The 71259-nt window shown below is 36.9% G+C and overlaps 6 protein-coding genes across 9 annotated transcripts; 2 read left to right on the top strand and 4 right to left on the bottom strand.

Annotated features, from left to right (window-relative positions):
• Nucleotides 1–14922: 14922 nt before the first annotated feature.
• LOC122001871 (protein CONSERVED IN THE GREEN LINEAGE AND DIATOMS 27, chloroplastic-like) lies at nt 14923–18367 on the bottom strand. The gene is made up of 7 exons (XM_042556842.1): nt 18003–18367; nt 17779–17931; nt 17598–17675; nt 17140–17235; nt 16504–16539; nt 15358–15509; nt 14923–15274 (listed from the first exon to the last, which is right to left on the bottom strand). Exons 1-7 carry the CDS (start codon nt 18246–18248, stop codon nt 15112–15114), a joined length of 924 nt encoding a protein of 307 aa, XP_042412776.1. The 5' UTR covers nt 18249–18367; the 3' UTR covers nt 14923–15111.
• Nucleotides 18368–28707: 10340 nt separating this feature from the next.
• On the top strand, nt 28708–30674 carry LOC122001870 (40S ribosomal protein S29-like). Its single transcript, XM_042556841.1, has 3 exons — nt 28708–28897; nt 29162–29261; nt 30498–30674. The coding sequence occupies exons 1-3, from the start codon at nt 28836–28838 to the stop codon at nt 30504–30506; spliced, it is 171 nt and encodes a 56-aa protein (XP_042412775.1). The 5' UTR covers nt 28708–28835; the 3' UTR covers nt 30507–30674.
• A 168-nt stretch (nt 30675–30842) lies between these two features.
• LOC122001869 (cysteine-rich and transmembrane domain-containing protein WIH2-like) lies at nt 30843–31839 on the bottom strand. Its single transcript, XM_042556840.1, has 3 exons — nt 31682–31839; nt 31388–31595; nt 30843–31105 (listed from the first exon to the last, which is right to left on the bottom strand). The coding sequence occupies exons 1-3, from the start codon at nt 31728–31730 to the stop codon at nt 31060–31062; spliced, it is 303 nt and encodes a 100-aa protein (XP_042412774.1). The 5' UTR covers nt 31731–31839; the 3' UTR covers nt 30843–31059.
• Nucleotides 31840–58066: 26227 nt separating this feature from the next.
• On the top strand, nt 58067–59833 carry LOC122000295. 2 transcript variants are annotated; one of them, XM_042554748.1, is made up of 5 exons: nt 58067–58617; nt 58697–58762; nt 58841–58869; nt 58965–59000; nt 59128–59833. In XM_042554748.1, exons 1-5 carry the CDS (start codon nt 58297–58299, stop codon nt 59297–59299), a joined length of 624 nt encoding a protein of 207 aa, XP_042410682.1. In that variant the 5' UTR covers nt 58067–58296; the 3' UTR covers nt 59300–59833. The 2 variants fall into 2 exon arrangements, with proteins under 2 accessions (XP_042410682.1, XP_042410683.1); XM_042554749.1 differs by having other exon boundaries at nt 59118–59258.
• Nucleotides 59834–60397: 564 nt separating this feature from the next.
• On the bottom strand, nt 60398–60933 carry LOC122001867. The gene has a single exon (XM_042556839.1). The coding sequence runs from the start codon at nt 60931–60933 to the stop codon at nt 60553–60555; it is 381 nt and encodes a 126-aa protein (XP_042412773.1). The 3' UTR covers nt 60398–60552.
• Nucleotides 60398–65758, bottom strand: LOC122001866 (UPF0496 protein 1-like). 3 transcript variants are annotated; one of them, XM_042556836.1, is made up of 3 exons: nt 65564–65757; nt 63982–65231; nt 60398–61450 (listed from the first exon to the last, which is right to left on the bottom strand). In XM_042556836.1, the coding sequence occupies exon 2, from the start codon at nt 65213–65215 to the stop codon at nt 63995–63997; it is 1221 nt and encodes a 406-aa protein (XP_042412770.1). In that variant the 5' UTR covers nt 65216–65231; nt 65564–65757; the 3' UTR covers nt 60398–61450; nt 63982–63994. The 3 variants fall into 3 exon arrangements, with proteins under 3 accessions (XP_042412770.1, XP_042412771.1, XP_042412772.1); XM_042556837.1 differs by lacking the exon at nt 65564–65757 and adding an exon at nt 65339–65493; XM_042556838.1 differs by having other exon boundaries at nt 61133–61450; nt 65455–65758.
• Between the last annotated feature and the right edge of the window lie 5501 nt (nt 65759–71259).

The following is a 71259-nucleotide window of genomic DNA, read 5'->3' as shown; positions in this document are numbered from 1 at the left end:
TTGAAACTTAGTTTTGGAATTTTGATCTTGAAAACTTATGTTTGAAAACTTGAATTTTTAACTTTGACCTTAAAAACTATACTTAAAAAATTAGCTATTTTTCAAAGTTACTAAATTATAAATCAACTATTTTTCAAGACATAGTTTTTTTTTAAGAAGTAAAGGTAAAACTATCTTTTAATTCCCCCTAGGTTAACTTGACATTTTTTTACCTTGTCTGTATCTATGATTACTTAACATTAGTTCTTTTGATGAATGACAAAGGGGGGGGGGGGGGTTAGGTGGTTAAGTTAACTAAACCAAACTGAAAATACAAACTAACTTAAAAACCACATAAATGCATGGTGTTTCTTGCATAGGCTTTCACTAACTTAAGCAGGTTGTCATTCCATTAAAAAAGGGGAGATTGTTGGTGCGGTTAGCACTAACGATTTAACCTAGGTTTTGATGAATAACAAATCAAGTTAAGTTAGTTTGTTGTTGTCTGACACTTTGATCGAGTGTACAGGAGAAGTCCAGATAGGTCGACGGGCTGACCGGATGTCTGGCACGAAGCCCAGCTAGGTCGACGGGCTGACCGGATAGCTGGCACGAAGTCCAAGCGGGTCGACGGGCTGACCGGACGCTTAGGCACGAAGTCCAGCTAGGTCAACGGGCTGACCGGATAGCTGGAACGAAGTCCAGACGGGTTGACGGGCTGACCGGACGTCTGGCAGGTAAGTGAGGTAAGTCACTGGAGGGGAGTGACTGCGAGGACGCGTTCCTGGGAATGGAACATTAGGCGTCGATCCGGCTTAGATCCATTTCGGATATCTAAGTCGAGATCGTGACTAGATTCCGGTCTCGGAAAGACGGAATCTAAGTCATACTCTTTTCTATTACTTTGTTGAACTTTAATTGTGCTAACAATCTGTTTTACAGGATATATATTTGCCTCGGACTAATTCTATTTTGTAGGAGAAGGAATTTCTAGAAATAGGAGGTCTGGGCGCCCGGAAGAGATCCGGGCGCCCGGAAGAGATCCGGGCGCCCGGAAGGGATCAGGGCGCCCGGAGGTGAATTTTATCCAAACCAAGTCGTCGTCACATGAAGTTCACTGATTAGACCTGCCACGTCGCACCAGGGCGCCCGGAAGGGATCCAGGCACCTGGAGCAGCATATAAAAGAAGCCTCAGGGGTGGAGCTTCAGGAACAACTCAGAACTCTTAGACTGTTTGCTCTGCTGCTCTGCGCTCCAACGACGCTAACGAAGCTCCGACAACGTGTTCTTGTCCTTGTGGTTTTCTCTCTGTCGGTATAGCTTTGTTTTAATTTTTATTAGCATTTCTTGTACTGTCTTTGTAATCATTATTTCGAATTGCTAGTGAATTGCCCAACGAAAGTAGCCACGGAGTACGGGCCTTCAAGTAGAAGTTGTCACAGGCTCCGAACGAAGTAAAAAACACCGTGTTCATTTGCCTAACTTTTTTTTATTCCGCTGCGCTTAACTCTTTTTAACGCTGTTTTTTTTCGAATCGATATTCACCCCCCCCCCCTCTATCGACGTTTCACGATCCAACAGATTCAACCTCGGGTTGAGAGAGGATCTATATCCTTGATGCCTATCAAGGATACCACCAGATCTCTCTCGCCCAAGAGGATCAGGAGAAGGTCAGTTTCATCACAGTCAACGATACTTGTTGTTATATAGTTATGCCATTTGGTCTACGCAACATAAGAGTTACTTATCAGTGGATGATGGATAAGATCTTTTGAGAACATATAGGGTAGAACGTAGAGGTCTACGTTAATGACATCCTCATCAAATTCACCTTGGCAATAAATTTGATTTCTGATATAGAAGAAACTTGTGGCACACTACAACATTATGTGTTGAAATTAAATCCATTAAAGTGTCTATTTGGAGCTTGAGCTGGAAAATTCTTGGGGTATCTCGTTACTGAACAAGGAATCGAAGCCAACCCGGAGAAGGTTCAAGCCCTTCGCTACATGTAGGCGCTTAGGAATATGAAGGAAGCACAGAAGCTGGTAGGCAGAATAGTTGTGCTGTCCAAGTTCATATCCCGATTTACAGACCGGGCGCTCCCTTTCTTCAAGGTACTCAGAAGGGCTGCCAAGTTTCAATGGGATGGCAAGTGCAACAAAGCTTTTGAGGAATTAAAACAACATCTGGAGACCTTGCCCTCGTTGTTTAAGCCTAATGCATGAGAGAGCATCCTCTTGTTAGCGGCGGGAGAGAGAGGAGAGGGAGAGGAGGATGGGGTTTCCAAAACCCAATCAATCAAATAATAAAACTTGTATCTAATTCTCTCTCAATTACATCTATATATAATCCTCTTTAATGAATTGGATTAGAAAACCAAAATCTAACCCCTTATCCCTTAACCAAAAATTAGTCCATTAACCCCTTGGTTTGGTTCATAACAAAACAAAGTTTGTTCATAACTAATTCATGATTAAACCAAATATGGTTCAACTCTACCATAAGAAATGTAGCACATCCACACTTTTATCATGACAAATATTTCTATATTTATCTTATGTATGGTCTAACCAAATATTTACTTCTTGATCTAAGATTCCTATTCTTTAACTCATTTTACGTCTTTTAGAGACTCATTAGTACGTGTAACCCAATAGGTTCCCAATTTATCTTGGTCATCCATAATTAACTATTTAATTATATAATGATCATGAGTGGCACCTAGTAGTATATCATGATCTCTAACTAGCCGAAAAATCATAGTTGATCTTAGTACTAATTCTAAACCCTTCAACAACTGCAGTGAGTCATGTCTTGTTCCTGTCACTCATCTTATACTCACTTGGTTCAGGACATGGTTTATGTGTTTGTCCCACTAAATTGATTACGTCACACCTAGCCCAAGTAATACATCATCGTTTCTACGGATTCAAATTACTCATATATATATGTCTAATAGTCTCATACTCTTACCATATGATGCTTTAGCTAAAGACTTTGAGTAATAATCCAAATGAGTGGTGATAGGGTATACGTCTCCTCGCAAGGAATGGTGAATCCAAATGTTGGTTGCTACTCGGAAAGCCTAGAGGTTCCACTGTACAAAAATTTTGTACAAAAGTCTGAACCTTTTCCTAGCTACCATGTGTTCTTTTAAATTAAATTTTGGATCGCCTGTGGAACTTAACACGTTTGATCCAAAACTTAATCTATTCGTTCTTTTAGGTTTTGACTTGGGTCTCCTGCGGAACTTAACACGTTCGACCCAAATCACCTTAAGTTATTAATTCCATTAAATATTAATTTCCATAATCGGTTCCCAGTACTGACGTGGCGAGGCACATGGCCTTCTTGGATATGGGAGCAACCACCACCGACTAGACAAAACCTTTTATAGAAAGTTAATATTTAATTTCCTAAAATAACTTTAGGTTAACTGAAAAGAACAATCAAATCACAAGGAAAAAATAAAACAAAAGAACACAACTTCGAAAAACATATTCGAAATACTAGAACGTAAGCCTCTTGTATTTGGTATTATTTCCAAAAATAACTAGTATGATGCGGAAAGAAAAATTACTAGTTATACCTTTTAGAAAAACCTCTTGATCTTCTACCGTATTCCTCTTCTAATCTCGGACGTTGTGTGGGCAACGATCTTCCGAGATGAGAACCACCAAGCACCTTCTTCTTCCTTGCAAATTTCGGCCATCAAAACTTCTTCTAGGATGAAGAGGTTCGGCCACCACCACCATGCTCCAAGGGATGCTAGAAACAAAGCTTTCTTTCTCTCCTTCTTCTTCTTCTTCTCTAAACTTGATCCGACCACCATATGAGTCTCCACAAGAAGGATGAGGTTCGGCCATCAAAGAGAAGAAAGGAGGAGAGGATGGCCGGCCACACCAAGGAAGAAAAAGAGAGAGGAAAAATAATAGAGTTGTTCACCATGAAGGCACCTCTACCCTCTCTTTTATAATCCTTGGCCTTAGCAAATAAGGAAATTTAAATAAAATTTCCTTAATTCTTTTCCATTGATAAGGAAAATTTATTTAATTAAAATAAATTTTTTCTCATCAATAATGTGGCCGGCCACTTTAAACCAAGCAAAGGAAATTTAATTCAATCAAGAATTAAAACTTTCCTAATTTGTTTCCGGAAATTTTATAAAAAATTTCTCTAATAATTTTCCCTTCATGATGGTCAATAAAAAGGAAATTTTATAAATTAAAATATTTCTTTTAAACATGTGGATAAAAAGAAAGTTATCTTTAAAAAATTAAAATCTCTTCCAATCTACAAATAAGGAAAGATATCTAATCTTTTCTTAATCCTTGTAGAAGCTTTATAAAAGAGATATTTAATTCTCTTTTAAATCATGAACATGATTAAAAGGAAAGTTTTTACCAAAATTAAAATCAACCTTTTAATCTACAAATAAGGAAAGAGATTTAACTCTTCTCTTAATCTTTTGTAGAATCTTATAAAAGGAAAGATTTAAATTTTTAAACTCTCTTTTAAATCATGTTATTCACATGAGAAAAATTTTAAAAATAAAATTCCTTTTTATTTTAATAGGGCCGGCCACCTAAGCTTGAGTTCAAGCTAGGCCGGCCACATGAATTCACCCATGAACCAAAACATGGCCGGCCCTAGCTTGGTCTCCAAGCTAGCTTGGCCGGCCCCCTATAGGATGGGTAAGAAGGTGGGTATAGGTGGGTATAGTACTCTATAATTAAGAGGCTACGATAGGGACCGAGAGGAGGAATTGGTTTTGGTCTCCCGATAAAATTAGGCATCCCGTGTTCGCCCCGAACACATAACTTAATTTTATCAATAATAATTCATTCCACTAGAGAATTATTATTGAACTACCGCACCAATCCCAAATTACATTTTTGGGCTCCTTCTTATTATGAGTGTGTTAGTCTCCCTGTGTTTAAGATAACAAATGTCCACTAATTAAGTAAGTTACTGACAGCTCACTTAATTAATATCTAGTTCCAAGAGTAGTACCACTCAACTTCATCGTCATGTCGGACTAAGTCCACCTGCAGGGTTTAACATGACAATCCTTATGAGCTCCTCTTGGGGACATTCTCAACCTAGTATCTCTAGGACACAGTTTCCTTCTATAATCAACAACACACACTATAAGTGATACCATTTCCCAACTTATCGGGCTTATTGATTCATCGAACTAAATCTCACCCATTGATAAATTAAAGAAATAAATATCAAATATATGTGCTTGTTATTATATCAGGATTAAGAGCACACACTTCCATAATAACCGAGGTCTTTGTTTCTTTATAAAGTCAGTATAAAAGAAACGACCTCAAATGGTCCTACTCAATACACTCTAAGTGTACTAGTGTAATTATACAGTCAAGATAAACTGATACCTAATTACACTACGACCTTCTAATGGTTTGTTCCTTTCCATTTTGGTCGTGAGCTACTGTTTATAATTTATAAGGTACCGATAACATGATCCTCTGTGTGTGACACCACACACCATGTTATCTACAGTATAAATTAATTGAACAACTACATTTATCACAAATGTAGACATTTGACCAATGTGATTCTTATTTCTTGATAAATGTTTATACCAAAAGCTAGGCTTTTAGTATACACTCTTACAATCTCCCACTTATACTAAAAGACTATGCTGCCATATCTGCTGCCATACATCTGATTCCCAACCCTTCAACATGCCCATCAAAAGCTCTTGCCTTAAGGACTTTAGTGAAAGGATCTATAGGTCATCACCTGATGCAATCTAGGCAGCAACAACTTCTCCTCGTTTATACGATTTCTCGTATTGGGTGGTACTTGCGCTCTATTGTGTTTACTTGCCTTATAGACTCATGGTTTCTTCGAGTTTGCTATCGCACCAACATTATTACAATAAATTGTAATAATTTTGGACAAACCGAAATCATATCTAAGTCTATCTTGAGGTTATTGAGTCATTCACTTTTATGGCTACCTCAGAGGCTTGCCATATACTAAGCTTCTATGGTGGAGTCCAGAAAAACACCTATGCTTATCACTCTTCCATAGTTATGACTTTACCTCCTAAAGTAAACACAAAACCCCGAGGTTGACTTATTATTGTCCCTATCCGATTGGAAGTCAAAATCCATGCAACCCACAAGGACTAAATTAACTGCCTTGTAAGCTAACATATAATCTCTAGTGCCTCTAAGGTACTACAATATATGCTTTACTGCAGTCCACTGTCCTTGTCCAGGGTTACTTTGATATCTGTTAACTATGCCCTTGGCAAAACAGATTTCTAATCTCGTGCATAGCATACATTAGGCTTCCAACAGCCGTAGCATAAAGAACTGCCTTTATTTCCTTTATCTTCTTTGAAGTCTACAGAGACATATCTTTAGATAAAGTTACTCCATCCTGAAAAGGTAAGAAACCTTTCTTGGAGTTTTGTATGCTTAAAACGAGCAAGGATTTTTCCGATGTATGAAGCTTGGGATAAGTAAAATATTCTTTTCTTGCGATCCCTTATTACTTTGATCTCAAGAATATATACATTCTCCCAAGTCCTTTATATCGAATTGTTTGGACAACCATACCCTTACTTCTGACAACATTTTGATATTGTTTCCAACTACCAAAAATGTTATCTAAGTATAGTACAAGAAATACCACCACGTTTCCATCACATCTTTTGTATACACAAGACTTATCCGGTTACTAAATCCATAGATCTGGATTACTTTGATAAACCGGATGTTCCAAGACCTTGAAGCTTTACCTCAGTTCATAGACTGGTTGAGCTTTACACAAGATGCTCTTAGCCCTTTGCAATGAACCCTTCTGGTTGCTTTATATGGATGCTTTCTTCAAGACTTCCATTAAGGAATGTTGTCTTGACATCCACTTGCCAAATAGATAAAAGAATCCGGATAGACTTAAGCATGGATACCAGTGAAAAAAGTTTCCTTTTTCATCAAGCCTTGCTTTGAAGGTTTCTACCTTCCTGTCTATCCCTCTTTTCCTATTATAGACCTTTTTATACCCAAAGGCTTTTACACCATTTGGTGGTTCTACAAGCTTCCAGATTTTATTAGAATACATATATTCTAATTCTATTATTCATTACTCTTTGCCAAGATATTGCATCTTTATCTTGGAGTGCTTCATCATATGTCCGGAGATCAGGTTCATGTCCTCCAGGGATCGAGTCCAAAAACTCTCCCAAAACAAGAATCTTTTTAGGTTGCCTAACAACTCTCCCACTATGACAAGGCACTTTCTGCAATTGTGTATCATTTGTGATACGTGTTGCAGTTTTCTTGTGGTATCTCATCTTGTACAGTTGGTACTAGGTTAGACATGCCCTTTATTATTTCCTTAAGAACAAATTTACTTATGAGCACGTGGTTCATAGTCCTTTTCTAAAAATCAGTCATTGATGCTAACAATGACCTTCTGATTTTTAAGACTATAAACCTACTTTTGTTTATCTAGGATAACTTACAAACAAGTAAACTCCTATCCAACTTATCATTGTCTCTCTATAACATATGTGCTGGATTTCCTGAATCCGAATATGCTTCAAAATAGGTTTTCACCTATTCAGCAATTCTATATGAGTAGAGAGTTCTAACTTGGAAGGTACTATGTTCACTTTCGTTTTCAGAGTTTATCCTTAAAACAAATTTGGTAATTTTCTGAATAACTCATCATCTATCTAATTATTCCATAAGAGTCCTTTACCTTCTTTCTACTACACCATTCTGTTGGGGTGTACCAGATGCAGTTAGTTGGGATTAAAATCCAACTACTGATAAGTGACTCCTAAAATCTCTCAAGAGGTACTTGCCACTACGATCTTCCATAGTGACTTTTTACTTTAACATTTCTCCGCATCAACCTTGTACTCTTTGAACTAATCAAAGTACTTAGTCTTGCGGTACATTAAGTAAATTTATTTGTATCTTGAATAGTTGTCTATAGACAAAATATTCAATACTACCTCTTGTCTGGATAGTCATAGGATCACACAAATCAGAATGAACCGTTTTCAACATATCTTTGACTCCATACCCCTCGGACTTAAAAGCTTCTTGGTTATTTTCTTTCCAAGTAAGACTCACAGGTTGGAAAGATTTCCACTACTAATGAACCCAAAAGTTCATTAGCTACCACTGAATCCTACTCAAGTATAACCTAGCTTTAGATGCCAAAGATATAATGGGTTCATTTCTAAAGGTTGCTTTCTCTTAAAATTAGAAGATGTGTTACTAATTTCCATTTGTTGCATCGTGGGAGTTATTGGATTATAAATTGTCAACCATCATACCAAAATAGATAACTTCCCTATTTTTCTTGATAACAACTTTGTTATCAAAATAGACACAATATCTATAATAGTTTAGAAACTGAAATCAGGTTCTTTCTAAACTTGGTACGTAAAGAAAATTACTTAAAATCCATATTTTATTCTTATCAAAAGATAAACATCTCCCACTGCAACAGCTAACACTTTTACAGTATTTCCCATGTGGACGGTGATTCACCTTTCATTTAGTTGTCAGGTTTCCTGGAACCCTGCAATGAATTGCAGACATGATTAATGGCATCTTGTATCTACACTCCAGGTTCTGGTAGATAACACCACTAGACATGTTTCAACTAATGAATTAAATACACCTAAATTGTTCTTAGTTCTAAGAAGACAGTCTACCTTAATGTCCAAGTCCTATTTCCAATCATTACAATTGGGACTACTAAGTCTTTTTCTATAGTATGACTACTAGGGATTGACAAACATCCTAAGAATCACAAAAATATTTGGTCAAGATCAACTCCTTAAAATCTCCATGAATTTTGTGTATACAAAATCGAAGAGGAGATTTTATTCATTAATTTTATTATCTCGTCAACTTTACTTTATGACGAATAAAATTAATAGTTGATCTGTCTTTGATCAAATATTTGGTCAAAACTCTTTGAATTTAAAATAACATTGATTCCTCAAACAATATTATTTAAATTCACCAACACCTCAAAACACCGTGAATTTTGCATGTCACGTTAGTGTGGACGTATACAAATTCATCATTTGTAAGAGGAGGGTTTTACCCATTGACTATCTTGTCAATATAACTTTTTGACAAATAAAATTACCTCAAACACCATGAATCTTGTATGCCACGTTAGTGTGGACGTATACAAATTCAAACATTTGTAAGAGGGGTTTATTAATTTTATTATATTGCCAATCTAGTTTTATGACAAATCAATAGTTGGTTTCCCTTTGGTCACACAAGTGATAGTAGTGACTCCGTTGGGGAGGATACTATTAAATGTGTCTAAGTGTATACCATTACTTGACACTAAGTTCATTAATAAGATTATGCCCCTTCCGTTGGGGAAGATCACACGCTCTTAATTAACTTCCTATAGTCATCCAAAATTGGAAGTCTGTTCTAGTGATCCACAAACAAGCTCATCCGTTATGGAGGAATGCACTCAGAGCCAACGCGCAAGCTTGTTTGCATCACTTACAAACCAGTAATGGAGACCATGGGATTTACTTAAAAATCCCTCTCCCACTTAGTTTTTTATAAATGAGGAATTTTAACTATGCTAGCCTACTAAATATGTAAACCAACATGCACACACAGCACAATATAAAAGCAATAAATAGAAAATCTAATTTTCAACTATTATGGCTTTTATCTCTAGTTGTCCTCCGTGTGTTGTCATCCCAAGCTGCTGCCATATTTGGCCACCGCCACCGGGTCTAGCTGTCGCATCCATCTTGCTCCTTGTTCCGCTGCGCCTCTGGTCCTTAGAAGGTTCCACGCTTTGCAAGATTCGATCCGCGACATAAATAGAATTTTACATTTTTGATCCTATATTCCATAAAAGAAATGTACATGTATCTAGATCAAAATTAAATCCTAATAAAACTAAATAAAGCTCCTGCTGTATTTTAATACAATCATGCACACACATATAAATGCCCTTGACATGTCCAAGGGTCCAATCACACACATAATAACTAAAAGCCATAATAGTTGGATCCTGCATCCACAAAGTTAGCACATCCTACTATTAACCTGCCTAAATTATGTATGACATGTGCATAATTAAACTAATACCAAATACACAGAGGCAAAACCCTAGCTCTGATACCAATTGTTGGTTGCTACTCGGAAAGCCTAGAGGTTCCACTGTACAAAAATTTTGTACAAAAGTCTGAACCTTTTCCTAGCTACCATGTGTTCTTTTAAATTAAATTTTGGATCGCCTGGGGAACTTAACACGTTTGATCCAAAACTTAATCTATTCGTTCTTTTAGGTTTTGACTTGGGTCTCCTGCGGAACTTAACACGTTCGACCCAAATCACCTTAAGTTATTAATTCCATTAAATATTAATTTCCATAATCGGTTCCCAGTACTGACGTGGTGAGGCACATGGCCTTCTTGGATATGGGAGCAACCACCACCGACTAGACAAAACCTTTTATAGAAAGTTAATATTTAATTTCCTAAAATAACTTTAGGTTAACCGAAAAGAACAATCAAATCACAAGGAAAAAATAAAACAAAAGAACACAACTTCGAAAAATATATTCGAAATACTAGAACGTAAGCCTCTTGTATTTGGTATTTTTCTAAAAAATAACTAGTATGATGCGGAAAGAAAAATTACTAGTTATACCTTTTAGAAAAACCTCTTGATCTTCTACCGTATTCCTCTTCTAATCTCGGACGTTGTGTGGGCAACGATCTTCCGAGATGAGAACCACCAAGCACCTTCTTCTTCCTTGCAAATTTCGGCCATCAAAACTTCTTCTAGGATGAAGAGGTTCGGCCACCACCACCATGCTCCAAGGGATGCTAGAAACAAAGCTTTCTTTCTCTCCTTCTTCTTCTTCTTCTCTAAACTTGATCCGGCCACCATATGAGTCTCCACAAGAAGGATGAGGTTCGGCCATCAAAGAGAAGAAAGGAGGAGAGGATGGCCGGCCACACCAAGGAAGAAAAAGAGAGAGGAAAAATAATAGAGTTGTTCACCATGAAGGCACCTCTACCCTCTCTTTTATAATCCTTGGCCTTAGCAAATAAGGAAATTTAAATAAAAATTTCCTTAATTCTTTTGCCATTGATAAGGAAAATTTATTTAATTAAAAATAATTTTTTTCTCATCAATAATGTGGCCGGCCACTTTAAACCAAGCAAAGGAAATTTAATTCAATCAAGAATTAAAACTTTCCTAATTTGTTTCCGGAAATTTTATAAAAAATTTCTCTAATAATTTTCCCTTCATGATGGTCAATAAAAAGGAAATTTTATAAATTAAAATATTTCTTTTAAACATGTGGATAAAAAGAAAGTTATCTTTAAAAAATTAAAATCTCTTCCAATCTACAAATAAGGAAAGATATCTAATCTTTTCTTAATCCTTGTAGAAGCTTTATAAAAGAGATATTTAATTCTCTTTTAAATCATGAACATGATTAAAAGGAAAGTTTTTACCAAAATTAAAATCAACCTTTTAATCTACAAATAAGGAAAGAGATTTAACTCTTCTCTTAATCTTTTGTAGAATCTTATAAAAGGAAAGATTTAAATTTTTAAACTCTCTTTTAAATCATGTTATCCACATGAGAAAAATTTAAAAATAAAATTCCTTTTTATTTAAAATTCCTATTGAGTTCAATAGGGACGGCCACATGAATTCACCCATGAACATAACCATGGCCGGCCCTAGCTTGGTCTCCAAGCTAGCTTGGTCGGCCCCTATAGGATGGGTAAGAAGGTGGGTATAGGTGGGTATAGTACTCTATAATTAAGAGGCTACGATAGGGACCGAGAGGAGGAATTGGTTTTGGTCTCCCGATAAAATTAAGCATCCCGTGTTCGCCCCGAACACACAACTTAATTTTATCAATAATAATTCATTCCACTAGAGAATTATTATTGAACTACCGCACCAATCCCAAATTACATTTTGGGCTCCTTTTTATTATGAGTGTGTTAGTCTCCCTGTGTTTAAGATAACAAATGTCCACTAATTAAGTAAGTTACTGACAACTCACTTAATTAATATCTAGTTCCAAGAGTAGTACCACTCAACTTCATCGTCATGTCGGACTAAGTCCACCTGCAGGGTTTAACATGACAATCCTTATGAGCTCCTCTTGGGGACATTCTCAACCTAGTATCTCTAGGACACAGTTTCCTTCTATAATCAACAACACACACTATAAGTGATACCATTTCCCAACTTATCGGGCTTATTGATTCATCGAACTAAATCTCACCCATTGATAAATTAAAGAAATAAATATCAAATATATGTGCTTGTTATTATATCAGGATTAAGAGCACACACTTCCATAATAACCGAGGTCTTTGTTTCTTTATAAAATCAGTATAAAAGAAACGACCTCAAATGGTCCTACTCAATACACTCTAAGTGTACTAGTGTAATTATACAGTCAAGATAAACTGATACCTAATTACACTACGACCTTCTAATGGTTTGTTCCTTTCCATTTTGGTCGTGAGCTACTGTTTATAATTTATAAGGTACTGATAACATGATCCTCTGTGTGTGACACCACACACCATGTTATCTACAATATAAATTAATTGAACAACTACATTTATCACAAATGTAGACATTTGACCAATGTGATTCTTATTTCTAGATAAATGTTTATACCAAAAGCTAGGCTTTTAGTATACACTCTAACACTAGCCCAAGTAATACATCATCGTTTCTACGGATTCAAATTACTCATATATATGTCTAATAGTCTCATACTCTTACCATATGATGCTTTAGCTAAAGACTTTGAGTAATAATCCAAATGAGTGGTCATAGGGTATACGTCTCCTCGCAAGGAATGGTGAATCCTCTATGGGCTATCCAAACATCTTCGGACATTTTGACTTATACTCAATCATCCCATATCTACACCTCACCGAGGTGCTTACTTAATATGTCAAAGGATAAGTCTTCATGATCAAGATAATTTGTATATCTTAAGTTGAAGGAAACTTGCACTAGAGCTCCAGTAAAAGCTTTACAGACATATCCATATATATAGATAATCATATGAAGTTTTAAAGCAAGCCACTCCAATAAACTAGTTACCATAACTAGCATCCACGTTTAACTCTCGACATCCTAATGTCTCTAGCCAGTGAGAAAATAGCTCCTTGGCGAACCAAGGAGTATAACTTGTACTAGTCTTACAGAATTGATGATGTCTGAATGCATCAATTCGATGACTAGAGAAATTCTAATACTTTCATAATTGCACATGTAGAGATAATCACTAGTTGTGATCCAGTCACAATTTCTCTCATGCTATGAATTGTATTATGGACATTCAGTAAATGAATTTAAGATAATCAAATATATAATATACACTCAAATAGTGAATCTATATTTAGTAAAACTCGTAAGGCGATTGTCTTAGGACATCCCTCAAAATCTAACAATGTGTACACATGTCTGATGTGTGTTATTATAGAAATCATGTTGATTATACCTACGTTGTATGTGCATATGTCTGGTGTGATTATTAGATGTTTTTTTTGTTGATTATACCTACATGGTTGTGTGCATACGTGTCAGGTATGACTATTGGAGCTATCATGTCGATAATATCTATGTTGATGATCATATGTGTTTGGTGTGATATTGGAGGTATTATGTTAATTATACCTATGTTGTAGGGTGCGTACATGTATGATGTGTACGTGTTTGATGTTGCTACTTATTGTATTTATTGTTTAGTAGACACCAGATGAATTTACCTATACCTATAGATATAGGTGTTAGATGGATCTCGAGGTACTTATGATGATGGAGTTGTTGCATTGATGATGACTGGCTCTGTATCATGATTATCTATATCATACTCATCATTGCACTGCATGTTGGCGATCATTGTTCTCTTGTGGTATGAGCTAGTTGTTAGTCATTTTCAGCTGACCATTCAACCACTCACGGGAGGAGTGGTGGTATGGAGTGGAGTTTATCCTATCATGTCGCTGACTACTCTTGTAGTGGTGGCATGGAGTCACGCAGATAGTGACCCTCGTTGTTATATAGCTAGATAGCTACTCTGCATCCTGTCCGTCTCGGCCACATTGATATAGTAGTAGCTTGGAGACGCGAGCAGTTGTCACAGTCCTGCTAGTTCGATCACTCAGACTGTATACTTTAATCTTCATATTTTATATAGACCATGCACTATCTTATCTATTATTCGCTGAGTGACCCGTACTCACCATCGTATTTGTGTATTGTCTTTTTTTTTAGGTAGCGGGTAAATGATTATGAAGTCGCTTAGAGTATCCTGTCTGCCGGTCTCACGTTACTTTAGAAGATGGTCTTTATTTTGCTCATGTTTTCTTACATATTTTTCTTATGGTATTGGCATTGTATTGATGTTCAGTCATGTGGCTATTTTATCATTTTGGTATTCAATTGTGTTTAAGTCGTGCTAACATGCATTGTATCTTTTTGGTTGATGTGACTTTCCTATGTCTTCCGCTGTGTTTTTAGTACAGTCGTGTGGGTTGCTTATTATATAATTGCGTGGTTATGCTCTTTCTGTTCTAGTTGTGTACGCTGTGTATATAACTGTGTGGTTGTGAATGATCTAGCTGTATGGGCTGTTGATAACTTATAACTAATCTTGTGACATTATATACATGTTTCATTTGTCACTGTCATCATCTACATCTTATTCTGACGCATATCCACTACTGTTCTTCTTCGTTCACTCGTCGAAAAGTGTACTGACTTGAGCGTTGGAGGGCCTTGCCAAGGATCCCTTCTCTAATTTTTAGACACTAATGTTTTGTCGGATCGTCTGACTGTGTGTATGATCGGAAGAAGGTTACATTCTAAGTTAAAGAAGTCTTATGTCAGTGAACAAATCATTCACCAGAGCCAACGCGTCATCTCCTTAGCATTCAGACAAGAATAGAACAGGAACAGGGTCAAAAGGCCATGCACAGCAAAACAAAGGTATTTTTGATATCGTCTGCTTAATTACTATGCAATATTTGCAGTATTATGATGCTTCTGTGTTCTGGGAACTACAATTTATCTGTTCTTCTAATTCAGCAAATCGTCCCATTTGCAGTATTGGCCTCCTGCTAAGGCACGGTAGAAGCGATCCCGGCAGTAAACTGGCCTTCCATCTGCTGCTTCAGCTGCCGCAGCCGCAAGGTCATCGTTGTCCTTGACCTCTATTGGTAACCTCAGCAGCTCTTCCTTTCTGCATATGCCAATGACAAGCAAGCAGTTCAAAAGTGAACTATAGCCCACACTTTGAATTTTATTCCAAGGACAAGAACTTGCCTTAGATTCAGTTTGCTCTGTGAATTTGGCACAAAACCAGAATGCAGGAAGTCTTCAGCTGGAGCAGCAAATATGAACAAAGATACGGCACCGACAAGCAAAACTCCGGTCCCGACTAACGTTTGCTTCAACAACTTGATTACTGGTTTTACCTGCTTGATGGGTGAGGTAAAAGACTGTTAGTTTGATTAGCAAAGACAGAATGCTTGTGCAAGTATATGGAAAGCAGAGAGCAAAGAAATAGATGGACTAAATGGAACACAAAGTGGCTCGATAGGCTCCTCAGCTTATCGTATCAGTTCGAGTCGCTTGACCCGCCGACAAGACAAGTATGTCTATTCAGGTCGAGTACCCTGCCCAACCCAACTTAGCCTAGTCCACTTATTAGACCCGGCCATCCCACTCACTCGTAGCAATGTTGGCATTATTCTCTTCGCTTGTAGCAAGGTAAAGCAATGCACAAACTATGCCTGTCACATGTTCTACAAGGAGATCATAAATCGTTATGTGTTCACTAATCTTACTATTTCTCCTCTAAAAGGAACCCATGACTAATCTACGAGACTAAAGTCGCCGAAGACTTATCAAAGCAACGAATGGTTTGGGTAGAAATATAGGAGAGGGATGACCACAAAATGCTAAATGAAGCATGAATAACTCGAGTTGCATTTACTCAAAAAAAAAATGTCATTACAAGAAAACTCAGATTAACTACCGAAATAAAATTTTGTTATCTTTCACCCAAGCAAAGATAGGAAGGAATCAATGAAGAAGAAGAACAGCAACAACCCCCTTCTAAGTAAATAACATGAAAGAAAAATTGAACTTCGTCCATCCTCATTACTTCCACCTGCCCTATATCTTCTATCCCTCCTACTTTCATTCCCCACAAGAAACAAGATCAATCTTATTCATTTTTTTCCTTTAACTTCCTTTACTTTCTTCTCCACTTTGTTGCCAAATAAACTCCGAAAAACATTTACTTGGATGGAAGAAGCTAGAGGGAACTAGATGAAGGACTTCTAAAGAGAATATCACAAAAATGATATTTTGAACCTAACTGTGCTCTTCTCTGTAGAAGATTTCTTTCTTCTTAATTAGGAATTTGCCTTCTCATAAAAATGAATAGCAATAAGGGCCACATACCTTATAAGATCCCAAGAGCCTATCACGAGCCAGTACCTAGCACAAGAAAATGCCACAAACTTAATTAATTTCTCTACCATTAAATAATTCTCAAAGTGTAACTAGAATATGTTTTGTCACAACTAAATATTCATAGCTTTGCAATTTCTCATTAAGATATGGGCAAAAATAAAAAGTTACAAGTGTGCCCTATCATATTTTTCATACCGAAAATGGCCTTTTGCTACTACTGTTTTAGCAGCCACGTAATCACTGCTAGTCAAAAAATCAATATATAAATCACTTTTATATAAAAAAAATACTACTACTACAGTTGTTGTAGCGGTCATTTTAAGAGATTTATATCTTTTTATAGTCAATTTAACTTATTTAAAGTGATTTTAATCAACATTAAATAATATGGATCAAATTGATAATATTTTCGTATATAAAAAATGATCAGCATCTTTAATTTAGAGCAATTTCGAACCATAAAATATGATGAGGCATTATTTTATCTAATTTTATTTTAAAAAGGAGTGTGTTTTTTTTTTTTTGATGATTCAGATAATTAGTAATTAATTAGGGTGTTTTTTTTTAAAAAAATTGCCGTTAAGATATTCCTTCCAAAACACACTCTTTCCCATCATGACTTACCTCAGGTGGTTTGGCCCAGATTTGCCCATCATACCACCCAGTTTCTTCGTAGGGTATCACTGCTGACAACAGCCTGTTGCCCACATAACTCCATCCCTGCCCCATGAAAACATCTAATTCAGTATATATATTTAAGTCATGGAGTTCCTAAAAAAGTGCTTCTAGTTTTTCAGATTTCCTAGAAAAATAAATAATATCTTTTTCATAACCAGCTGTAGTGCTGCATTTAAAGAACATAAGATGACGGTAAAGATAAAATGGAAAGTGCCCTTTAATAAATCTAAAAGCCAGTAGGTTTTTTAAAAATTTCACAACTTTCTTTCTAACATGTTTGAATGCAAGAAGAGCTGTGTGTGTATATCTATCTCCGTCAAAATTCGTAACAGTACTCCTACCGTGCCATGTGTCTCAGATGATAAGAAAACATGATTTCTCAAATGAATTCTGCAATTATATACCAAATAAATCCGCAACAGGACTAAAGCCACCAGGAGAAGAGTGCCAATCCCAGCTGCAAGGACAAACTTCAGCGGTTCCTGCCATGAATGAATTAATTAATTATAAAGAGAAAGCATTTAATTAGGACAAAATTTAAAGGTTTAATTTATGAATTAGGGTTTGTTTCAGCAGTGCATGCACCTTGGAAGGGCTAAAGCTTGAAGCTGCAATCGGTGCTCCTACGACAGTAAACGTAAGCAGCGATAAGCTTCCGATGCGCAAGAGAAAGTCGGCAGCGGTTAGCTCCCCCCATGAGTAAAGCATGCCATCCTTCAACGCTTCGTACTCATTAACCTGTTAGTAATTAATTATGAGATTTTTTGATATATGTTGCAGTGGATTGGAGCGACAACAGTAGTACTCACGGGCCGCTGCTCGAAGGGGACCTCGATCTCCAAGCCAGGGTCCCAACCCTGCTCTGCGAAGCCACCGGCGTTGCCGCCCCCAGCGTCGTCTTTGGTGGCCCTGGCATAGCAAAAGCGGCTCTGCTTTGTGCTTGCGGGGCACTTCCACCCCCAAACTTTGAGCACCAACTCGCCACGGCGCCTGCCACCGGTTGCTGTCACTCTGCTGCTGCTGATTCCACAGCTAGAAATATGCAGCCTTAGCATAGCTTCAGCGGGTCTTCGAACTTCAATCCAAATTCTAAGGAAGTGAAAGAGAAAATCAGTTTAATTAAATCTGTGTTCGTGGGAGAGGGATGTGGACCAGAAGAAGGCAGTATATATATGTATATGGCGATATTCGAGTGTTGGGGATCGATCTGGTGGCTGATCTTAATTGGATATCTGGTAGTGGTCATGGTCGAGGGACGGCTTAGCTGCGCGATTCTGTGGCAGATGTGGGGGAGGTGGCAGGGCACGAGGCGATAGAGTTGGCACGCACCGTCGACGCGTGCTCTGCCCCTGCAAGTTCCCCATCGGCTCGTGCACGTCGCAGGCTTTTTCATTAAAAAAAAAAAAATGGATAAAAACTCAAAAGACTGTTCTATTTTTTTTTATAATGATATTGTAATAATTATATGTTATATTATACTAAATTTTAAACTCTAAATATTAGCGTATTAAAATAGAATACTAACTTAATCAAAATTATCTAAAATTTATCAAAAATTATTTTAAAATAATGGTAGAAGTTACTAAATAATTACTTACTAATCCTATTTAAAAGTTGAAAAGACGAAATGGTCGAAATGATCTAAATAATGTGGCTAGAATATTGATCGAGTTGTCATAACCTGAAGGGGGAGGGTATGATGAGTTATCTTCTAAGTTGAATAAGTCGTCAAAAGATCTCTAGTTAACGCTACCTGCAGACAACGACCGGATTGACCCGGTCCCTAGTACCTCAATGCTTGAGGCAAGTCCCAAAAATATTTAAGGAGCCGAATAAACACTAGAATAATAAAGTTCATGGAGAATAAGCATAGAAAATATACCCTTGGCTTGAAGGGGCACCCTCTAGTAAATTGATGAGCTGGTCGTGACGCTGATCAAATCGTCGTGACCTGGAAGAGTAGATGAATGTGAGCCAGACGAGGTGCTAAATCTGATGACACAAAGAGGGATGTTGCATGGATCCAAAAGCGGCATGTAAGTCAGAATATGGTAGCGATACAAAGGTCGGAAAATGGCACGCAGGTCAGAAATAGAACAGACCAGGGCTCAGAGGCTCGATATGCTGCAATAGTGGATCTATACTGAAGGCGGTCAGATCTACACCGGAAGTGTACGACAACACTGCAGACCTATGCTAGATCGGCACTGACATGGTCGTCAGCGAGGGAGAAGGTGTTAAGGGAGGCGACAATGGCCTCGATTTGCTACCAGCATGGGCGGCAGTGAAGAAGAAGGCATCAACAGCGATAGTGGTGACGTTGATAACGATAATGGTGGTGTCGGCAGCGACGACCTATGAGGGCGGTGAGGTCTTTAAGGGAGACGATCCGAAAAGGGTTTTGCCCCTTCTCTTCTCGGATATAGCGAGAGCAGAGATGGAGGTGGCGGCGAGAGGTGAGGAAGCGCTCCTTTGCTGTGATGGTGCTGGAGAGGAGAGGAAGAGGGGTTGACGACATGCCTAGCCTACGTCGGCTGCATGAAGGGTAGCAACGTGTTTAGCCAAAAGAGATGGACAAGAGGAGAGACCCAGGCAATGCCTCCGTCGATGGTGGCATCCTCGCGTGCGTTGGTGGCCTCCACGAAGGGCGACCATGTGCGAAGGAAGAAGAGACGAAGACACCCCCTCCCTCTTAGCGGTTGGCCCCCTCCTTCCTTTTCATCCAAGCCCAAAGACCTAAAAGGAGGATGCATAGATAAATCACCAAAATGCCCTTCCTCCTTCTCCCTAATCCCTCTCAAGCCCCTCAAATACATCCGCATCACAAACTTTCCATTCAAATCTAGTCAAAGGAGGCACGAGTCCAATTGATTAGACAGTCGATCGCAAAGGTTGAATCACTCCTGAATACAGAGTCAGATCGTAGTGCTCGTCATATAATGTCTTGCCAGTAGCTGTGGCGATGCCGAACGAACGACAGAAGCGGTGTTGATCAAGTGACGAAAAACCATGCCAAGTAGACGGTCGGGCGAATGCCGAGCGAGCGATCGAGTGATGTCGAGCAAGCGATCGAGTAGTGCTGAGTAGGAGAGGAGCCCGTTAGATCAAAGGACACGGAGCCTGAGTAATCGAAGATGAACGAGAGTGAACCCCGGGAACTGAGAAGGAGTGGATCTAGTGAACTGAGTGGGAGAGGATCCCAAGAGATCAAAGGGCATGGAGCCTTTATAATCAAAGACAAACGGGAGCGAAGTTTGTAAGCTGAGCGGGAGAGGATCTGTGAACTAAGCGAGAGTAGAACCAGTGAGATCGAAGGGTGTGGAGCCTGTGGGATACTCTGGTCTGAGATCTGTGATGATACTCTGAAAGGAATCCCTGTCCGAAGAAACTTCGGCAGCATCTCCCCTGTACGGGTGATAAAATATACCTCAGCCACACTCGACTGGAATATATATATATATACAAAATATAAACAACAGAGCACACAGTTTAATATACTCAGCCTACCCGGCTGGACAAAAATAAATACAACATATATCATAATACGACAGCGCACTCAGCTGGAACAAAATAAACACACAGCAGCGGAAGACATAAAGCGATACGAACGTAAAACTAACAACGACACTAACAAAAATACCTGTCCTCACAGACTTGACCCAAAATTCACATCGACTTATTGAAAAACAAAATACACAAAATCAATATATCACCCCAAACAATAACAAAACCAAAACGAAAACTATCCTCGAGTGTGACGTAGGACCCAGGACTGGCATCCATGACTCATCTACCTGTTACCTGGCGAAAGAAAACCATTTTGTGGGGTGGTGAGTATTGGAACTCAGCGGGTAAGGAAAGAGATAGTGCATGAACATAACATGTAAGTAGAGAGTGTCAACAATATACAGCCTCATAAGAAGAATAGCAGATACTATAATAGAACCAAAATAAATGCTCATACCTGAAATCATATCCTAGGCTAGGTATAGTAGGTCAGAACTGGTACTAATCTGCTACAGTATTGCTCATACTACAGAGGTAATAAACAAGGTATATACAAATTTACAATGACTAAACATCTACAATGAGAATATATCTCAACACAAGTAAGCATATCAGCATACGTGAACAACAGCAGTAAGTAAGCAATAACAGCATATATAGACAGCAGCCAAAACAAATATAATAACAACAGCGTATGCACGGATGGTCACTCCCGCCCATCTCCAGCCCTACCTGTATGGTCGAGAGGCCGGGTCAGTGACAGACTGTACACCACTCCAGCTACCACTCACACGAGTGGCCGAGGGGACAGTTGCATAGTAGCTAACTAGCTACATCTGCGACGGGGTCCCTGCTGCTCATACTCCAGCTACCACTCACACGAGTGGCCGAGTGCGGCACGACAGGACAAGCGGCATCAACTCCAGCTACCACTCTCTCGAGTGACCGAGGATGCGGCATGCATGCAATGACATGATGCAAACAATGCAACAGTCATCATATATATATATAAACAGAAACAGGTATACTACATGAAGCCAGCATGCTCAATATCGTACATAAATAAGCAACAGTTAAAGTATCCAAATATGATATTTAGTATTTGCTACGGATCATGGACAACAAGAAGAGACTGTATGGATATAGAAACGAATTTCTCAAAGATTGCATGGAAGTATCAAGCACAGGAAAGTAAGAGTGGAGTCAAGGTAAACAGTTCTTATCCAAAATAATTCATGCACTAAGGTCAAAGTACTAAAAGAAAATAAAGCAAGAAGTACCCGCCTCGAATGCAGAGTATCCAAACTGTCTTCAAGTCCAAAGTCTGTCTCGAGCTCAAGTCCTACAAGTATATGACATGAAACTTGATCTAAGGATCTATAAATCATTTAATTAACCTATTGATTATATTAGTTCCTTACTACCTAACTCCCAATCATCTAATTAATTTATCTAAATTAATTATGAACACCTAATCAATTAACTCAATTTATTATTCAATTTCACATGGTGCCTACAATATGTATTCAACCCCTCATAAACCGATAGCAACTTTGACCAATCAAATAGTTATGAAATTACCTATTCATTAATCACTTAATTGGAAATCACTCGATTAATTAATCCATTAAATGACATAAATTTAATACCAGTTAAACCTCTAAATTTATTAATTATTGGATAAGCTCCATATCTCAACTATTAAACTATAATCCACTATAATCAAAACGGTTTAAGTAATAATTATCGTTACCCAACCATTAGTTGATCATCTCCATCTCCGACAGCTGCTCCCCATGGTCACGCAGCTGACGATGGCACAGGATCGAGTACAGAAGCTAACGGTTGGAGGTTGTTGGGTCGCGGCTGGATACTGACGACGGTGGACGCCACTCACAAAAAACAAAGAAAGAGGAAGAAGACGTCTCCGACGTAGAGGTGCAGCAGCACCCGACATGGGCATCGCACCGTGGAGAGGAGAACAGTTGTGGAGTGGCACGGCAAAGAAGTGACAACGGTCGATTGCGAGGCGAAGGGCAGAGAAGAGCGGCGTGGCGGTAGGGCTTGTAGGCTATCGGCGCACAGGGTCGGCCCTGAGGCATGTCACCGGGGGCGATGGCCAAGGGCCCCCGATTTTTAGGGGCCCCCAAATTTGATATGCATATATAATATATATTATATATATTTAGATTGTTTTAATAAAAACCTATAAAATATATTTGATTGGATTATTTTAATAAAAGCCCAAAAATATATATATTGTTGAATTGTTTTGATAAAGGTCCAAAAAAAATATATATATATTTTCTATTAAAATTTAAGAAAAAAACTAAAAAACAAAAAAAAGAAAAAAAAAGAAGAAAGGTAAACGATCCTTTTTTTCTCTTTCCAAGATTTTATTTCTGGTACAATTCTTTCTTCATTAATTTTTTATAGAAGTCATAAGACTCTAAAGAGTAAAGAATGAATCTTGAACGCTAATTTCCTCCTTTCTTCTCCTTGGAATCTCTTCTAATTTATTAATTTTAGTTTCATCAACATCATCATTCATCAATATATAAACTTACAACCTAAGGTACCTACTTATCTATATTTTTTCTTATTGTCAATATTCAATATTGATTTTTAAGATTATATTGGAGTCAATATTTTATGATTTTTTTTACGGATTTGAAAGAGTTTAAATAAATCATCCCAATTTTAATCATCATAGAATAAGTTATATCGATTGCTTCAAGCACAAACTAGTCTTTATTGTTCTTTGACTATTATTTTTACTGCTTGTGTTTGTTTCATTATTAGCTTTGTTGCTAGTTTTGTGTGTTTTATTTTTACACTTGAAATTTGTAATACAAACATGTTTCTAAAAAAATATCAATCTTGGAGTCAGAAAAGAGACAAAAAAAAAGAGTGGAACAAATTATTGAAACTCACAAAGGTGTTCTTCGTAAGTTTTTTAAAGCTAGCTCTTCAATGAAAATTCAGTTGATGAATTGTAAGAAGAAAGTCAAGAAGAACTAAATGATCATGTAACAAATGAATAGTAATTGAGTAATAAAAAAGAATTAAATAATTATGCAATCAATGAGGGGGGAGAATTGAGAGAAAATGATGAGCATAATCATGCAACAAATGAGCATGAAGAATTGAGAGAGAATGATGATAATGATTTGAATGTAAATGTCTTTACAATTTTATGTATCAAAAATGAGATATTAGAAAAACTTAATTTTGAGAACCTTATTGATAATTTTACTTCTCAAAATGCTAAAAGATATAGATTTTTTATTTCATACTTATTTTTTTTTATTTGTAGGTATTACACTTTTTTGGAGAAACTTAGGAAATATATTTTGTATGGTATTGCATTTTTTGAAGAATCTTGAGAAATAAATTTTGTATGTAGTTTACCATATTTTAAATGAAATATATTGATTTTCAAGTTTTTCTATTAAATTATGTTCAAATTGCAAGTTAGTAAAAATTTTTTCCTAAGAGGTCACTTTTTTCTTTTCGCCCAAGGGCCCCTAAAAGTCAGGGCCGGCCCTGTCGGCGTAGCGATGCCACAAGAGCATCACGTGTGGGAGAGGGCAGCGCCGAATTAGGTTTAGAGAAGCAAAACCAAAAATTAACAATTAAACATTTCTTTCCTTAAATAGGGTAGTTAAAATAGACTTTACCCTAGCCCAAAAATTTATCCCCTTAACCTACGCCATACAAGCTCCGAAAAATTCTCAAAAAATTTCTAAAAATTCCTAAAAATCTCATTAAGGTTTTTCGTCCATTAAATCTTATTATTTAATTATTATTTGGACATCGTATTTTACATCTGTGAACTAAGCGAGAGTAGAACCAGTGAGATCGAAGGGTGCGGAGCCTGTGGGATACTCTGGTCTGAGATCTGTGATGATACTCTGATCCAAGACCAATAGTGATAGCTTAAAGCCAAATAGGAGAGGTGGAGCCCTGATATCAGTAGAAGAGAAGCCCATAGCACTCTTGATCAGGGAGCTGAGCCCCTAATCCCTAATCGGAGAGCAAGACTCTTAGTCCGTGATCAGAGAACTAGTCCCCTAGATCCTAATCAGGGAGCTATTACCCTAGTATCGATCAGTGAGCTATAGCATATCATGTTGATCGTTTGAGGATATATAATAGAAAAATTAACCTGCTGATCGACTGAGGATCCAACTCGATCCCTCGACTCCTGAATACCCGTGGAGTGAGGGAGAATATAATATAATAAGAATCAAACACTTGTGATGCATGAGGATATGGAGAATAAAGGTCTCGTCAAGATGAAGACCCGTAAGCTTCGAGCGTCCTGATCAACGAAGAATGATGTCTAAGAAATTTCATTTTTTATTCTGTACTATGGCGGCAATGTGTTCACTGAAATCCTCTGAAATCATGGCGATGGCAAAGAATTTTCCGACGTTGTCCATCTTCACATTCTAGATCAGGTGAAGTTTCCATAGACAACGCCAAATATGATCTTATCCGAAAGTGATGTAAGTGGTTGACAGAGAATGTAGCTCTACTACTGAGGATCCAACTCGATCCCTCAACTCCTGAATACCCATGGAGTGAGGGAGAATATAATATAATAAGAATCAAACACTTGTGATGCCTAAGGATATGGAGAATAAAGGTCTCATCAAGATGAAGACCCGTAAGCTTCGAGTGCCCTGATCAACCAAGAATGATGTCTAAGAAATTTTATTTTTTATTCTGTACTATGGCGGCAATGTGTTCACTGAAATCCTCTGAAATCATGGCGATGACAAAGGATTTTCCGACGTTGTCCATCTTCACATTCTAGATCAAGTGAAGTTTCCATAGACAACGCCAAATATGATTTTGTTCGAAAGCGATGAAAGTGGTTGACTGGGAATGTGGCTCTGTTGTTGACCAAAAGAAGACTTCGCGTTGTCCTGCGTAACATAAAGAGTGTTAATGCCTGGCCAGGGAAGGGGTCCTCGACGTTGACCCTCTGACGCTTAAGTCAGTGATCGAGTCGAGTAGATGAATAGTCGAATGAACAGTAGCTATGAGCGTGTAAAATTATGTAACATCGCATACCTTCGAATGTACATGGGAACCCCTTTTTATAGCGCCACTGTTGTATTTATGCATATATTCCAAAGCACTCCTAAGAAAGGACAGACCATAAAGTGATTCTGACACATTTTCTAAAATCTCTATGATTTGACAGTCTCGAAGCTTCGAAAGAGCGATTTGTTTGCATGATATCCTCCGTCCTTCGTGGCACAAACTTTCAAAAAAGAGTACAAAACCGTTGGGGCATGGGGCCCATAATCCCATAATGGGCCGACCAGCCATCACTCATGAGGATCACCCGCTCGGCTTTGCAGAATGTGATGAGTGACCGTCTTCACTCAACCTTTTCTTTTGCATCAAGGGCGCGATATTCTCGATCGGTCTGTAGGTCCGATTGACCGATCGGAAGGTCCAGTCGACTGGGTCATTATTACTTATTGCACCCTGAGGCCCGATTGGCCATCCAAGGTCCGATCGGCTACTCAAGGGTTGATTGTCCATATAGCCTGTTCAGGTGTGTCTCCGCCTCAATTGATGACTCTAAAAGTTTATCGCTCCTTGACTTTAACTGCCTCGTAAGTTGATCGATCTTAACTTACTTTTTGGGATCCACCCTTATTACCATATTAATCACTATAATAAGTACTAAATAATATTATATTAGATATTACACATTATATCCACTCCATAATAATTTCTACATGTTATAACAATTATTTTATAATTGTTATAATACTTCTAAAAATAAATAAAATTAGGATAGCTATCGGTAGCCACTGTAATAATAATAATAAAATAAGGAGTATTTTCTAGATAAAATCACTAAAAGATACTCTTTTGATTTTTTTTAATTTTTATTTTTTAAAAAGCGATGTTTATTTAATATTTCTTCGAATTTGGGATGCCCGTTTTTATTTTTACTTAAATTTGTTTTTATAAGCTAAGTATTACCGGAGCACCACTATTTTTTTTATATTAGGTATAATTTTCTTTCATAATTTATTTATCGGATAAATTTAAAATAAAATTTATGCATGTTTAAAAATTGATCTTTCGTAATATTCATAGCGATTTGAATTATCAACCCTTTAATTATTCCTAATTTATAAATATTCAAAAGTTAACTTTTAAAATATTTAAAATTCAAATTTAAATAATTTTATTTGTTCTCCGCGGACACCATGACAACTTTTAGTTTAGAAAGTAGCTTAAAAGTAAAGTTTTTTTTAACAAAAATAATTTAAAATTTAATTAAATGTGTCTTTGAACTTATTTTTTTTATTATTAAGTAAGAAGTTTAAAGATATTAATCTCGTAACCTGAAAATGTCCCCCGGGTTAATTTTATCATTTTAAATTTCAATCTAAATGGTCAATAGGTGACAAAAGCTAAATCACAGGATCTCTCTAAAACGATTTCACATAATTTAAAAAGAGATAAATTATAGAACACCTTACTAGATAAGGGACATGAGATAAATTTATTGAAACAATATTTGTTGCCGTTAAAAATCCAACCTTATCTCACTTTGGATCAACGATATAGCCAAGGGAGGGGGGATTTAAAAAAAAAATAGTCGGGATTTAAATTGCTGATTAAATATATGTATGCCATCATTTAAGAAATTAAATAAAGTGATAGATTTATTTTTAGTTTAGAAAGTTGAAGATGATAAATTTGCTAGTTTTGAAAGTTGATGACTATATATATTTAAGTACATTTTGATATTAAATTTTATTAAAAATTTAATTATGTAGTTTTTTTATATACAATATTAGATAAAAATTTATTATTTCCAATTTTTATGTATCTGATCGAGCGTTTTATTTAAATATGAGAAAACTAAGTTTGAAAAAAAACAAAATGAATATATATATATATATATATATATAATTGTGTGATATGGTGCGAGACTCAATTTTCAGACTCAGAATTCTTTGGATCATAATCTTTGGTCCGTTCTTGGACTAGAGGTTGTTCATAGGTGGGATTCTATGAATTCCACCTGTATAATAGGTGTGATCCATAAAATTTTATCTATTAATGATGTAATTCATCCTCCAAATTGTACTTTGATTTGGACCCTAATTTTTATACTTGTTTTATTATAAGATAATTTAGATCGTCTGAAATCATTAGACATTTTGAAATCTCTCGAGGTGTTCCGAGTGATTTCAGACGTCTCAAATTATCTTAGTCACAGAATTAAAACATAAAAGTAAAGTACATATATTTCCTTATGTGCTAGTCATTATTCTAAATGTTAGTAATTGTCCATGATTTATTTCTTCCATGTTAATCTTGAGATAGATTAACGAGGACGATGAGGATAAACATATTTACTTTTTTTTGTCACAATATATAATACATGTGAGAACAAATACGCTACATGTCCTTCGATGTGCACTTGCATGCATGTCTAAGGAGGCAAGCTCATTGACAGTGTTGACTGCCAAATGAGTGTGCCTCCTCAGTTAAGTATCAATTTCGTGTGTATATTTTGATTTAATTTTTTTTTACTTAATAATATTATAACTGAAACTCTAAAGTAAAACAAATAAAAAAAATTAAACAAAAGAAATGCATAAGTACAGAACATAAATATATATATATATATATATTAAAAATAATAATTCATCCTTTTTAATTTTAAAAATATTTATTTTAGTATAATTGTAATAGTTTTATTATATAGTTTGGTGTAATAATTTTGATCTCAAAATTATTATAATACTATTAAAGTTAAAATTATTTTAATTGAATTAAAATATAATTTGATATATTAATGCGACTTTTGGAAAAATAGGAAAGCCTTGATTTAGTGTTTTTTTTTCGTTCCAAAATAGGCCCCTTTTCCCTGAGGATCCGGCCTCCTTTTCCCTATATTTTTCATTTAAAAAAAAATTAAAAAAGACCGCGCCATAAAATAGTTTTTCCAAGACCGAAATTAGGGTTTCGCTTTCCAGGTTATAAAAGTGTCCTCCCCCTCCCGATTCTCCACCTCTCAAGTTCGCCGCCGCTGCTTCGGTTGTTTTGCTTTCCGATTCTAGCAAGAGCTGCCGGAGAGAAGTGAGATGGGGCACTCAAACGTCTGGAACTCGCATCCCAAGAACTATGGCCCTGGATCTCGGAAATGGTAAGTGGATCCGTCATTCAATCTCGTAAGTATGACCGATGCATATTCCGTGACCAGTTCGTTGTTTTCCTAGTAAAATTTTTGTTTTTGTAGGTTAGAGGTTCTGAATTTTCTTCTGAGACCAAATAGATGATTTAAATCTTGTTTTTGAATATCACAAGTTCCTGTTGTTTAAATTGAGATAGATGCTAGCCCTCATAGCTGGTTTCCTTCAGTCTTTTGACCCTTTTTTGTGTGTTAATGTTTGTTTACTATTTCTTGTAGTCGTGTTTGTGGGAACCCTCATGCAATAATCAGGAAATATGGCCTCATGTGTTGCAGACAGTGCTTCCGTAGCAATGCCAAGGAAATTGGCTTTATTAAGGTACTTAAAACATCTTTCTTGACATGTTTTTTGCTCGGTAACAGTCAGGATCAGTAAACTTGTTTACATGTTCTGTTTATCTTCTGCCAACATATGTAAGCTTGATCTGGTGCAAATTTTTTCTGTTATGCACATTTTCAAGCATTGTTAGATATTGACCGGACTTTCTAGGTTTGTTAATTTTCATTATAATTAGCAAGTTCTGAAATTGTTGCACTTAACATTTCTTTAACTTTAAATTTGTAATGTTTCTCCTCACCAAAACAACTGGTTCATTTAACTGATTCCGTTGGCGTTTACATATCTTTGATTAATATATAAGAGATTCATGGCAACACAAACTGATCTATCAAATTCTAGAGGGAAGCTTCTTGTATATGTTACAAGAGTTCTGTACTGCTATGATTTTTAGGAGCCCCTTGCGGTATCTACCTCTGCAATAGAAAAAGAACAACTCTATGAAGGCTCTAACTACCCCCTTATGCTGTATAAATCTTTAATCTTGTGAGGTTTTCTTTCTACAATCACCTTCTAACACCTGAATAAGAACTCATATAAAAAAATAAATAAATCTGTACTCGGTAGTGGTTTGAACGTTCTATAGGGATTTGATTGGTCGTTCAGGGTTTTATAATTTCTATTTTTTTCCCTCTTCTATGTTTCTTTTAATGTTAATACATTTTTTTGAGGAATAGCTCCAACAGGTATGCATATGTACATATTCGATTCCCTTTTGATATCATAGTCCTAATTCGAAACTTCAAAGTGGTTCTAACTTAAGCGCATGTATATATTGGATTCCTTTTAGATTTGGTAGTCCTATTCCAAAAGTTCAAAGTGGTTCTAACTTCATAGTATTTGCAACTGCATATTTTCGTTTCTGTTTTTATGTCTCCTGCTGCCAAAGAAATAAACGTATTTTAAGCTTAGTAGAGCAGTCTTTTAATTAATCTTTAACATTTATCTTAATCTGCTCCCAGTGGTTTGCCTAACACGATGGGTTGAAAACTAGAATCCTTATTTATCAAGCATCGTTTTTTCTGTTCTGTTCTTCTAACAATCCCATATCCACAGTATGAATGATGATACTACAAAATAAACCATTGGCTTATAACTTTTCTTTCCTAATACTCATTTGTTTGGACAACGCTTATACTTTTTTTTCCCCATTCATAGTTTATCGCTACTTAGCCATGATCATTTGATTCTAATTTGCCTTTTCAATTATTCATGTAGTATCGTTGACGGGAGGATCTTAACGTGTTGCAGCATGAAAATATTATTCACTGGAGGATTTTATTTTGGTTCTGTCTTTTTACTCTTTCATCATGAAATTCAAACTTGGGTTGTGGTTGAAAAATGTACTGATAAATAGTTTGTTTTAATTGCATACATTTCATACCCCTTTAATCAGGCTAAAAGAGTATGAAAATCCAATAATTTCTAGATGTATTTAGAAAATTGCTTGATGTATATATTCATGGAAAGATAAAATGGTATATTAGTATTTGAAACAACAATATGCATTATTTCTTTCTCAAGACCAGAAAGATAAACAATCTAACACGCCAAACACGGCCATTAATTAAACAATTCATTCTTATTAGACAGCAAAGACCGTGAAGACAATAATATCTAAATGTAAAACCACAAAAACACACCAAACCGAGGTTTCCTAACAATTCAGATTAAAAATAAAAAACAGATCAATAATTACAATATATTTTCCCGGAGGAATTTTAATTCAAATAGGCGAATGGTGTCCCCTTAAATTCAGATGATATAGTTCTCACCACTCTCAGATGCAAGCATCCAGAAGGCAGCAGCAACAAAGAGCAGCCAAGCTTCAGAAACAAAAATGAAAAATTGGTAAGTATATGTCTCACACTTCAGAAAGAGTGGATTCATTTTGAAGATTCTCTGTGAAGAATCAATGTATGAGCGTGCTTTGAGGGAGATTTCGTCAATGGAGAAATTTCCCAAAGACAAAATCTAGAGGGGAGAACTTTTGATCGAGTTTGATCTATTATTATTCTACTTGCTCGATCCAAAGTTCTCTCTGTTTTCTTCGTGCCAGATCTGGCGAGAGTTTAGAACGAGAGAGAGAGAGAGAGGGGGTTCGTTACCATCCCTCGAGGAAGGTCGGCCCGCTGCTCTGCTGCTGGCGTGGCGGCGGCTGCGCATAGGGCGGTGGATATCCCTGCTGGGGATACCCCGCCGGTGGATATCCCTGCTGAGGATACCCCGCCGGGGGATAACCCTGCGGCGGATACCCTTGTGGTGGGTATCCCTGCGGCGGGTATGCGCCCTTGGGGTACGCCTCCGGCGGATAACCTAATCCGTCACAGAAGAATGAAAACTCAGTCAGATTCCGATCCGATTCGAAACCAGCGAAATCGACTGGGATGGGAGATGATTACCTTGAGCGGGAGGGACGCCGACGGGAGGCTGTTGGTTGTAGTAGCTCATCGTCCTGCTCGATCTTCCTCCCCAAATCCGAGGCGACTACCAGAAGAAGACCAGACGAATATAATTTCTGGAGGCAGAGGAAGAAGGTACTGGTCTGGATAATGATTAGAAATGGACGGCTGCGATGGGATGAATTGTTCGGAGCGTGAAGATGGGGCCGTCCATTTCAAAATCGACAGGTGGATCCGGAGCGGGTATTGGTGGGGACGATGAGTTGGGGGCAGGTGCCTGCATTCAATTATTTTAGGTTGGCTGTAATTTTGTTCGCATTCATTTTTTTTTAAAGATTAATCGCCTTTGCCGGAGATCTCTGGCCTCTGTTGAGATAGAACGAGGAAAAGTCAGGGAAAGAGACGGCTTGTTTGAAAGGGCAGAAAGAGTAATTAATGTTATTTGGGAGGAAAGCAAAAAGAATCATTATAAATTTATTTTAAAATAAATTAAATTAATAATATTAATGATGATAATAATAATAGGTTAAAAATATATATAATAAATAAATAAATTTTTAAATAATTTTATAATATATATATATATATATATATATTATATATATATATATATATATAGAATAAATTGATCGAAATAATTAATTAAAATTTTAATTAAAAATCTAATTTCAATCGCCGAGAGTGAGGCACTACTGTTGCTCGTTGCTTACCTCTTCCTTTCGGGCAGTCGGAGAACAATCATTGGGAGCGTCTCCTCGTCATCGTTGTTGCCTTCTCAAGCATGCTTGTGTCGTCACGCGTCATCTCTATTATTGCTGTCCATTGAGAGAGCCCCGACCATTTCTTCCTCCTCAAGCTTTGGCAGCTCGCTCTCCACTGTTACTATTCGCCAAGAGAGCCCTGACCATCTCCTCCTTCTACTCATAAGGATAAAATTGAAAGAAATTTTATTTACCTTTCCCTTTACCTTATATTCTAAGTTGGAATATACAATTAAAAATTTTCTTTCCTCTCATAGTCTCATTTACCGTCCCTCCTATTTCCTCCCCTCCTCCCAAACATAAGTCAGGGTCAACTAGTTCAGCTGATAATTATTTCAAAATTTATTTTATTGTGTTTTTAGATTTAAAACATTTTTATCAAAATATGAATATCTTTATCTAAATATCAGTGTTTGAACACTTTATAAGTTCTGACTGTTACTTTTTCTTAAATAGAATGAATTTTGCAAATATTCAAATTTGTCCGTCACATTTTTAAAATAGATGTTGAAAAATATTAAAATAAAACTTTTAGGTATTTGATAAAGTTCAAGGCGACCTTAAATAAATTGTTTATATTTCTTCTAAAATAAAATTATTAAGATGCTTCGGATAGGTATGAATTCCGACGAATCTTTTTTTATTTTTCCCTTGACTAGTAGATTTTTTCTACTGTAATATTTCAAAATATGCTTTTAAAATTCTAAATATTTTAAAAAGCACAGTCTGTTCTTTCTTAAATGGCGCATGTTATTTTACCCTAATTATTTTATCTCCTTGTTTTTCTGTTTCCTCTCTTCAGTGTCAACCAGTTCCATAATAATTTTAAAGGGTAAAAAAATCTCACTTTGGTAATGATTAAAATGACATCTGATATCAAGTATCTAATTTATATCAATTAATAATAAGATAATTGAGTTTAGTCCTATAAAAAAATTTTATTGACCGGATAAATTGAAAAAAAATTTGTAATGGATGATCTATCAGTCTAATATTTTTGGTTCAACTGACCATTAAAAGAAATTTATCTTTTAATTTATCAAAATTGGGAATTGATTCTTAGAAATCCGAGAAAATGAGCTATAAAAATACATTATAAAAAAATGACACCCTATTATCTTCCTTTTTTTAATAAAAGATGCTCCAATCTATCTATAATTCTAACTATTCTCTATTATACTATTTCCATTATTATCTCTCTCATATATTTTTTTACTTAAATCTTGAACTGAAGACATTGTAGGAGCTATTAATTCGTAGTTACTATATAGTTATAGTATCTACAGTTCCGTAACTACTATAACTGAGCTACCACACAATTGTAATAACTACTATTTTCATAATTGTTATACAGTTGTAGCAGTTATAATTTCGTAATTACTACAACTAAGCTACCACACAATTGTTGTAACTATGATTTCATAGTCGTTGCACAGTTGTAGTAGTTACGAAGTCGTAGCTGTTATAATGTGAATGTTATATAAGTTTTGAGATGTCATAATTTTTGACTCGGGTTGAATTATAATATGTATAATATATCAAATCAAAGTTCGTTCAGATATCTACATTTATTATTAGGTGTAACCCGTAATTGCCCAGTCTTAGGCTAAAAAATATCATGTAAAGATTTTTTTGGAGATTTTAATCCTCTTTATTAAGGTTATTTTTCATGCTGTAGTAGATATGAAATCATAACTACTATCACTATTGTAGTTTAATATTTACAAAATCATAACTGCTATAACTATAAGCTACAACTATTATAATTGTAACAACTATGAAATTGTAGTTGCTATAACTGTTTTAGCGGCTATGAAATCATAGTTGTTGCAATTGTTGTAGTAGCTATAAAATTGTAATTGTTATAGTTATAAACTACAATTGTTATAGTTGTAGTAGTTGCTCCTAGGGTGTAGTGCTGATGGTGGGCACATGATATTTTTGATGTAATAACCAAGAGTTGAATCTTGCAGGAACTCACGACTTTGAATTTACCCTACCATGTGTCTCTCACCTATGTACCTGAATTTACCTCCTTCCATATTTGTAGAACCGATTCTAGAGGATCGTTGAGGTGGCAGATCCATCTTTTGTTATAGTTATAGTAACTACGAATTTGTAATAGTTACAATATTTATACCAGTTATGATTTTAGAATTACTATAATATGATCGATTAATTTAGGATTTACATGAAAAATATAGGTAGAATAATAATGAAAATAATATTAAATAGTATTATACAAAGGATAATTATGTCATTTTATAAGATGATGTGATCCTTTTTGATAAAAAAAAAAATCAAAATGGCAAGTCCAAAATCAAAGTGGTACGATGACTTAGAAAAATATAAATGTTTTTTTTTTTACTTTTGCCTATTTTATAATTTATTTTAAATTTTTTAAATCAAAATATTAATATCTTTATCTAAATACGAGTGTTTGAGCGCTTCCAAAGTTCTGGTCGTTACTTTTTTTTGAAAAGAATGAATTTTGCAAATATTCAAATCAAATTTGCCGTGCCACAATTTTGAATGCCTTGTGTGTTCATTCGACAATAGTTTACTTTGGCTTCTTGCCGGGGCAATTGGGTACATGTGGAGAGGGAAAAGGGTAATTTAAAAAAAAAAAAAACTGATGTTGTTCAAAAGTGGTAAAGATGGTTGATTAGGAATATGATTTTATTGTTGACTAACGAAGACTTCGTACCGTCTTGTATAACATAAAGAGCATTAGTATTGATTAGGAAAGAGGTCCTTAATGTTAATTTTTCAACGCTTAAGTCAGTGAGTAATTTAGGAAAAAAAAATAGTGGAAGAAAATTGTAGCAGCAAGCGTGTGAGAATATAGAGCATCACATACCCTTACATGTAGATGAAGACCCCTTCTAATAGTGTCACTATTATATCTATGCATGTATCACAAAGTATTTACATGTTTTTCAAAGTGCTTCTAAGAAAGGACAGACCATAAAATGGCTTTGACACATTTTCTTAAATAGACACACAAATCCCTATGATTTGATATGATGGAAGCTTCGAAGGCGCGGTTTGTCTGCAGGATATTTTGTCTCTAATGACACAAACTTTCAAAAGAGAGTACAAAGTCGCTGGGCCTTGGGACTCACACTCGGCCGACCGACCAATAGTCAAGAATGTTGCTCGCTCGGGCTTGTGGAACGTGTTGAGCGACTCGATTTTCACCTGACCTTTTTGCTTATATTAAGGATGTCATATGCCTGATGGGGCTGTAAGTCTGATCAGTCGATCGGAAGGCCTGGTTGACTGGGTTTTCCTTGTATATTGCCCCTACCGTCTTGAAGCCCGATTGATCATCCGATTGGCCATGCAAGGATTGAACAGGCCACCCCAAGGTCCAACAAGCTATTTGAGGGTCGTTCATCCTTATGGCCCATTTAGGTGTGTTCCTAGCTCAATCAGTGACTTTAAAGGTTGAACGCTTCTTGACTTTGACTGCCTCGTCATTCGTTCTTCTCGGCCTTGACCTACCTTTTAGGGGGTCCAAATTTATCACTATTTCACAAACTTTCTCTTTAAGTCTAGTCGAAAGAGGTTGCAAGTCCGACTGACTGTACCTACAGAATTATTTACCTTCCTTATCCCCGGTCGGGCATTTGCTTTTTCGACTGCTATCCGACTGATAGGAATGTTATTCTTATTTATTGTGGCTTCAAGAATGCTCTTTTCCCTGCCGGCTTTAATCAACTGCTGCTGCCTTATGCTTCCACTTTCTCTCGAGCGGGTTTTAATTCACAATAGTGTCGCTTAATTACCGCTGATGTCATTTCAATTGTCTTGAAAATCGACCAAATTCTTTATCATTAATGCAAAGTATCCTGAGCATGTTTTTTTATCATGAGTTTATAGATTACCTCCATTCTTCATAAATTCACCCTATGATTTACCGTCATGTGTCAAACTTTCCCATCACCAAGTATTCGATATGATAGGTAACTATTGAGCTTCGATGTGACAACCACCTTTTCAAATTTGACGGCCTAGATCCAACCCTGTTTTCCTAAGGCACTCAATCGGACGACCACAAATGACTAATGCTACAATTTTTAAGGCTTTCTTTTTTCTCTACACTGTATCGTCTTTGATTTTGCTTTATCCTTCCTGTTTCTCATCCTTTGCTCATCACTGCCGATGATCTGTGCCTAGTAAGTTCCAACCTACTTTCCTCAACTTTCGATATCCCTTTTCCTCATGGCCTCCTCAACTTCCCCACCGATGGTTATCATTGGTCTGTGGTACACCTCCACTTCATCAGACTTCAATGGCGATGGAGTGGATAAAATAAAACTCACATATCACATCCCCTCTGATTATCAGATTTTCATCCCCTCTTTCTATAATCATCCTCACACACCGCTGGATGACTTTATAGCCTTTTTTCAAGGACCAACTTTACGTTGGCCTCCGCTTTTCGAAACATCCTTTTTTTCTCCGAAGTTTGTAGATGTTTTCATATTCCCCTTCAGCAACTGGTACCTAACTCTTTTAGGGTTTTGTGTGAGGTGGTAGTACTGTTCCGTTTGTACAGAACCCCCCTACATTCGCGTATTTTTCATTACTTTTATTATCCAAAACAATCCGAGTAAGAATCTTTCTCTTTTAAGCCTGAGTGGGCGCCGTGTACTTTGACAAAATGCCTTCATCTAATAAGGGTTGAAAGTCGCATTATTTTTACCTTTGACTCCCCAATTGAGCCACCTTCCCGATCGGTTGGCAAATGAAGTTACTAAATCCTCACGAGCTAGGTAAATATAGATGGGAGTCGATCTACCTTCAAGCCGCCTTGCAGTTGACCGAGCTAAAGTACCATATCCATAAGTTGCTGCTTGAGGGTGTGTTGTATATGTTCGGATTGATTCCTATTTGCGCTTGGTTGCCTGACTTCTTTGGTGAGAAATTCTTCCCTCTGTTGTTTTTGGATCTAACTGATTTCCTTTTCTTTTTTGTATCTAGAGTAATGTTGAAGGTTTTGCTAAGTGAGTTCACAAAGTTAGCCTATAAGAAGCTTGAGGCTTGCGGGGTGGCCGAGCTGGATAACCATGGGCTCATGCTGATTGGACATGTGGGATCAAAAGTGCTAGAGGGAAGGGTGAATAACGCTTGTGATATTTTTACATTTTTTGGAAAACACAATCGTATAAAGAGTAAGTGCAGCGGAAATAACGAAATAAAGAAAGGAAAATAGAAAGCCAAGCTAACACCTTTGGTTTTACTTGGTTCAGAGTCTGTAACGACTCTTACTCTAAGGCCTATACTCGTTGAATGTTTACTTTAGGCAATTCACTAATAAATTGGATAATATACAAGGATAATATTAATGCGTTGAGATTAGCATGTATGTCAATGGATGACTTAATCTCATAAGTCATGGATATGAGATATCAGGTTGATACATGGGTATATATTAGAGAATGTGTACTGAATTACTTGCTATGAGAATGTTTCATGAATCGTTATATGAGTGTCATAAACATTTTCATGTGACTATTAATATGAATAGTCCTTCGACCTGAAGTCACTACGATTCCCTATATAAGGAGTTACATACTTTAGTATCAACAAACGTCACCTGTAACATGTTGGATCATAAAATCAACCACTAGGTATGCAATAAGTTATGCGGAGGGATGTGAGTAATGTAGATAGGATATATCCCTTCTATATGACAGAAGCGATATATGTGGACCCCTTGATTAGTAGGACACAAGAATGCATGATCATGCTTAAATAAGTTAATATGCGATATTGAGTTTATTTGATTGAGTATGTCTACTTAGAGATCAAGAAACATAAAGATTGATAAGAGGATGACATGGTTTATGCCTCATTGATCAATCTAGATATAAAGAATAGAAGGATTGAGTTATACAAGACAATAGACACGAAAGGTTAAGTCTGATCTTGATATTTTCGTGACTTGGGTAACAATGATGTCTTGCTAGATGTCACTCATTATTTATGTATCTAAAATAATTTTAGAGACATTACTAATGTTACGAGAACCTATTGGGCCACACACAAAGAATAAGGCAATGGAGATGGATTCATATGATGGATCATTGGATTAAGTCTAATTCAAATTGGACTTATTGAGTTAGACTCAATTAGATCCAACTATTGGATTGAGTTCAATTTGAATTAGACTAATTGAGTTAATTTAGATTGATGATCAATGAGTTAGATTCATTGAGTGAATTAATGAATTTGGATTCATGAAGGAAGAGGAGTGGTCAATTTGGAATTGATCATGCATTGGATGAAGAGTGGTCAATTTAGAATTGATCATGTATTGGATGCATTGGATGAAGACAAATATTAATGTCATTAAGAAAATTGATATTAAGGCTATTTTTCATGAATGAGTACAAAAGGAGTTTTTGGTTCATTTTTATAAAGTGGATGTGTTCTTACTCTTCTTCCTCCTCCTCTCTTCACTTGGCCGAAACCTCCAAAGGGTTGCTAGCACAACCTTTGGTTGTTTCTTTTCTCCACTTCTTGAGTTCGTGAGACGAACGGGAAGACTTGTTCATGTGGATATCGAAAGAGAGCGAACATTTGATCGTGCTAAGATCCTAACCGTCAGGAGTTCATGTGTTACGCAACAAAGGTAACTCCCTTTTTAGAAAACTTAGTATATAGTTTCCTTCGCATGGATCTTCTGGAAAAGAACTTATTTTTCTGCTGTGATTTTTGGCGTGTTAGCGCTATAGTTCCTTACAGAGTCCACCACTTGATCAATGCATGGAAGAGGATACTAGTCCTTTAGGCATAGCTTGTTCAGGTCTTTGAAATCCATGCAGACTCGCCACTTGTTCCTTGGCTTGGATATTAGCTCCAGTTCGCAAGCCAGCTCGGGAATTGCACTTCCTAGATGTTGTTAGGATCTTCGGATGGCTAGAGAGGGGGGGTGTGAATAGCCTCCTCTAAAACTTAACTAAAATCTTCAATCAAATCATTAGCACAGCGGAAATATGCACATGAAAATTTAATACAAGGAAAAGAAAGACACACACCACTAATACCAGTATGTATGAGGTTCGGGGATAACTTGCCCCTACTCCTCGGCGTGTCCGTAAGGTGGACGATCCCTTGATCTTTCGGTAGATCACACCCCGGATAGATACCGACTAAAAATTTCTCCTTCTCGGTGGAGTAACCTCTCCACAAAGTCTCAGAAGATATGTAAATAAAGCACAAGACTTACAGATCAGTGGCTAAAGAGAATGAAGAAAAACGCTCACAGCCACGCGAAGACAACAGTTAAACAGAGCACAATAAGGAAGCACAGCCAAAAACTCAAAGCTCAGCACCCTTGCTTGATCGACCGAGAGTTTTTTTTTTCAAACCTCTCTTCATCCTTCTTCTTATGCCTCTGCTTCCACTGCGTTCAGCCTGTCCCGAATTGCTGTCAACCTGCACCGAATCCCTGCTGCAAGCTACGACGTCGCCAATCACTCTTCCTCCTCCTCTGGTTCTCTGAACTCACACCAATAGAACCCATGGTCTTCACTGGGGTCTCTGAGCTCGAACCAATGAGCAAGAGTCAAGCTGATTCCCAACTGATCGTAGCCAGATCACAGCCTGATCGCAGCTAGTAACCGTTGATGCTCCAATTGCACCATTTGCAGCGAAACACAGTAGAAAGAACCCTTTGTCTTATTCTTCAGATGGAGCTTAATTTGAATTTAAGCATTGACATGATACCTGCAACCTGCAACTTAAAAAGCTAACAGCAGATGGTTAAATCAGATGGATAAGAAGTTGCAGAGAAACAGCAGAAACTTCAGACAGTATTGTGGATCGGTCAACAGATCGATCCACAGCTTGTTGGACCGATCAGGCTATGGCCTGATCGGTCTGTGGACCGATTAGGCTATAGGTGGATCGGTCCACAGACCGATCCCCTATACTCTCTCCTGAACTTTATTGCCTCCTGATCGGTCTCCAGACCGATCAGTAAATCTCACAGAGTGTTACTGATTGGTTACTGATCGGTCTACAGACCGATCAGTAATTTTCACAGTGAGTTACTGATCGGTCTGGTGACCGATCAGATAACCATAGTATCACTGGATCGGTCAACAGACCGATCAGATATCCATAGTATCACTGGATCGGTCAACAGACCGATCCAATGCCTATGTAGGTAGGTTTAGAGCTTCCCAACCCTAAACCCTAAAGCCTTCCTGGTCTAGAGAACGAGCTACCGAGCCCTCTCTGACCTAGTCCGGAGAATGAGCTACCGAGCCCTCTTCGACTTCGTCCGGTCCAGAGAACGAGCTACCGAGCCCTCTCTGACCTAGTCCGGAGAACGAGCTACCGAGCCCTCTCCGACTTCGTCCGGTCCAGAGAACGAGCTACCGAGCCCTCTCCAACCTCCCATGCCAAGCTTCCATACTTGGACGTTTTCCCGTGCCAAGCTCCCTCTTGGACTTATCCCGAGCCAAGCTCCCTGCTGGACTTCTCCGACTTCGTCCGGTCCAGAGAACGAGCTACCGAGCCCTCTCTGATCTAGTCCGGAGAACGAGCTACCGAGCCCTCTCTGACTTCGCGTGCCAAGTTTCCATACTTGGACTTTTCCCTTCCACCTGATCAACATTGATCAGTAATCAATCTGAGTTTAATTAATATCTGATACAAACTTAAATCAGTGTCAACATCAAAACAACAGCCAGGTCAGACCGTATCAACAGATGTGTCCAGCTTTGAGTAACTTTTTGACTTTTGCTCGGATAATTTAGTTTTTCTCTGTCTTAAAATCTCTTTTTTTTTTCTATTTGACTAGCCGAGCATCCGGTCGGACATGCAACTCATGCTGCATCATAGTTGGAGAAATATCTGGAAGCTTGTGTGTTACCCAAACAAACACATCATGATTGTGTTTCAAGTAGGGGATCAGCTCGGCCTTCTTCTCAGGGCTCAAATCGGTCGCAATGAAGGTAGTGACTTTCTATCGGTTGGGATGAATTTCTACTTCTTCTTTTTTTTTCATAGACCAAAGTAGGCAGAGCCTCTTGGATTGCATTGACCTCTAATTATTGAGTTTTCTAGGCAACTCGTGACTTAGCTTTCATAATCTCCACATAGCATCTACGAGCTACCAGCTGGTCGCCCCTCACCTCATCAACCAAGTCATCTACTGAAAATTTGATCTTTTGGTAGAATGTAGATACGACGGATCGAAATTTATTCAATGCCAGTTGGCCAAGTATCACATATATGCTGAGGGGGCGTCCACCATGATGAAATTCATCCAGCGTGCCCTCATGAGTGGCTCCTCCCAGAGAGAAATAACAAGATAGACTTGGCCGATTGGCTATACTTCATTGCCTATGAACTATATAAGGGTGTTGTCATTGGTTGGAGCTCATCTTTGTCCATCTGAAGCTGGTCAAATGCTTTTTTGAATATTATGTTGACCGAGTTACCTATGTCAACAAAGGTACATGGACATTGTAATTAGCAATAACTACTTTAATAATTATGATATCATCATGGAGGATTTCCACTCTCTCCACATGTTGGAGTGCATGTCAGGGCTCGAGGAATCTCATCCACTCAGCTTCCACATGTTGGACTGCATGCGGTCGAGACTTATGATGTTGCTGTTGAGGGCCCGCTCAGGGCCCTTTGGGGGCAAATTACTGTTTGTCGATCGGCGCTCAGGAACAATAGTAGGCTCAGGGATCACTTCTTTCTTCCGAGTTGACTGAGCTTCTTCAACGTTGATGTATTTTGTAGCTCATTCGAGTAGATGATGAAAATCTCTTGGAGGCTTCTTGATGAGAGATCGGAAGAAATCATTATCTGTGAGTCCTAGTGAAAATGCACTTACCAAAGTTTCCTAAGTGGCGACAGGACATTCATGGTCACTTGATTGAATCTCTTGATGTAGGTCCGTAGTGTCTCTTTGGGCCCTTGCTTGAGTGAGAACAAATTCATAGTCATTTTATGATAGCGATGGTTGCTAGAAAAGTGTTGGAGAAAAGCCTCTCGAAAATCCTTGAAGCTATAGATGGATCCGGCTGGCAATCGCTTGAACCATCTCTACGTTCAACCAGACATAGTTGTGAGAAACACTCGACATTTGACTCCATTGGTGTACTAGTGGAGTGTGGCTATATTGTCAAACATGTGTAAATGATCCTCAGAATCAATTGATCCTCCATATTCTCTAATTGACAGAGGTCCAAATAAGCTAGCAGCTGATCATCAAGAATTTTTTTAGGAAAACTGTATATTACTCACTCGGGAGAATTGTCAGCCTGGGGCACTTTGCCTTTATGAGCATCTTGAACGGGCACATTTTCGGAAGACGACCCCTGTGTCTTCTCCGCTCAGCCATGTTCTTCCAAGGGCATTCAGAATAGCACCCTGTGATAAGGGATTGGTGAATGCGGCATGGGTGGCAAGTGTAGGACTGTAAATAAGCTAGAGAGAGGTGAATAGCATTCGTCGAAAATCGCGAGTTAAAATGAGTTATGCAGTGGAAAAGGGAAACAAATAGACAACGTTAACAATGCCAAGTTTTACTTGGTACGAAGCTTGTGACGACTCTTACTCCAAGGTTCGTGATCGTCGATTTCTTTCATTGGCAATCACTATCAGTTCATAAATGGATTACAAAGATTGAGTACAAGAACTGAAAATAAAACTTGTTACCGACAAACAGAAAGGAAAATGAAGTCTCTCATTCCTTGAACTTTAAAGTAGTCTTTCGGTGTCGTCGGAGCCTTTTCAGAGTACCACTTGAATATGAAAGTTGTAGCAGATGATGTTTTGAACCTGCTGATCGAAGACTCTTATATTGGTCCATTCCAGGCACCTAGAACCCCTCCAGGCGCTTGGACAATTGTTGACATGGCGATCTCTCGTCGAAACTTCATCCGCGAAGTTTATCCACTTCCGAGGGCCTGGACCGCTTCCGGGCACCTAGACCATTCACGTGGGTTCGTCTAGTCATCGTGCTTCAACTCAACTTTGGGATAACTTTTCTGGTCCAGGCGCTTGAACCAACTCCGGGTGCCCAGACCGCTCGGGTGCCTGCGACACCCACCAGAGCGACACTGGTCCAGGAGCTCAGACCAGCTCCGGGCTCGGACTCCAGGCGCCCGGATCCCTTCATAGCCCGACCTCCCTTTTTCAGCCTTTGAATTCCTAAAAAAGGAGTTAGTCTAGACAAATAAAAATATATTTATCCTGCAAAACAGAGTTAGCACAACATTAATAAAATAAAAGTAGTAATTAGATCTCATCTCCCCGAGATTAGGATCTAGTTAAGGCCTCAACTTAAGTTTTCCAAATGGACCTAAGTTGAACCAATGCCTATAGTTCCCTCAACTGGGAACACGTCCTCACTAGATCTCTCCTTCAGTTGCTTACCTCCACTTACCAACTGCAGTTGCTTAACTTGCTTTTGACCCACTAGGTCTTCCCGCCAGTTGTCAGGTCATGCAGACCTAATTGGACTTCGGTCGGTTGTCAGGTCCTGTGAACTCAACCAGACTTCCCACTAGATATCGAGTCCCGCAGACCTATCTGGACTTCGTACCAGCTATTAGGTCCCGTAAACCTAGCTAAATTTTAGCCTAGTATCAGGTCCTTCCCTTCAAATCAGTTAACTCTTGCACATTTGGTAGAAATGTTAGACAAACAACACATCTAATTTTAACCTATTTGTCATATATCAAAACTAGATTATTAGTGCAACCTGCACCAATAGGTTCACGGGACCCAATAGCTGGTGTGAAGTTCAGATAGGTTTGCGGGACCCGATATCTGGTGGGAGTCTAGTTGGGTCTGCGGGACCTGACAACTGGCTAAAGTCCAGTTGGGTTCGTGGGACCTGACAGCTAGCAGGAAGACCTAGTGGGTCAAAGGCAACTCAAGCGACTGCAGTTGGTAAGTGGAGGTAAGCAACTAGAGGAAAGATCTAGTGAGAATGCGTTCTCGGTTGAGGAAATTGTAGGCGTCGGTCCAACTTAGGTCCATTTCGGAAACTTAAATTGAGACCTTGATTATATCTTGGTTACTACTCCTATTTTATTAATATCATGCTAACTCTATTTTATAGGATACACATATTTTTTGTTGCCCGGATTAACCCTTTTTACAAGGAAGAAGTTGCTGAAAAAAGAGAGTCTGGGTGCCCGGAGCTAGCTCGAGCACTCAAACCAACTCTCTCGAGCGGGTGCCACATGCACCCAGGCGGTCCGAGCGCTCGGATTTGGTCCAGACGCCTGAACCAGAAAATTTATCCAGGAACTGAGTTGGAGTGCGTCGATTGGTCGAGCCACGTCAGCATGGTCCAGGTGCCTAAAGGGGGTTTCAAGAGCCCGGAGGAGGTTTTAGGCTCCCGGAATGAGCCTATATAAGGGCCTTCGACCAACAACATCAGAACATCAACTACTATAAGTTTCATTCTTGCATGCTACTCCGAAAAGGCTCCGACGACACCGAAAAACTGCTTAGAAGTTCGAAGAATGAGAGATTCCAATTTCCTTTCTGTTTGTCGGTAACAACCAATTTCAGTTCTTATACTCAACATTTGTAACTAATTGTTCGAACTGATAGTAATTGTTCAATGAAAGCGATTGACAATCGCCGACCTTGGAGTAAGAGTCATCACAAGCTTTGAACTAAGTAAAACCATATGTGTTAGCGTTATTTTTTATTTTTTTATTCCCCTGCATAACTTTTGTTTTTAACTCTCGATTTTCAAAAAACACAATTCACCCCCCCCCCTCCCCCCTCCAACATATTTACGATCTTGCATATTCGTCCAATAATAGAACCAAATGGGCTTATATGACTACATGCCCGTCTATAACATGCATAAAAGTAAGATAAATTTATAAATCCGGCCAGAAGGCCAAGTGCGTCTCACCTATAAATTATTATATACCGATCAGATAAAGCGTCGACCGGGCCTAAGCCACCTTGGCTCAAAATGTCGACCGAACCTCTCAGAATATAGGTTCATTTCTCTAGAGTCCCAATATATGCCCGGATGGACAAAATACCGACCGAACCTCTCAGAATATAGGTTCATTTCTCTAGAGTCCCAATATATGTCCGGAAGGACAAAATACCGACTAAACCTCTCAAAACATAGTTTCATTTCTCCAGAGTCCCAGTATACACCTAGATGGACAAAATACCAACCAAGCCTAAGACGCCTATCTTCATATTGTAGCTCGGGCAAATCTATAGCCGATATAGGTGTTGGTCCCTTTGGAGGCCGGCAAGAGGGGAGGGGTGAATTGCCCTACAAATTAAAACACGAACCTTTCTCGGATTTCAACTATATAATGAACACTTGTAATAAATAAATAAAAGAGATTAAGTAAAGAAAAACAGACACCAGAGTTTTACTTGGTTTGCAATCAGGGGATTGCTAATCCAAGGAATGTAAGCGCACTATCTGATTCTCCTCTGGGCGGAGTAGCCTCTTACAGCGTTGAACGTACAAGAAGAAAAGTAAAGCACACAGAAGTTGATTACAAGTTCGTCGTTCTGATTAATTGATTTACTTCTGGACCAAGGCTATATTTATAGCCTTGGTCGGGGCGCCTGGAAGGGTTCCGGGCGCCCTGGGGGGATAAAACTTTATCCCCCAACGTTCAGATCGAGTTTGACTCGATCTGGTCAAAAAATCTCATTCCGGGCGCCCCGGACCCCAAAAGTCAACTCTGGTTGACTTTTTCCGTCTGGTCGCTCCGCTTCGGTTCAGCTCGTCTCGGTCCGGGTCTTCTGTTTCGGCTCCACTAGCTTGGGTGATCTCGGCCATCCGGAATAGGGCTCACCCGAACCCATGTTCCGGCCTTCTCCTCGAGCAGCCTTCCTTCCCGGTTTCTCGTCCCTCGAACGCCGCGCACGTTCTTCTCGTCCACCGGTGTACTCTTCCGCGGACACCTCATCCCTCGGACGCACCGAGCCCGTCGGCTCTCTCCCGTGCCGTCCTTCTCGCTAGCCGCGTCTTCCGCTCGACTTCCTGTGTTCCTAAGTTCCTGCACACTTAGACACAAGGGTTAAACAACGCAGGACCTAACTTAACTTGTTTGATCACATCAAAACACCTCGGGGTTCCAACAATCTCCCCCTTTTTGATGTGAGCAACCCAAGTTAAGCTAGGGAAAAACAGATGCAATAAAAACAATTTATTTGTAATTAAGTCCAAAGATATTTCATAAAAAAGTTTATATACCTCCCCCTAGACTTAACATTCTTCTCCCCCTTTGATCACATTAAAAATAGGGGTTCTTTAAACAAGTCTAAGGTAAAAAAAATTTAAGTGAATTTTCAAAAAAATTTTTAAGGCAATTAATATTAATTTCTAAGGCAATGTTTCAAAAGAGAATATTTAGTAAAAAAAATTCTAAGTCAATATTCAGAAAATTTTAACATGAATTTTTATAAAAGATTTCTAAGGCAATTTTCAAAGAAAAATGTCTAAGACAGTATTCATAGAAAAATTCCTAAGTTAAAAAAAAAATATCTAAGTTAATTTAAAAAGATTTAAGTCAATTTCCAAAAAGAATTTCTAAGTCAATTTTCAGAAAATTTCTAAGTCAATAATTTTCAGAAATTTTCTAAGTCAATTAAAAAAAATTAATTTCAAAAAAAATTATTATAAATTATATAAATTGAATAACTCTTTTAAAGCATTAGGTAAATTAAATTAATGCTTTTTCAGTTAGTCAATTAAACTTTTCATTTCGATACTTGGCTTCCAGGTCGTGGCGAGGCACTAGGCCTTCTTGGTTATTGGAGCAACAACCACTTCCTTAGACAAAGCCTCATAATGAAATTAGTCGTTTAATTTCCTTGCTGAAAATGCTAAGTTAAATTAAACAGGTTTTTGGAACCCAGTAGAGGTTCCTACCTACAGGGTTAACCAAGTATTTCCTAGGTACATAGATTTTTGATATATTTCTAATTTGACTTTGATGAAATCTATAATACCAATTTAAACCTCTATAATTTCTAAAAGTAGAAATATTTGAACTTTTATATTTTTTCAATCTTTCTATTTCTTCTTTTAGTTTTTCATTGTGAATTTTCAATTTATCAAAATCCTCTATTAGACATGATTTTGCTAAAATTCCTTTTGTTTCCAAAATTTCATTTTTTAATTTGGCATTTTCTTTTTCTAATTTATACATGGATTTAGTCATTGCCTTAATGCCAGAGTAAAGTTGATCAGGGGGTAAGAGGCATACCTCACTTACCATGTCAGACTTAAAGCCTGAATCTCCCCCTGCTTCGCTGCCTTCATCCGAGGTCGCTCCCTCTTCATCGTTGCTCGATTCTGATATACTTTGTCCATCGTAGCTTGCCATCAGTGCTATCCCGGCGTATTCTTGAGCTTCGATTCGGATGAAGAAGTGTCATCCCAAGTTGCTTTTAGGTTGTGTTTCTTGGGAGACTTCCTTTTGTCCTTTTTGAGTTCGGCGTCTTCTCTTATGTGTCCTTCCTTCCGACACTGGTAGCATCGCACCTTTCTTCCTCCTTTTTGATTCTTTTTATTCTGCATTTTAAATTTATTAGACCTAAAGAATTTTTTAAAATTTCTTACCATGTGCGCTTCTTGATCGTCTTCGGAGTCTGACTCGAGTTCATCCTTCTGAGTTGTGTTCAGCGCTATAGTCTGGGTTGTATCCTTTGTCGTTCCTGCACATCTAGTTTCGTGTAATTCAAGAGTAGAAAAACATTCCTCTAATGTACTTACCTCCAGGTCCTTTGAGATGTAGTAGGCGTCGATGATTGACGTCCACTCTGGAGTTCTGGGAAAGGCGTTGAGTGCGTAGCGTAAGGCGTCCCGATTTGTTACCTTTTCACCGAGGTTCTTGAGACCAGTAACTAGTTCTTTTACCTTTGCATGTAGACCGGCTACTTTCTCACCTTTCTCCAAGCGGATGTTCATTAGTTTGTTTCGGAGGATGTCCCTTCTAGCGAGCTTCGCTTCGGATGTGCCTTCGTGGAGTTCTAGAAACTTCTTCCATAGATCTTTAGCTGATGAGTAGCTTCCGATGCGGTTTACTTCCTGAGGCGGTAATACGCTTAGCAGGTGATGTTCCGCACGGCTGTTTGCTACGAACTCATTCTGCTCTTTTTTTTGTCCAATTGCTTTCTTCTTTTTCTTCACCGTTCTGATTTGTTGGAGTTACAAAACCGTATTTCATAATAAAATAAATTTCAATCTCGGTTTTTAGAAATACCTCCATACGACGCTTCCAGTCTGTGAAGTTCCCCTCGAATTTTGGTGGAACGATGCTTGGTCCGGCCATCTTTGTTGCTTCGATCGGCGGTTAGTCCTCCTGAAGCGTCCTTGCTCTGATACCACTTGTTGGTCCCTTTGGAGGCCGGCAAGAGGGGAGGGGTGAATTGCCCTACAAATTAAAACACGAACCTTTCTCGGATTTCAACTATATAATGAACACTTGTAATAAATAAATAAAAGAGACTAAGTAAAGAAAAACAGACACCAGAGTTTTACTTGGTTTGCAATCAGGGGATTGCTAATCCAAGGAATGTAAGCGCACTATCTGATTCTCCTCTGGGCGGAGTAGCCTCTTACAGCGTTGAACGTACAAGAAGAAAAGTAAAGCACACAGAAGTTGATTACAAGTTCGTCGTTCTGATTAATTGATTTGCTTCTGGACCAAGGCTATATTTATAGCCTTGGTCGGGGCGCCTGGAAGGGTTCCGGGCGCCCTGGGGGGATAAAACTTTATCCCCCAATGTTCAGATCGAGTTTGACTCGATCTAGTCAAAAAATCTCATTCCGGGCGCCCCGGACCCCAAAAGTCAACTCTGGTTGACTTTTTCCGTCTGGTCGCTCCGCTTCGGTTCAGCTCGTCTTGGTCCGGGTCTTCTGTTCCGGCTCCACTAGCTTGGGCGATCTCGGCCATCCGAAATAGGGCTCACCCGAACCCATGTTCCGGCCTTCTCCTCGAGCAGCCTTCCTTCCCGGTTTCTCGTCCCTCGAACGCCGTGCACGTTCTTCTCGTCCACCGGTGTACTCTTCCGCGGACACCTCGTCCCTCGGACGCACCGAGCCCGTCGGCTCTCTCCCGTGCCGTCCTTCTCGCTAGCCGCGTCTTCCGCTCGACTTCCTGTGTTCCTAAGTTCCTGCACACTTAGACACAAGGGTTAAACAACGCAGGACCTAACTTAACTTGTTTGATCACATCAAAACACCTCGGGGTTCCAACAATAGGTTCTCAAACGGATTTCCTGGCACATGGGTGTTGGATCGTGATGTTTCGATAGAGGGGGGATGAATATCGAGAGTATGACTTAGATTTCGTCTTTCCGAGACCGGAATCTAGTCACGATCTTGACTTAGATATCCGAAATGGATCTAAGCCGGATCGACGCCTAATGTTCCCTTCCCAGGAACGCGTCCTCACAGTCACTCCCTTCCAGTGACTTACCTTTACTCACCTGCCAGACGTCCGGTCAGCCCTTCGACCCGTCTGGACTTCTCGCCAACTATCTGGTCAGCCCGTCGACCTAGCTGGACTTCTCGCCAAGCGTCCGGTCAGCCCGTCGACCAGCTTGGACTTCTCGCCAGCTATCCGGCCAGCTCGTCGACCTAGCTGGACTTCGTGCCAAGCGTCCGGTCAGTAGCCGTCGACCCGCTTGGACTTCGAGCCAGACATCCGGTCAGCCCGTCGACCTGTCTGGACTTAGCCTGTACACTCGATCGGAGTGTTAGATAACGATAAACCTAACTTAACCTAATTTGTCATTCATCAAAACCTGAGTTAGATCGTTAGTGCTAACCGCACCAACAATCTCCCCCTTTTTGATGGAATGATAATCTGGTTAAGTTAGTGAAAATATACACAAAAACCAAGCATGATTTTTGAGGGTTTTAAGGCTTTAAGTTAGTTTTTCAAATTTACATTTGGTTGCTCTAACTTAACCACCTATCCCTCCCCCTTTGTCATTCATCAAATAAGGACATAAGCAAGTAACCAATAGAATTCAGACAGAGTAAAACTTATAAGTTGTAAGAAATGATGTCAAGTTAACTTGGGGGAGTTTTTAAATTTTAACGCATAGTAATTTAACTTTTGTAACATAAATAAGTTTTGAAAAATAACTAATTTAGCAACATTACTTAATATATTTTGAGTAATTTTTTAAAGATAATTTTTACAAAATTAAATGAATTTGCAAACTCAAAGAGAAGGTTTTTAAAAGTTAATTTTCAAGTATAAGTGTAGGGAAGTTAAGTTTCAACTTTGAAACAATGAGTTTTCAAAACCAAAATTTCAAAATTAAGTTTGAAAAATCTACTTTTCAAAACTAATTAAGACTAAGTTTACAAAATATTCAATTTTTAAAAACTTAGTTTATAAGATTCAATTTAAAAGTTTAGTTTTATAAAAACTAGTTTTCATAAATATATATTTCAAATTGGATTTCCAAGGATCATATTTTAAAAAGGTTTTTAAGAGGAGTCATTACTTTTAAAGCGGAGAAAATAATTTTGGTACTAAGTATGAAAATAAGTCGATTTAATCCTTCCCTAAACCTGACATTTAAAATAAAGATTTTGAAAATATTTGCTAGAAATATTTAATATAAGATTTTCAATTTTTTTAAAAAATAAATTGAGGTAGAATTTTCTAAAGAGATTTTAAAGAGAAAAAAATAACACTTAAGGAGATTAAAAAAAAAATGAACCTCCCCCTGAATTTGATACTCCTTTAATTTATTACTCTCCCTTACTTTATTAATCTTCCTTATTTTATTATCTCCCTTAATATAATGCTAAGGTTTGAGTGTGTTAAATTTTAAAGCCCTAACACATTTTTCTACCTAAGTGTTCTAGGGGATTTAGTAACACATAATTATCTCTGTATCTTTGGTATAATTATTTATTTTAGTTTGATTAATCAATAATTAATTTTAGATTCAGGTGCTTAACTTTAGTTTAAGGTTAAATAAGATAAGATTTTATTGATTCAATAACAGTTAACCATTATCAATAATTTATTGATTGATTTTTACTTGATTTAATAATTTAATACTTAGTGAAATAATTTAAATTTCGTATTGATTGAATTGATTTAAAGAAAGTGCTAGTTATAGTTTTAACTATTCATTTACTTCCTTAGTTTAAAGTTAGCATTAATTCGACGTTAAATTTATTAAAGTTATTAAACATAGTTAAAGTTCAATTTGAACTAATCGTTAATAATGATAAATTATGATTTAATTATATATTTTGATTAAAAATAAATTAAAATTTATTGAGTTAAATTAAGGTTAAGCATTAATTAACTGTTTAATATAAGGTCACATCTAATTTAGATCACAGTTAATTTTTGAAGTCCGTACTTCCATTATTAAATTTACGATCTTAAGTTAATCAAGTTTTAATAATGTCATTAGGGTTTAGATTTAGTTCAAATATTTTAATGTAATTAGAATTTAGGGTTTAGGGTTTATTATTATATAATTTTATTTTAACTTTAAGTTTACTTTTTGAATTACAATGACTTTTAAAACTAATTTTTAAGAAAAACTTAATTTTTAAGTTAAAAGATTTAAGTTAAAAATAATATTTTTTTTTAAGTAATAAGGATTTTTAATATAATTTTTTAAAAAATGATTTAAATTTAATTTTAATTGTAAATTTTAAATTAAGTTTAAATTTTAAGTTTTAAATTTAAATTAAGTTTAACTTTAATGTTAAGTTTTAATTTAATTTAAAATTAAGTTTTTAACCTTAATTTTAAAGTTTTTAGTCTAAGTTTTAAAGTTTTAATTAGCTTAAGTGTCTTAGTTTTAGAATGACTTTTAATGTCTTTTAATTTTTAAATAAATTTAAAAGGAGTTTTTTAAATAATTTTTAAAAGAGTTTTTAAAATGATTTTAAAAATAGTTTTTAAAAGGATTTTTAAAATAGTTTTTAAAAGAATTTTTAAATTAGGTTTTAAAGGTTTAAAATAATTTTTAAAAGAATTTTTAAAATAATTTAAAAGAATTTTTTAAAATGATTTTAAAAGATTTTTTGTTTTTAAATAAAATAATTTTTATATAATTTTTAAAAGAATTTTTAAAATAGTTTTTAAAAGGATTTTAAAATAATTTTTAAAGAATTAAAATAGTTTTTAAAAGGATTTTTAAAATAGTTTTTAAAAAATTTTAAAATAGATTTTAAAGAATTTTTAAAATAGTTTTAAAAAGTATTTTTAAAATAATTTTTAAAAGGATTTTTAAAATGTATATATTTTTTAAGGTGTTTTTCTTTTTAAAAGAGTTTTTTAAAAGAATTTTTAAAAAAATTTTAAAAGAATTTTAAAAAAAAATTTTAAATAATTTTTAAATCAGTTTTTAAACAATTTTTAAAAGATTTTTTTTTTAAATAATTTTTAAAAGAGTTTTTAAAATAATTTTTAAAGTAATTTTTTAAAAGAATTTTTAAAATAATTTTTAAATGAGTTTTTAAAATAATTTTTAAAAGAGTTTTTAAAGAATTATTAAAATAATTTTTAAAAGAGTTTTAAAATAATTTTAAAAAGATTTTTTTAAAAAATAAATTTAAAAAAAGTTTTTAAAATAATTTTTAAAAGAATTTTTAAAAGTGTTTTTAAATAATTTTTAAAAGAATTTTAATAGAATTTTTAAAATAATTTTTAAATCAGTTTTTAGATAATTTTTAAAATGAGTTTTAAAAGTTTTTAAAATAATTTTTAAAAGAATTTTTGAAAGAATTTTTAAAATGATTTTTAAAATAGTTTTTAAAATAATTTTCAAAATTATTTTTGAAAGAATTTTTAAAAGGATTTTTAAAATAGTTTTTAAAATAATTTTCAAAATAGTTTTTAAAATAATTTTCAAAATAATTTTTTAAAGAATTTTTTAAATGATTTTTAAAATAGTTTTAAAAATAATTTTCAAAATATTTTTTTTAATAATTTAAAAAAGATTTTTTATAATGATTTAAAAAAGTTTTTGTTTTTTTTTCTAATTAAGTTCAATAAAATTTTTAAGTAAAAAAATTTAATTTTAATTGTAATTTGATTTAATTTAATTTAACTTAATTTAATTAAATTTAATTTTAATTTTAATTAATTAAATTTAATTTTAATTAATTTGAATTAAATTAAATTAATTTAAATTTAATTAATTTAATTAATTTTAATTTAATTTTTAAATTAATTTTAGATTAATTTAATCAATTTAATTTTAATTAATTTCAGTTCATTTTTGGTTTTTAGTCGTCTCGCCTGATCTATGTTTTCAATCAGAGAATCCTATAAATTTATGAGATGAATTAGGTTCAATTTTAGGATTTATTTTTAACTTGTGTTAGGTTCAGGTTTAGTTTTGGGTTTAACAAATAGGCGTTTTCTGAATAAACTTCTGGGATATGGTGAGTTACTCGGATATCATTAAAGTAACCATGCCTACGAGGTTTTCCAAATAGTCATATCCACTGGACTTAGTATAAAACCTTGGTCTAACTGGTTAGGATCTATAAAGGGTAGCTTCGGTCAGTTCCACTTAGCCAAATGCACCAGGTCGAAAGCCATATCTTCCTAGACATGCATAGACTAAGCTTCCCCAACGTACTATCATCCAAAACTTCACCAGTATCATTTTTCAAGTTAAACTTAAACTCTTTTTAACTAGTCCTAATTACCCTGCGGGGTAGGTTGGTTAGAGTTACCTTGCCGGATAGGTTAGTTTTGGAGGTGCCAGCTATTCTGGAGCCTCCCCTGAATTATTGATTTTTCTTTTTAAGATTTCTTGTATAATTAGAGTTAGTTTTAGTTAAGTTTTAATATTTAATTTGTAATTTAAATTTAAGTTTTTAATTTTAAATTAATTAAATGGGTCAAATTATCTTTCTTTAAAAGAGTATATTTAATATTTAGATTTTCTTTCAATTTCAATTTCAATTTTATTGGATTAATTGAATTATCTTTCTTTAATAGCTTATTTTTAAAGTTTAAGTTTTTATTTATTTTTGAATTTGAGTTAATTAAATTGTTTGAATTATATTTCTTTAAAGGTTTATCTTTAAGCTCTTTATTAATTGTTAATTTTAAATTTTCTAGATTATTTTTGTTTAATATGTTATCTTTAACATTTAATTTTAAGTTTGTTAACTTCCGTTTTGATTTTATCCTTATATTTTCTTTACCATTTAAGTTGATATAATTAGTGGAATTTATTAAATAAGTCTTATCTTTAAAATTTAACTTTTTGTTAATTAAATTATCTTGGGTTTGGATAGGATTTTCCAAATTGATGTTGTCTAGATTATTAAATAATTTATTAATTATGTCTAGATTAATATTAACCTTATCATCATTATTATTTGAACTTTTAGATTTGTTTAGGTTTAAATTTGAATTTTTAGGGTTATTAATTATTTTCATATTTTCTGAATTTTCTAAATTAATTAGATTTATTTTATCAGAAAATATCCTAGGGGTATTTTTGCAAGTATTGCCAACTACACTATTTTCACATATATTTTCAGAAATATCCAAATTATCATGTATATTCTTTAAACTACTATTAGCAGGGGTATTTTGGTAAATATTACTCACCTTAACCGCATCCCCTAATTCAGTAGGCTTTTCAATTGGATCTGACCCGAGTTCAGATTCGATTTTTACTTGATCCTCGAGCTCCATCGGCTCCTCGTGAAGTTTGATCAATTGGGTCCAAAGCTCATGTGCATCTTTGTACTTTTCTAGTCTACATAAAACATTGTTAGGTAAAACATTACAAATAATTTTACTTACATTTGTGTTTAGTTCTGAGTTCTGAGAAGGTTTTCTCAATATCAGCCAATAGTCAAAGTTTAGACTTCCTAAGAAACATTCCATTCTTCGCCTCTAGTAGTTGAAATCTTGATCGTACGGTGCTGGTTCATTGGGGTTCCATCCTTCTTGAAGAGGCATTATTCTTGCACACAGAGAAACAGACAAAAAAATCCCAAGATTTGGTCTTGGATTAGTAGTGCTGGAAAAAAAATATTTCACTATTTAAAAAATAATAATAAAATATTTGAAAAAATATTATTTCAAAATTTTAAAAATGTAATATTTTGTCAATACTAAACAATGGTGAAGAGATGACGATGTATTTTTCAAAAATAGTTTTGGAGGGAAAAAATGAAAGGCGTAGGATTTTATTTTAAAGTCCGGTCAGCCCGTCGACCTAGCTGGACTTCTCGCCAAGCGTCCGGTCAGCCCGTCGACCCGCTTGGACTTCTCGCCAGCTATCCGGTCAACCCGTCGACCTAGCTGGACTTCGTGCCAAGCGTCCGGTCAGCCCGTCGACCCGCTTGGACTTCGTGCCAGACATTCGGTCAGCCCGTCGACCTGTCTGGACTTAGCCTATACACTCGATCAGAGTGTTAGATAACGACAAACCTAACTTAACCTAATTTGTCATTCATCAAAACCTGAGTTAGATCGTTAGTGCTAACTGCACCAACAATGAGTTCTCATATTATTTCCCTGACGAATTTCTAGTGTGTCTAGGGCTCCATATTATTTCCCAAATAGATTTTTACATGACCTTCAATACATGACAAAACCATCTCAATGCGAGGACATGCATAAAGAAGGCCGACTTTATAGGCTAGCTGGACATATTTAGTCGACAGCATAATTTGAGAATCCTTACAACCTGTCAGAATAACAACTATGTGTCAGATAATTTATAAAAACTTCTATAGCGACTATCGTGTCTCCTATTAACAGACCATTTATAATAGCATATCCTTTTAGCGACCCCAGCAATAACAGAAGCTATAAGCGACAAAAGAGGTATACTTGTAGGTAAAGGAAAAATTCCTCAAATAATTATTGCATATTGCCTAGGTTGTACACTTCTCTTTACCTAACAAACTCTGCCACATTTTGCCACCTTATGATTGTGGAGGTCATGTGAGGTGGTATATTATATAAAAGGGGAGACCTCTCCGTGGCAAAGGTACGCTCTCTGATCATCTGTCACTTTTACTCTTGCACACATTATCTATTGTTCTTCATTCATCCATTCGGACTTGGATTGACTTGAATATCGGAGAGCCTTCGCCAGAGACTCTCCCCTAGTTTTGAGGCGTTGACGTTTTGGTAGCTCATCTATGTGTGCACAGGATTGAGAGGGAGCTTTTCCATGGAATAAAAAGTCTTCTACTGGTCAACCATCAAGCCATCGTGTCCGGCACGCCATCTCTGTAATTTCCAAATAAGATCACCGACCTTGACCTACCTTTTAGGGGTCCATCTTTATCACCATATCACCTCCTTTGAAAAATATTAAAATAAAATCTTTTGGTATTTGATAAAGTTCAATACACCCTTCAATAAATTGTCTATAATTAAAAAATAATACTTAACCTCATATCTGTTTCCATGGAAGATCACGAATCCATTGATCTCTAGCTTGATTAGTGTTATAAAACACAAGAAAAAAGTTTGTCATCCCTTTGTTAGGGTTGTATATGGATCAAATTTTGAAATGTTTATGAGTAAATTTGATGTTTAACTTATTAAGAATTTATTTATATTAATTAATTAATTAAATGAATATATATATATATATATAATCTTCCCGAACCTAAATATATAAATAATCTCTTAAAATGAATAAATAATTTTTTAATATCAAAATAATTAAATAATCAAATAATTTGAAAATATAAAAAATTAAATAAGATTGAATTGAGAGGCCCGTAACATCTAAAGCTTAAATTAAATTTAAATTAAACCTAAACTTATAAAAAAAATGAACTATTTAAACTTGACTTATCTTGACTTAATTATTTTATCAAATAAATTTAAATAATATAAAGTTTTACTTGACTTGACTCATTTATAACCAACCAAATAATTTGGATGGGTCGATTAATATGACAAATTTAAATTTCGTAAATCTATTAAACTGAAACATCACCCATCAATTAATATATTATAATCAGTTAGTCTGATCTGACCGTGCAATATCAATAATGATATGACTGATTCATAATTTCTCTTGATTAATTTGATAATATGATTGAATTAATTGTTTTTATATCAATTGATTTGTTCGTTCTTGATAATAAAATTTAATCGATTTCGATTTATCTGATTGGTTTGCTCACCCCACTAATAACCTTATACGAAACTGCGTTGGCAACCCGGCCCGTGAACAAACAATGCGACTAATTGCGGGAGCCGTTTGCACAGTCGGGATCTCATGCACTGCGTACTTTTCAACCGACGCGTCGTGCTTTGAATGGGCGCTCTCCCCACCGTCATCCCTGAACAAAGGGACCAGGCACATGATGGTTGTAGGCAGGTAGGTAGTCAGTCCCTCATTTTTTGTAATTGGCCTGGCCCATTATTTTGAACATTTTCTCAACACGATTATTAGCAAACGGATACCAACATGTGTCCGGATCATGTGTGTTAAGAAACTTTTGTCTGTGTCCCTCTCAATTCTCTATTTTCTGATATTCCGTTGAAGATTGTTTTTAAAATTCCTTCCTGTTCAAATAAACGGATTCAATAGTTCCGCTACGTCAAATTAGCCCAACAAACCATGGCGGAAACAAACACCTCACACCCACACACTCTCTCTCTCTCCCTCTCTCTTAGTTGTCTCCTCCTCAAGATCATCAGCAACACGCCCAATGCTCAGAACACAACCCTGCTTCTGCGTCTACGTGAAGCATGGCTGCAGGTGCATGAGGACTGACCTCTCTTTATTTCTTTTTTACACTTCTGCTAGGAAGATAGATAGATAGATAAATAGAGGAGAAGAAGGAGGAGGAGGAGGAGGGAAATGAGCTCAGAATGCAGCAGCGGCTGCCAGTCTGGTTGGACCATCTACTTGGTCCACTCCTCGGATGAGCAGAGTTCTCTTTCCCACAAGCTTGGTGCTGGTTGCTTTCGACCGGAAGAGGAAGACCTGTCCATGGTCTCCGATGCATCTTCTTGGCCGCCGCATTTTGACGGAGCTGGCTATTGCTGCGTTTTTTCTGCGCCAGTTCCAACCGACGACGGCGGGGAGAAGGGCGGAGCAGCAGGAGAGCAACAACCACAGATTCAGCACGCTGTTCTGGAGGACACTGCCAGTTCCCAACTCTTCAGCAACACTAACAAGGCAGGCATTCTCTCTCTTTCGACATTTGCTCGCTCTCTTAAACTCTTTTTAATCATCTTAATTTGCTAGCTGCTACCAGAGCAAGAGACCCATGGAGGAATTGCTGGACTCTTCTTCTTGTGACTTATCCACCACCCAATCAAAAGTACACCTCAATCTCTCCTTCTACTACGAGCCCTTTCTCTTCTCTGTTTCAATTCATAACATAGGACGAGTTTTGCAGGCAAAGCCAAGCCAACCTCAACAACACCAGTTAAGTGGCCATTAATACATATCTCCACCTCCACCACTGTCTCGACATTATGCTTAATGTGATCACATTAATTTGTTTGTGTTGTGTTCCACAGAGACAGGGATCGAGGAAACAAAGGAGGAAGGAATATGTAATAATATTATAATTTTCTTTCTTCACTTTCAGTTCCTTTGTCTTTTGGAAGAGGAGGAAAATCATAATAATAAATCTTTTATATCTTTAATTAATTATTCTCCTGTCATGAAAGGAGGTAGCAGAGTGAAGCTCGAAGGGATCTGTTCAGTGTTTTGTCCGCACCCTGCTCTGATTCCTCCCTCCCTACCACCGACCCACAGACATTTAGTATACTGTTATGGAGACAAGGAGTCAATTGGAGAGAGAATCCACCAGAGGTGTCAGGAGAAGGATTACAAGAACATACACCATTAAAGTTCCTTTGTCTTCTTCTGCATTGCAGATATATAGGGAAAACACACACTTCAATTGTGATCAGTGTACCTGTGAACCTATAGTTGTGAAGCTTTGAAGGCCAGGCTGGAGGAATTTCTGCTTCGGGCTATGCCAGCGACACTGAAACAAAAGGAGCAAACTTAAAGCATCACAAAATCAGAATGATTATATGGCATCGTCTCCTTCCTTCAAACAACGTGCGAGGGCAATTAGGGCCATAATATTGCTCGCATTGGTTTTGGCTGCAGAGCACATGACGCTGACAGTAATGTGATCAGACCTTTTATTTTCTACTGCAGCTTTGGGAGGGATGAAATGTGAATGGCGTACAACTTTCATCTTCCATCTAAAATGAATATAATTAGCTAGGGGAGAGAGCAGGGATGAGTAGTTTGTTATATATATCTAGTGTAGACTATATATGAATGGTATTTGGAGTAGACAACTCAACTCCCCTAGGGTTCCTTCATCTAGGATCCCTAAGAAATCTTCTCTCGTTTGGAAAAAAAAATATATAAGAGATAAAAAACTTAAGTTTAATCACTTGTTCAGTTATTGATTTGAATCATGTTAAATCATTATTAGCATTGTTTTTTTTTTTCACTTCTCATGCGCTAACTTTTATCGCATCCTTATTTTTACAAAGTAGTTAAAATTCTTATCTTTTAAATTTTTAGCTATTCATCGCCTCTATAAAACGGTAGACATGAATGTGAATTTTAACAAACATTTGGTCTACTCGGCCACAACGCGCTCACAACCACATCTATTTTGAGCTGCTTGCCATAGGAGGTACACCATGCAAGTGATTGCAAGGAATCTCACCTTTGTGAACCGGCTCTTGCCTGTAAACTGCCTATTCATGACACGCAACAGCCTAGGTGAGGTGGTGATGTCTGGCCGGATGCTGAACCACCGTCGAACTCTGGTCCATACCTATACACTTGATTGTGACATTGATTTCATTTGGAATGACCAAAAACCTTAACAGCACACATTAGGGTGAGATTATATTGTATCCCTCTCTCCAAGTGTCTACCTACTTTTATTAACAAAAATTAAAGATTAAATATTAACTGAGTTGAAACTATAATTTTTATTTGGAGCTTTACAAACTGCAAACAAGATCAGGATCCCTTCAACTTACAACAACCTGTTTATTTTCGATGTAGTAATTACCTTAACTGCTACTATATATATATGTGGGCATGTATGCAGTATGCTTGCTTCATTCAGTGGGCAGCTGGCCAGAGGAAGGTGCCCATGGCAAACCTCCTCTTGCTGTCGACGTCTACTGCAGCATCGATAAGGATGCCATAGTCGCTGAGGAGGCGGTCGAGCATCCACTCCGGCATCGACTCATAGTCAGCCCCGGTGTACCGTGGGTAGTGCAGCGGCATGTGGAAGCTGCAGCGGTTGCTCGATCTGATATCCTTGGCTTGTGGCACCCTTTCTTTCCCATTTGCAGCAGTGGGCAAACCTCTGTCCATTGAGCCGATACTAATTGTTCCCGTCTGTTTGCCCCTCCCTGAACACTCCAAGCTTCCTCGAGGAAGCCCTTTTATAGCACAGCAATATTGATTGTTTATAAGAGATATTTCACAAAGATTCATTAGCAAGCCTATCAGTTGCTTACACAAAATGCCTGTGACAGAGCAGATAGTGTCTTTTCCTTTGTTGAATCAAGAATCAAAAGTACATGTCATTACGTGCGAAGTGGGGAAGTCTAAAACATCGTACATTTGTCTCCTTCAAACTGATGGTGAATTGATTATAAAAAACAGCTAATCATGAAAGCTTACAAAGGAAGCATATGAACTGAATCATCCACTTAACAGAGCATGCCAAAGAAGGATTACCAATGAAGTCATGCATGAGATTCAACATTTCACCAGTCTTAGGCAGTTTTAATTGGAAAGAAAGACTACAGGAATATGTTAAGTACCATGGGCCATTGGATACAATGATTGAATTATCTTCCAACATCTCCTATGTCAAGCTTCTGCAACTGGGGATGCACTTTGTGAGCTTTATCACTAAGTCATACATATGTTATTGATATCCAAAATCAGCATGAATCTCTCTTTTTCACCACAAGCGGCAGTGGCATCTCGTAAGGTCTATGAAAAACTGCAGATGAAATAGAAAAACTTAGCAAATGAAAAGGTGGCCTAAGAGGCTACTATAATTCATAAACAAGAATGAAGACTTCAATCGATAATGCATGATCATGGAAAGTATGTTGAATTGTACTTGGAGTATGAAGCTTCTGTTGAATTCTTCTAGTAAGTTTATTATCACTCTTCAGTTTATCTTTTCTATAGTTTTATCAGCATGCAATCAGATCTGAAATGTGAAATTGTCAAATTGCTATAGTTGAATGATCACAAGGTCATGCCAACTGACTCTTGGGAGACATATTACTCAAACTGAACAGTGTATGCTACATGCATATAAATTTATGTTTAAACACATTTCACTATCAGGTGAGCACATGGGACCAAGAGGATCTAACTGTTCGACGCAACATATCAGAGTATTGTCAGCTATTCATTTGGTTTGACTAGATTATGTTTTGTCGAAGTTAATTATAAGATATGGTTTTGTCTCACCCGAATTATCGACCCTAGATGTTACATTAGAATATTTCAAGGGATGTAAGTATAAACTTTCTATTTTGATGGATAAGAAATAATCCCTGCCAACTTGGTAGTAGGGGGACTCTTTCATAGGTTAGTTTATTTCCCCATTAGAAGAGGATGAGGATGGCAAGGGGCCTCCCTCCCCCATTGAACTACCCGCAAATCCTATTTTCTCTTCACCCACCATCATCCCTCACCTCAATTATGCGACTTGAATAGATTCCAGTTCTACTTTGGTTCCTTCTACTTCATCCATCTTTGTTGTTCCACCCCTAGGTTACTTTCTTAATCCAAATCCTCAGTCAACAGTGTCCCTCCCAGATCCCTCGCATCCTCCATGGACACCTACTGCCACAATCCTCTCCTCTATATCTACTTTTACATCATGTTCATCCCCATTGTGCTCTTTCTTTTTCTTTTTTCACAATTTTTGTGACTTTCATCAAAGGTTGGCAACAAGAACATCACCAACTGAGTATACAAAGGAAAACCCTTGTAAATTACTCCCATCGGGTGCAGAAAAGTTAAAGATGTCATCTAGATGGCTAATTCTGGTAGTAGTTTTTGGGTTTAACATACGAGGTTGTCATGAAGAAAAATGACAGAACAAATGATATCCATTCTTATGGTTCAAGGGAAGGAGGGGAAATCCACCCTTCAAATGCATGTAGTTTGTGATTGTTGGATCAAGAGTTGGTGAAGCATCTGTTTTTTCTGTGCCCTTTCAGCTACATGATGGGCTATTATATTATAGACCTGTTGAATGTTGTTTAGGACTTTGGATTAGAAGGATAACAAATGCTGATAAATATGAGTCAGTGGTGATGCAATGGATTGTTATTTTGAAAAAAAATGTTGTATGGCCTTTTATATCAACTATGGAATGAACATAATAGCAGGTTGTTTGACCATCAAAGTAGAAATTAGCAAGTACAATCATGGTGATGGCATTGGGTCCTATGCTGATTTATAGGCAGATGTAAATATTTATGTGAATATAGATTATAGAGAGATAATAGTTACTTGGTCAGGTGGTAAGCGAGCTAGATCTAGAGGGCTTCTTCCCCGACCGGAGATTCTCTCACATTCAATGTGGTGTGCGGAAGCCTCAAGGTCAAAGACAAAAAGAAATATATTATCGAGAGAGAGTTTAACCTCAAGGACAAAGAACAAGCTACAAGCCAGACCATGAATTGGATGCAGTCTATAGCATGATCCAATTGAAGACACATTAAAAGAGTATTATATAGTGAATTACAGAATTTAATTGTTTATTGAGCAAAGTTTAACAGAGCAGCACTTCTAAGTTTGCTATAATCATTCAAATAGATTGAGCAGTTTGTATTCTACAAGATAATGACGTAAGAATGAAGGACACTCAATAGAGCATATTAAAGTAGATGCATTGATTTCTGCAATCACCATGATTTCAAGTTAACCAGATATCATTCAAGGCATTTGGACAAACCTAGTTAACATAATAAGTCAGAACTCTTGAATCAACTGTTAAGTAGAGTACATAATTTAGCCATGATAATTCTACGAAATTGGACTGAAACTTCTTCACCAAATCTCAGAAAATTAATGCAAATAAGTCATAACTCTTGAACTGGAGCAAGATGTTATAAAAAAAATGCTTACGAAATTGCAAATTCATAATAGCACATTTCACACAAGCTTTGCCAAAAAGTCATGCTTATATATTTGAAAAGTAGAGTGCCGTGCAGTTACATATTGAATTCAATCACATGCTGACATAAATGAAATGAAAAGGCATAATCACTGATGTTTTCAATCAGGCATTGAATGAAACTATACTTCAATTAACACAAAACAAACTGAATCCTCCCTTCTAATTCTTTTACCAATTTTAAGTACATGCATATGGATGCTTTATTGAAAGAGACAGACTGTTTTGGCACGCTTATGGTTGCGGTTTGACATGGTTGGGGAACGAAATAGAGGACTTAAATATTAAATCTAGTTGGAAAGAATAAGTAATCGATTGTCATGTCATACCCAACAAATTATTCTACTTGTTTGGGTGGTTGACGATCTTCTTTAACACCAATGTTCTTGCTTTCCTTGTATTCCTGCTGCACTCATCCACTTGCTTTCCCAATTCCTCAATGTTCTTCATGAAAACTTCCAAGTTCTGCTTGATTTCTTCAATTGCGAACTTTACTACTTCCTCATTCTTAAGGGCAAAATCTGCATTTTCCAGCAGTGAATTGAAATGAACCCCTAACTTATCAACCAGCACTCTTATAGTATCTAGGTCTTTTAAAGAAATCCATGTTCCAACTTGCATTGAAGTAAGAAGCTCTTTCTCTGCTCCCACAGTGTTCTGATAGTTCTTTAACAATGAGTTAATCCAACTTCCCAAAGAACCAATCGGAATTGAAGATGCAGCAGCCAATGCAGCTGCAACAGGAGGTGCAGCAATAGCAGCTGCAACAACAGTGCATATAATGACAGTTGCAAGAGCAGCCACGAAAAGTATGTTTGACATTTTCCTCCATGACCGTATGGATTTCATCTTCTTATCAAGCTTCTTCTTTCTGATTAGCAGTTTCTTGAGCATTTGCTGCTGCTGGCTATAAACAGATCTGAAGAGTTGAGAGAATTCATCAGTGAACGGATTACCAGCAGCCTTAAATTTGCTCAATTTCTCTATGGTCATTGTGTATTTCTTGACATTTCCTTCAGCTTCAACTCCATTCTTCTCCTTGTCCTCCTCCTCAAAGTGCTGCAGAGCAAATTGGATAATCAGATGTCTATCGCGAGCTTTCTTGAGGCACTTCTCTAGCTCAGTACAGTAGTCAAGGGTCTTGATGCTGCACTCGAAGTAGTCATTGACAAGGTCAAAGAGCTCGGTGTTTTTGCAGATGTCATCCTTGCATTTCAGAATAGCAAGAACCACTTCGTTGTTTGTCTCAAAGATGCAGCCAGTGACCTCCTTGAGAGTGTTGAAGGAAAGGGACCGAAGCTCAACACCATAAGCCAGGGTGGATATGGCGTGCCTAGTGCGCTGCTGGAGCATGGAGTCGAACGATCGGAGCTCAGGGTCATCGTGGCATGCGGCCTCGTAGTAGCTCAGTTCGTCGGAGTAATTGATGCCAATCGGACCGGGATCAACACGGCCGACGGCGTCAACGTTGACTTGGTCACCGCCACTGATACTACTGCTTCCGCGGTGACTATCACGTCGATCTGTTCTCATGCTGGGCCTCTTGCCAAGCTGACCACCCATCCGGACTGAACTTTCGCTACAAAAATTGCAAAGAAAAATCCAAACTTTAGGCAAAAAAAAAAGAGGGAATTAAACTCGAAAAAAAGATGGATTCGATAACGAAATTCCACCTATCACACCAACCTAGCAAACCCCTCTTTTGCACAGATTTTAGACAACAGCCAGAAGGAGATCAAAAAAATTTGTAGAACATACACGATTCTCAAGTAAAACGAGTGCTTTTTAACAAAATGCAATACCAAAGCTTGAAATTTCTAAACGTCAGAGACTAGATGCAGATTTAAGATGAACAAAGAGGAATCCAGGGCTCAGATTAGGAGAAATAGAAGAGGGAAAAGATTTTCGCACCGATAAAATTAGGAACGGATTAGAAACCAATCGGCGAAGAAAACTTCGACAATTCCTATGCCCTCTTGTCCAAGCTCCATCGCTGCAGCTTCCAGGAAGGAACAAAGAAAGTCAAAAGGAAGAGGACGAAGAGGAGGAGAAAGGAGCAAGAATGTCGTAGTTCATGAATGGCGCTCTGACCGGCCTCCGCGGGCTGGATCTACCGGTTAAGGCGTGATATCTTGCACAATGAGTCGTAGGGTTGGAGGGTCGAAGGTCTACGGACGCGCACTGGATGAATAATCTGGGCCGACTGTGTTAAATTCCGGAGACACCACGCTTTAACCGGGCCAGCATTCACCGCTGATTTACCTCCTCCTAGGATCCCTGTGAGGCCAGGCCTAGGGGGCCGCTGGGCGGCGGGACTCACCTTTTTGCACAATGAATGGCGCTCTGACCTCAGCTAAACCAAAAGCTTAATGATTTACAGCATCGCAATGCAGTTTTTAAAGATATTTGTGAAATGAAAAAATTAAATAAAAAAATTCTAATGATTACGGAGATAAAATTTGAAGTTTGTTGTTAAAGAACATTAATAAAATTAAAAATAAAATTATTGAAATTGTTATAATATGTATGTAATCATGTATTATATATTATAAAGTGGATCATATAAAAATTATTTAAAACTCTAATTATTAAAGTTGTTTTAATAAGCTTTTAGAATTTGATATGGTATGATGTTATATATTGAGATCATAAATTTATTTTTGTAAACTTTAATTATTGGAGATGTCCTTAATTGTAATTAACCCTTCCCAATGTGCATATTTTTTTTTTTTTTTTGGAAGGCAGCCCTTTTTCAAAATATGTTTAAATTAATATCTCAATATATTTCTTTATCTTAAAAATATTTTTCTTTTATAATATATATTAAAATAAATTGAATCAATTTAATGAAAATTATTATATAAAAATATAATTATATTAAAATATTTTTTTATTAATTTAATTTAATTAATTTCAACTTGATTAAATTCACTATAATTATAATTGGATCTAATTATTATAATAACGATGAACATAATTACTATCTAGCCCCGGTCATAGTATAAGTGACAAGACAATAGTGACATTGACAAGATAATAGTGACATCAACAAGAGTATCTGAGTTAATTTCTTATAAGGGAATTTACTAATATAATTGAGCAGAGGAATGATTAGTAGGCGTCACGTGAATAAAAGAAGATTAATGAAAACTGCTAAGGTGGTTCCAACAAAGGAAAGTTTAGGGCATCTTGCCTCCTTGGCCTCTTGACTCCCAACTCTTGGGCCTCCTCACTCTCGGGCTTCCCGACTCTCGAGACTCTTGGAGTATCAGGCCTTTTGACTCCTAAGCCTCCTAGTCTCTCGGGTCTCTCGCCTCTTGACTCCCGACTCTCGACCCTCCCAGCTCCTTAGCCTCCAGACTCTTGGGCCTTTTGGCTTATCGAGCCTCCTGACTCCTTAACCTCCTAGTCTCTCGAGTCTCCCGCCTCCTTAACCCTATAGTGACTTAGGTTAATCACTTATTTAAGGGTTGTTACTTCCTTTTGGAGTGACTTAACCTAAATATCGAATTTGGCTAGCTTATGTATAAGATAGTTTATCAAATTATGTAATTTATTTACTTGAGAGAAACTTATAATGTTGTTAGGCCATTCAAAAATGATATGAATCTGTGGCTTCTCTAAAACTCTTTTTCTGATTCACCCTCTATTTCAGATTCGATGACTTGTTCTTAGGTCGAAAGTGCGAGGAAGCTTGTCTGTTCGAGATCTTCTTCAGAGTCTTCTAATGAAGATTTATCCCATGCTGTTTGCAGTGTCTTCTTCTTCTGTTGCTTCTTCGTTTCCTTCTGGTTTGGACAGTTTGCCTTGATATGTCCCTTCTTGTTGTAGTCATAACATGTGACTTCGGATTTGACCTTTGTGTTGAGGTTCAAACTTGATGGTTTCGTCTTTAATTGAATCACCTTCTTGATCTCGCATTTTGTAAAACCCTTCTTCTTCTTGTACAGTTTTCGTACAAGGTTCACGATCTCGGTGGTGATTTCATCGTCGTCTTCTGAGTTTAATTCTTCTTCGGACTCGGGTTCAGTCCGGCGTCTGGTTTTTTGTTCTCGAGTTTTGCTTGTACATGCAATCAAAGTAATATTTTTTGTAACGACCCAATTTTCCCTATTTTAAGTTCTAAAAGTCCAAAAAAATATTTGGAAATACTTTTAAAATATTCTAGAGATTTTTAGAAATTTTTAGAGTATTTGTACGTAATTTTTGGAGATCGTTTGATATTTTTACTAAATGAAAGAAGTTTCAGCAAAAATAATATTCAAGCCGAGATTCGAACCATGGACCTCGGACTTGAACCGAGCCTTAACCGAACCAAGCCAACCAACTGATCCACGGGTATTTCGTGAAAAGATATGAAATGAAATATGTTTAAGTTATAGTAAGGATCAGAAATTAAACCTAGGTTATAAAGGGTTAATTTCTTTCCCCGAGCCCTAATCCCTTTTCTTCTCGTTCCTTTCTCCCGACGCGTGCGACGGCGCTGTGCTTGGGCGAAGACGAAGCCGAGGTAGGGCGCTTCCTCCGGCGGCCGGCGAGGGGTTTTTCCGAGAATCCTTCTCATCCTTGTGACCTCCTCGACGTGAAGAGTACGTAGACGCGAAGAAGGCGCGGTGATTTCAAGTCTCGCCGAACCCTAGCAGCCCTCTCCTTCGGTTGTAAGTGCAAGCACATCGCGGTAAGTACTACTCACCTGCGGTAGGAGTTGCTCCGGGCTTCGATTTGATTTCTTTGCTTCCGGTTTTCATAGTGCCGAGTAGAACTTTATGCTAGGGTTTTCCTTCCTTGCTCTGTTTGTCAAGCCGAACGGTTATACCTAATTGCATTAGAGTTTTGAGTTTTGGAATGGACATGCTCCAATTGTAGCAGACCGAACATCCCTTGTTTGAGGTCTTGGTTCTCCTTGTGTTTGAATCTGCCGTGAGTTCTATGTGGAAAGAATTGGGGGACTTTGGTTTTCTTTTGAGGTTCTGCCGTGAGCTTCACAAAGGAATAAAAAAAAAATTCGTTTAGGCTAATTGAGCATGAGGCATGGTTCTGATACCTTAATTTTGGTGCCGGGTAGAATTGTATGCTAGGGTTGTTGTGTTATGCATTCTATCCTTAATTTTTGCTAGGGATTTTGCCATGCACAGTTGAGTTTCTGATTGGTTCTTTGCTGCCCTGTTTTGGATCATACCGTACAGATTGCTATGGTTACCACATGTTGCTGCCGTGAGTTCATCTAAGGATACATTCTTTTGGCTTGCTGTTGAATGCTTTGAGTTGTATGTTGTACATGAATTTCCTTGCTTTAAGGTCATGTTGTACATAGTTAAAGTTGATTAGAGATTTGTTTTTACAGCATGTTTAAGAAGTTGAGTAGCATTCTATGTCTGTTTGTTTTTACAGCATGATTAGGATCACTAAAGGTAGCATCCTTTGTCTATTTTACAGCATGCTTAAGAAACCCTAAAGTAGTATTCTTTGTCTATGTTTTATAACATGATTGGAATCCCTAAAGTAGCATTTTTGCCCTATTTTACAGCATGTTTAGAAAGTCCAGATTTGTTTTCCTTTGCTCTATTTTATAACAGGCTTAGGGAGTTCAGATTTATTTTCCTTTGTGTTATTTTCTTTATATAGCATGCTTGGTTAGTTGTAATCCTATACTTGTTAGATATATATCTAAAAGATTCTAATAAGCTCTAATAAAGGATTATGAGAAGTATGAGTAAAGAAAAAGACCAAGGTCTAATTAAAAAGAGATAACAAGTAAATTAAAGTAAGAGGCTAGTACCCGACATCCAAGAGGTTGTCGTTAAACAAATCCAGGTGACCATTTCCGAGGTCTTGGCCCTGGTAGACCGAGGTCTGCTCTTTTAGGATTGGTGGCTCGCAACCCCAACCTATTAGGGAACGCGCATGAGTTGGTACTAGGCCTGGGCCCAAGAAAAGAAAACCTAAGAAAGAAAAGAAAAGTTAAGTAAGAAGGAAGAAAGAAAGAAGAAGAAAGTAAAAGATAGAAATTAAAAGATTAATTTCTAACACAAGGATACAAGAAATGAAATAAGTTCCAAGCTTAGAATAAGTAAGAATGGTTAGTTTCTTTGATTCTAAGTTTACATTGTTAGTTTCTTGTTATCCTGCTTGATACTGAGTATGATTTGTATTCCGTTCATTTTCTGTATACCATGAGCACATGCAGATAGCTTTATTATTTTAGTTTTAGCACTTATGCATTTCATTTATGCATTTCGAGTTTTGTGAGATAGATTAGTACTTACTAAGCGTTTTCGCTTATAGATCTTGTTTTCTTTCCTCCTACTGCAGATAAAGGAAAAGCTAAGATATGAAGGGAGGCGACAGGGTGGTGGTGATGATGGATGTGTGTGGTGACTGAACTATGGAGAGGTCCAGAGGGGACTAGCAAGACTCATTTATTTAGAGTTTATGTCTAGTTTATTTTCCTTATTTCTGTTATGAAATTATGAGTTTATGATTGAGTTTGATGTGCATTGTAGCTTATTATGCTTCATTCTGGGAGCTTGAGTTTAGTTCATGTTGTTAGATTAGTTTTTGATTATGATATGATTTATTACTGCGTGGTTGTGAATAAATTGTGATCCAGCCGCATGTGGCTGTGTATATATCTTGTGTATTATAGATTTGGTCACCGGTACAGGGGAGACTCTGCCGAAATTTTTCGGTAGGAATTTCTCTGAACCGTGATAAATCTAAGTGTCGCTAATAATAGCATAAGTGACACTAGTAAGTAGAGTAGGAGTTAGGTAACGGTCGCCCTTAGAGAGTAGTAGTAAGAAGGGTGGTTGTTACATTTTTTTCTTGACTGGCAATGCATTAGTCTGTTCGTGAAGTTTGAATTCTGAAAATAACTTGTCTAATTTAATTACCGAAAGATCCTTAGAGATTTTATAGGCATCTACCATGGGTGCCCACAAAGTGTTTCTCGGAAAGACATTTAGTGTGTATCTGATAATGTTGCGGTTTTTCACTTTCTGTCTGATTGCGTGGAGATCATTGAGAAGGTATTGGATGCGTGCATGTAACTGGCTTGCCGTCTCACCTTCTTGTATTTTTAAATTTTATAATTTATTAAAAATTAAGTCTCTTTTACTTACCTTAGTATCGGGCATTCCTTCGTGCAGTTCAATCAGTTTCTCCCATAAATTATTTGTGTTTGAGAATGAGCCGACTCAGTTCAACTTTTCCTTGGTGAGTCCGTATTATAGGGTTTGAGTAGTTTTTGCGTCGGCCTCAATTTTCTTCATTATGCTTTGGTCTTAGTTTTCGCATGATACTGATTTTCCAGTACTGTTGAATGGTAGTGAGAAGTCGGTTTAGATGATGACTCACATTTCAACTTGCGTCTTCAAGTGGTACTCCATCAAGCCTTTCCAACTGAAGTCCTCACCAGAGAAAAGAGGTGGACGAGCAGTATTGTAACTTTCTTGGTAGGCCATTGATATAAAAACTTCTCACACAAAAAAATAACGAATATTCCAAGACTGGTTCTTGAATTAGTAGTGCATGATAAAGAAAAAACTAAGAACTCAAGTGGTATTACACGGACTTTGAGAAATTAAAAACTCGATAAAATTTCAAAA

The sequence above is a fragment of the Zingiber officinale genome, chromosome 7A (assembly GCF_018446385.1).
Source record: "Zingiber officinale cultivar Zhangliang chromosome 7A, Zo_v1.1, whole genome shotgun sequence".
NCBI classification, from domain to species: Eukaryota; Viridiplantae; Streptophyta; class Magnoliopsida; order Zingiberales; family Zingiberaceae; genus Zingiber; species Zingiber officinale.
The sequence above is the reverse complement of the archived record's forward strand: the minus strand, read 5'-3'. Positions and strand labels throughout refer to the sequence as shown.

Bases quoted from the DNA above. Each gene is read 5' to 3' on its own strand.
- LOC122001871 (XM_042556842.1), bottom strand. From the start codon at position 18,248: ATGCTAAGGCTGCATATTTCTAGCTGTGGAATCAGCAGCAGCAGAGTG. The intron at 17,932-18,002 runs GTGAGTACTACT...AATTACTAACAG, and splicing joins TCCCCTTCGAGCAGCGGCCC to GTTAATGAGTACGAAGCGTT. The intron at 17,236-17,597 runs GTATATAATTGC...TTCATGGGGCAG, and splicing joins TCCTGTTGCGGATTTATTTG to GGATGGAGTTATGTGGGCAA.
- LOC122001870 (XM_042556841.1), top strand. From the start codon at position 28,836: ATGGGGCACTCAAACGTCTGGAACTCGCATCCCAAGAACTATGGCCCT. The intron at 28,898-29,161 runs GTAAGTGGATCC...TATTTCTTGTAG, and splicing joins GGCCCTGGATCTCGGAAATG to TCGTGTTTGTGGGAACCCTC.
- LOC122001869 (XM_042556840.1), bottom strand. From the start codon at position 31,730: ATGAGCTACTACAACCAACAGCCTCCCGTCGGCGTCCCTCCCGCTCAA. The intron at 31,596-31,681 runs GTAATCATCTCC...GTGACGGATTAG, and splicing joins CGGCGTCCCTCCCGCTCAAG to GTTATCCGCCGGAGGCGTAC. The intron at 31,106-31,387 runs GTAACGAACCCC...TTGTTTCTGAAG, and splicing joins CCGACCTTCCTCGAGGGATG to CTTGGCTGCTCTTTGTTGCT.
- LOC122000295 (XM_042554748.1), top strand. From the start codon at position 58,297: ATGAGCTCAGAATGCAGCAGCGGCTGCCAGTCTGGTTGGACCATCTAC. The intron at 58,618-58,696 runs GCAGGCATTCTC...AGCTGCTACCAG, and splicing joins TCTTCAGCAACACTAACAAG to AGCAAGAGACCCATGGAGGA. The intron at 58,870-58,964 runs GTTAAGTGGCCA...TGTGTTCCACAG, and splicing joins AGCCAACCTCAACAACACCA to AGACAGGGATCGAGGAAACA.
- LOC122001867 (XM_042556839.1), bottom strand. From the start codon at position 60,933: ATGAATCTTTGTGAAATATCTCTTATAAACAATCAATATTGCTGTGCT.
- LOC122001866 (XM_042556838.1), bottom strand. From the start codon at position 65,215: ATGGGTGGTCAGCTTGGCAAGAGGCCCAGCATGAGAACAGATCGACGT.